At 46.2% G+C, this 72,089-nt stretch overlaps 2 non-coding genes and 2 pseudogenes across 2 annotated transcripts; 1 reads left to right on the plus strand and 3 right to left on the minus strand.

The window, feature by feature from the left end:
- The first annotated feature begins 13,018 nt into the window (after nt 1–13,018).
- Nucleotides 13,019–13,209, plus strand: LOC124015856. The gene has a single exon (XR_006835243.1). It is a non-coding gene; the product is annotated as a U2 spliceosomal RNA (small nuclear RNA).
- Nucleotides 13,210–15,814: 2,605 nt separating this feature from the next.
- On the minus strand, nt 15,815–16,005 carry LOC124015862. The gene has a single exon (XR_006835244.1). It is a non-coding gene; the product is annotated as a U2 spliceosomal RNA (small nuclear RNA).
- Nucleotides 16,006–34,590: 18,585 nt separating this feature from the next.
- Nucleotides 34,591–47,277, minus strand: LOC123990993 (annotated as a pseudogene).
- A 2,872-nt stretch (nt 47,278–50,149) lies between these two features.
- LOC124015873 lies at nt 50,150–50,330 on the minus strand (annotated as a pseudogene).
- Between the last annotated feature and the right edge of the window lie 21,759 nt (nt 50,331–72,089).

Raw genomic sequence — 72,089 nt, forward strand, 5'->3', positions numbered from 1 at the left:
GCAGAGACAGAGGAGGAAAATGTAGAGAGGAGGGAGTGAAAGGATGCCAGGTCCGCAGGGAGGCGAGTTTTCCTCCATTTCAGCGAAACCCTTTCCGCTCGGAGTTTTCCTCCTGTATTGAACACAGATCATCCCGTCTTCAATTTTATAGATTATTTACATTAAATATCTAAAGTTGTATTACAAAAGTAGTTTGAAATGAAAGTTTTCAGGTAACTTTTGAAATATTTTGTCGTCACGTTTCGCAAGTTGGAACTGGTGTTTTTCTGGATCAAATGCGCCAAATAAATGGACATTTTGGATATATATCAATGGAATTAATCGAACAAAAGGACCATTTGTGATGTTTTTGGGACATATTGGAGTGCCAACAAAAGAATCTCGTCTAAGGTAAGGCATGAATTATATTTTTATTTCTGCATGCAAGGTTGAAATATGCTTTTCTCTCTTTGTTTACAATGGTGCTATCCTGAGATAATAGCATCGTTTGCTTTCGCCGAAATTTGAAATCTGACATGTTGGCTGGATTCACAACAAGTGTAGCTTTAATTTGGTATCTTGCATGTGTGATTTCATGAAAGTTAGATTTTTAAAGTAATTTATTTGAAGTTTATCAAAGATTCTCTGTAATTGGTATTACAATTTGTAAGTCGCTCTGGATAAGAGCGTCTGCTAAATGACTTAAATGTAAATTACGCTATTAAACTGATTAATCATGTAACTGTAATTAACTAGGAAGTCGGGGCACCAAGGAAAAGATTCAGATTACAAAGTTATAATTCCTAAGGTCCAGCCAACTAGAGTATACAGGTCGGAGTGGCCATATCAATACAATTGACATTTTCTTCACACTGTTCTAATGAAAGTACATTTCCATAATATCAGCTATCTTCCATAAATGTCGAACAAGGATTGAACCCATGTGCTTCAGTTTACAAAAACAGATGACTTAGCACATATATTTCCTTCTTAGAATGTCAACATTCTAGAAAGTGGGAGTTGTGCAAAAGCTAATTTAACAACTAAAGATACTCAGAGAATTAACTTCAGACCGCAGACATTTCAAGTATTGACTCTAACGTAGAGACACATCCCCTTACTATATAATAGCTGTGTTGCCATATTGACACAACTAGCTCTTTCTACGAAGCCCTCCAGTGAAAAAACATTACCATGGTACCAGCTATCTTTCAGTAAGGAACCCATGATCTTCAGGTTACAAGACCAATGCCTTCCCGCTTGACCACCATGCCACTCTATGGAGGAAGAGGGTTAGGGTTACGGTTAGGTTTAGGGTTAGTTTCTAGTTGAGGCAGTTGATCCACTTCCATCTCTGACACGTGGAAGCCATAGTGGGGGACGGGAAATGGGTATACTCCACAGCATTGACGCGCAGGCCAGGGGGGTCCGGGCACACCCGGCCAAAGTTGTAGACCCCATGGTTGCCTACTTGTAGATTAACCCGTTGGTTGGGTTAAAGACTGTCTGTCCGTAGGGTTAGGTATAGTTTTTAGAATGGTTAGGGTAAGGTATCGTTTTTAGAATGATTAAGGTTATGGTTAAGGTTAGGGTAAGGTATAGTTTTTAGAATGGTTAAGGTTAGGTTTAGGTAGGTCTGTCAACTCGACGTAGGATCAGGCAAAACCCTTGAGTTGCGTACCTTGTGCAGGTCCGGACCTCAGTTGGTTGCCATGTGTCCCTGTCGAGTGGTTAGTCCTTGAACTGCCAATGGTTTGAGCAGACAAAAACCCAGAAGGAGAGCCCTCTCTACGGTTGTCATGCATCCGCCCTTGGAGTTCAGTCCTGTGTTTCGGTAGGTGTATGGAGGGTTTAGGATCAGGCAAACCTTCTCTGGCTTTTGTATCGTATGTCTGCCAGGAGTCACAGTTGATTGCCATGAGTCCATCCCCACCATCTCAGTCGTAGGTAATTCAGTGGTTTGGGTGATAGTGACCCGTGGAGCTACTCCCTTCCAGGATCGTAGTGTTCCAGTGGTATGTCAACCCTAGACAGTGAATTTTTCATGGTCCAGGTAAAAAAAACAGTGGATTGGTTGTCCAGGCTTAGTGTGGCGGGGTAAGGGGTCCCCCAGTGAAAAATGGTTCTGTGGGATCCAATTCTCCGCCAGACATTATCTGGGCACCCCAGGGATTACACGGCCGACGCAAATCCTCCAGCCGTAGCGCCTGATCCAAAAGCCCCACTTTTCGATGAGTGAACTGCCCCAACTCGCTAGGATGAAACACGCGCTACTGAACATACTGCCAATCCAATTCTAAACTGGGGTAGATAGTCGTCCAGCGCGGTACGCGAGTCTCCTGTATTTGTGGAGTTGGGAGGGTTGAGCCGATTGGTCTGCCAACAGGACCCCGAGAGGTCCCGAAGGAGTCCGGTCCATCCATTTCCTCCTGTATTCTTGCTTGGTATATGGAAGGGCCTAATTGCTTAGGGTGTAATCGCTGCGGGGGAGTCGCCAAGGTTGGGGTCCCCAGAGTAGTTGGACAAAAAAAGTTCTCGTCCGTTGGGGGTGCTGGTGGGTATCTTCAAAAAGGTTTTTTAGAAGGATGGTGGGTTAGTGAGTTTTTTTTTAGGGTTAGCCCAAACCCTAGCTCTTTTTGTTAAATTTGGTTTATTTGTGTTCTATTTTATTGTTTCTTTTTGTCAAGGGTCCATGGTCATGGTAACCCTTAGTTCCAGAAACAAAAAAAAATCAAAATGATAGATATATATATATATATTTTTTTATAATGTGTAAGTAAAGTAACTATAGTGTTATTGGAGTTCTATTTTTGTGGTCTAAATGACCCCCTATTTTTTATATATGGGATGTGGGGTGTGTAAGGTGCGGGTGCAGTGTATATCCAGGCGTTCCTCCGCTGTACTGGAAGCCTCAGTGGTGGTCCAGCCCGTGGTAGTGGTGTTGGTCCTGGAGGGTAAAGGGGGGTCCATCATTGGTCCGTGAGTTCCGGTGAGATTCTTTGGTTTCTACATTGTGGTTTTTATTTTAGAGGTGGCTGCTGACCAAGGAATCCTTGAGGTTTTTGTTCCTTTTGAAGGCCAGGATGGGTATGTGAAGAGGGAGTAGATGTTTGGACTTGAGTCTTTTTTGGATGCGAGTAGCCACTCGGAAGCTGGGTGAGTTCTAGGTTGTGATGTTGGGTATGATTTGGTGGTTTCCTTTGGTTTGTCCTTTCTGTGTGTGTCTCCCGGTGTGGTGTTTGGCCTTTGAGTGCTGAGCGGGTATATCCTGTTTTTGTTTAAGGCTTTGGAGAGGGTGTGTGTAGCAGTTTTGAGGTCTTTGGGTTGGATGCATATCCTGTGGAATTGTGATTTTAATATGCCTCCCCTGGTGTGTGGAGGATGGAAGCTGGTAGCATGCAGGAGGGCATGTGTGTCTGTTTTTTTAAAGTACATTTTGGTGTCCAGTCTGCCTTTCCTGATGAGGTTGGGTCCTTTGTAGGTGACGGTGTCCAAGAAGTGTACTTCAGAGCGGTTTAGTACGTGCGTCAAGTGGATGGAGGGGTGGTGGTTGTTGAGAATAGCGGTAAATTGTACAAATTCTGCTGCGCGCTGTGTTGCCATATACCCTATATATCATTCAGTTATCGGTAGAAGCGGAATGGTTTAAGTGGGCATAGTGGGTAAACGGTGTTTTCCCATTCTGCTAAGTAGATGTCTGAGTATGCCGGTGCAAATCTTTCCCCCATGGCTACTCCTTTGACCTGTAGGTAGGTGCTGCCGTTGAATTCGAAGTCGTTGCGGCTAAGTGCTATTTCGAGGAGACGTAGGAGGTGGTCATTTGGTCTACCTGGTAGTGGGTATTTTTGTAGGTAGGTTCTGACCGCTGTGAGTCCTGTTTCTAATTCGATGTTGGTGTAGAGGCTCTCGATGTCCATGGTGAAGAGGAAGTCTTTAGTGGTTACTGGTGTGTTGGCGATTCTGTCTGGGGTATCTTTGAGGTAGCTGTTGTGTTTGGAAGCTAGGGAGCGTAGGTGTATGTCAATCCATTGTGATATGCCGTATGTTTCGCTTCCACAGTCCGAGATGATGGGCCTCCCTGGAGGTACTTCAAATGGGAGAGGCCAGGAGGGGTGTTTGTGGATTTTGGGGAGTAGGTAGAAGCACCTGCTCCTAGTGCGTTTGTCCCCTGTGAGGTAGTCCCGTTGCCTTTTGGTGATGTGGTTTTGTCGTTCTAATTGTATGAGCTCTCTTTTGATGAGTGCTGCAGATCGGAGGTAGATAGGTCCCTGTATTTTCTGGTAGAATTCCGTGTTTTGGAGTTGTCTAGCTGCTTCGAGGAGGTATTGTTCGGTGTCCAAGATGACAATTGCTGAGCCTTTGTCCGCTGGTTTTATGATGGAGGAGTTGTTTTTCAGTAGTTTTAGTGCTGTGGTTTCCTCCCTTGTGAGGTTGTGGGTGGGTTCCGGGTAGAAGGAGGTGGTATTGAAGGTGTCCCAGTCTTATTAATAATTTCCCTTATCAGGGGAGGTAGGTCTTCGTTTTGGGGGACCCAGCCTGAGGGTGTCCGTAGCCGTGCTAGTTTGTCCCCGTGGTCTGTGGTTCCGTGTGGTAGGGGTTCCCGATAATGAAAACATTTAACTACTTTGAGTTTGTTGTGGTAGTTGTTGATTTCCGTTTGCAGTGTGGTGCGGGTACGGTTCCCGTTTTTGGTGGTAGGGATGTAGGTGAGGCCTCTGCGTAGGAGGCTGAGTTCTGTAGGGGTGAAGGAGCGTGACAGGTTGATAACCTTGGAGCCTTTAATAGCTGGTACTGTGTTGGTGGATATCAGGGGTGGTGTTGGTGAGTCTCTCCCTGTTTCAGGAGTAGGTGCTGGTTGTCTATCCCTCTGGATGATCTGCTTATTTTGGGAGGGTGGTCCTGTGGTGGAGGGTATGTATTTTTCCGTATTTTCTGTTTGGTAGTAAAGGATGGTGTTGTCTTCAGCGTGGGTATGTGCGTACTCCCCCTGGTCAGGGTAAGAGAGGTAATGTGCTATGTGGTGTGGTGTTTCCACCATTTCCAGATGGGTGTGGCTGTCGTGGGGGTCCAGTGGAGGCAGCCATGGAGGGTGTGGAATTTGGTTGTAGGTAGAAGAGGGATGTATGGGTGGTTTTTGATGTATCTGTTGAGGATGTCCAGAATAATTTTCTCCTCAAGTGGCATTTTCGGGGAGTGGTGGATCAGCGGGATGAATATGTCCGCGTTGGGGAAGGCTAAGGTAATATAATATAATAATATAATATAATATAATAATATAATAATAATATATGCCATTTAGCAGACGCTTTTATCCAAAGTGGCCGTGTAGTAGAGGTTGGAGATGTTGGCGTGGTGTTTGGTGGCGTTCCCTTGTTCCCTGTTGTTGAGGCCGAAGGAGAGGATTCATTTGGTGACTGGTGGGGGTTCTCCCTTGGGTAGGAGGAGTTTAATCATCCCTGCACGTGTTCGATGCCGGCTCCTGGATAGGCTTTGATTTGGGTCTGGTCCGGATAGATGAGGGGTAGTTTGCAGATGTTTGAGTCGCCCATGATGAGAATTGGTCGGAGTGGTTTGATTCTCCAACCGCTTTCGTTTCCTTTAGGGGGGATTTCTCCTGAAGTGGCTGTTTGCCGAGTTGGGTGGTGTCAGTTCCGATGGTGTCCCTGGGAGATCTGAGGGTGGGGTAGATGTCGACGTGGGTTCCGAGACGCTGTTCACGCTGGTAGAGGGTTGGGGGGTGGTAGTTGCCCTATCTGTGGGTTGGTGGTGTTTCAGTAGCGGCCTCCGTGATTGTGGGGGGGGGGGGTCAGAGGATTGGTGGGGTCTCTTCCATGGGTTTCGTGGAGTATTCCTGTGGTTTGGTGTCGTGTGGAGAGGAGGAATCTCTGCCCGTAGGGGTTCGTTGTACGAAGGTGACCCAAGTGTTGTCCTGGTGTAGGGTTGTGGGTCGTGAGGTGGTAGCGGGGGTGTTGAGTTTTTCCACCTGCATTCATGAGTTCCTCGTCCTCGATGACGTTGATCTCCAACAGGTGCTGTGGGGATGGTGGCTGGTAGGGGTGTAGTGGTGAGAGTGGTGGTCCTGAGAGTGCGGATGGATTGGTGGTTAACACCTGGAAGGTGGGGAGGTTTAGGGCCATGGCTGCCCATTTGTTGATGGTCTCTTCTATCCCCTGGGATTGGGGAGGACGGTTCTTCTTTATCATCTGTGGTTACGTGGCTGGCCAAGGATTTCCGTGGCTTGGATAAGCCCTTTGGAATGTGCTGTGGCTGGGTTGTAACCTGCTCCAGCTGATTTGCATGACATTCCACCCTGGTTTGGGTATGGGATGGCATAGAAAGATCAGGGGCCACCTTAGCACTCTGCCTCTGCTCCTTTCCCTCAATCACCCTGGTCAGGGTATGATCTTGGGTTAGGTTAGGAGGGTTTGTGTTCCCTGAAGGGAGCCCTCCCTGTGCCACCCTGGTCAAGGTATGGCTGGGTCTCTGGGTCCTCAGGTATGGTGGGGGTAAGCCGCTTTCTGTAAAAGGGTGCCTTGGTCTACGGTGTTGGGTTGGGGAAATGTTTTTCCCTGGAGTGGTGTTGGATGTTGGATCCCGAAGAGAGGGCGTAATAGCTTCTTCCGAGGGGTTCCATTCCGATGTAAGGCGTCTGTTGGTTCATGGCGGTGAGGTGCTCCTGGTGTGTGTTGTTGGTATGGCTACGTCGTCCTCGTCCTGGCTGTTGAGTTGGCTGCGGGTAAGCGGTGGCTTAAATTGGCTCAGGTCTCTGGTTAGCCAGTTCCCGTAGAAGTTGGGGAGTGAGTCTCTAATATCCTGTAGTAGGCGGTCCAGGAGTGATCCGCTGAGGAGCTTCTTGGCCCATAGAATGCCTACGTACCAGGTTTCCTGCCAGTCGGAGCATGATGGTGTGTTGCAGAGTGAGGCGTACGTTTTGGCTACCTCCTCCCTGTAGTGATGTAGGGTTAAGGTTAGGGTTAGGAGAAAATTGCCCTTCAAGAGGACTATATACACGGGCACCTGTTCTCTAATTCTATTGCTCCTAAGGATACATAATTGTTCTACAGGAAATTGGGAGGTATTCCCCAAGAGCAGGGGTTATGGTTCATACCGGAAGGGAAGCAAATTAAATGAACCTTTTCCTCCATGAGGATAACCCCCCAGGCAATGCATCGATCCCTGCTCCCTAATTCCCAGGCTCTACAGGATGCCTCTTTATGGAGCCCGAGTTCCAGTTTAAGAATCCGGTTTAGGGTTAGGCTGGTTAATCTCTATCAGGCCTGAAGGGATTCCTTATGTCCACATTTTGAGTCCAATGGGTTAGGCTTAAGGTTAGGGTTAGTTTTAAGGGCCTGGGTTCGAATTCAAGTCAGAATCTAGGTCAAGGTTCAGGATTAGGGATTAGAGCTTGAAGTGGGGTTAAGGTCAGGATTATGTTCAGGGTCAGGATTAGATCTGAGGTTATTGTCAGGGCTGAGGTTAGATTCAGGATTGGGGTTAAGGTTAGAGCTAGGGTGGGGATTGCTACAGTTAAGGGTGAGGTTAAGGTCAGGGTTAGGGTCAGGGTTCTAGTCAAAATTAGATTTTAGGATTAGGTTTAGGCTTATAGGGTTAAAGTTAAGGTTAGGGTTAGAGTTAATGTTTAGGGTTAGGAAAGAATTGCCCTGGGATTAGGGTTTATTAAGGTGGGGTTGAAATTAGGATTCTATTTAAGGTCAGGTTTAGATCTGAGGTTATTGTCAGGGCTGAGGTTAAATTTAGGATTGGGGTTAAGGTTAGAGCTAGGGTGGGGATTGCTACAGTTAAGGGTGAGGTTAAGGTCAGGGTTAGGGTTAGGGTTATAGTCAGAATTAAAATGAGGTTTTAGGTTTAGGATTAGCCTTATAGTTAGGGAGAGCCAAGGGGTTAGGCTTGGGGTCCAAATTAGACCTAAATTTGAGGCTGGGGTTGAAATTAGGTTCGGTATTGGGGCCGAAGTTTGGGGTTTAGGGGTTAGGGATTGAAATAGACTTAAGGTTAAGATTGTGGTTAAGATTAGGAATGTGATACTTGGGTAGGGTTTGGAGTGAGATTGCTCAGGTTAAGGTTAGGGTAAACTGGGATTAGGATGGTTCATGTTTAATGTTCAGATCAAGGTTGGGAGGGTTAGGGTCTCTAATACTTTTCATTAAGACCTGTGGGATTACAAGTACCCACTTTTTTGATCCACTTCGCTCCTTGATCTGTCTCTATTTTAGCGACCACCCTTGGTTAGATTCCAACCCTGCTATTCTTAACTGGGCTACTGGATGAGATCTAAAGTGGGTGTATAATGTGGTTTTAACTGACTCTTTACTTATATGATATAGGTGTTGTTTTAGTCTGGCTTCCAGGGAGTTCCTAGTGTCTCCAATATACAATTTCCCACATTTCAGACACTCAATTCCATATACAATGTTGGTGGTCTTCAATTGGAATCCCTCCCACACTGGGGCCCCTAAACCCGACCATTTATTCTGAATATATTTAACTTGTCTAAAGTGTGGTCCCCGCCGCACCAGCTTCTCCTTGAATCCAGAGTGTACCAGCACATCTTTCAAATTTTTATTTCGCCGATATGCTGATATTACTCTGAACTGTTGGAGGGTGTCCCCATCCTCCCTTGTCTGCTTAAAATTATCCTTCACTATGGAATTAAACTTCATAGAAGACTGTGAATACGTGGTGACAAATGGGATAATACAGCCATCATTGTTAGTCCTCCCATGTGAAGGTTCCGTTGCCACCATAGTGTTCACCTCCACTCTTATAGTGCGGAGGAAACGTTTTGAGTATCCTCTGGGTCTAAGAGCCTTAAAAAGTATTCCTATAGCCTCATTTACATGCTTTTCCTGTGTACAAATCCTATGAAATCTTATAAGCTGCGACTTTATCAACCCTCTGTAGGTGTGTTTTGGGTGAAAACTGGATTTATGTAAGAGGGAATGAGTTTCCGTGGGTTTAAAATAAACCTTTGTTGCTAATTGCTTCAGGTTATCACTCCCCTCTACAAAAAATACCTCTGTATCCAAACATTTCACAGCATTTCACAGTAAGGTCTACACTGTTGGTTAAGGGCTTGTCAGTCAGCATTTCACAGTAAGGTCTACACTGTTGGTTAAGGGCTTGTCAGTCAGCATTTCACAGTAAGGTCTACACTTGTATTTGGTGCATGTGACAAAGTTTGATATAAGTATTCAGACCCTCTACTCAGTACGTTGTTGAAGCACCTTTGGCAGCGATTACAGCATTGAGTCTTCTTGGGTATGATGCTACAAGCTTGGCTCACCTGTATTTGGGTAGTTTCTGCGTACAGCTTCAAGGCCTCTCCATCCTCCTGCTGGTTCCAGCTCCGTCACAATGCAGTTGGACAGTGAAGATGAAAAGGATTTCCTTGCCAATCTATGATTCATCATATGTACAGTACGTACGCAAGGAGTGGACTTTCTGGAACTGGTGGAGAGACAGCTGATGGTGGCAGTGTGAGTGAGAACAGTGCCAATATCTGGAGGAAACCATGGAGCAGCTAGCCTGCCAAGCAGCACAACAATCTGGAGAGAGATGCCGAGCACACACATTATTTGAGTTAAGCTGCTTGTTCAATAAGATAGCATATATACCTTGTTATTAGCTTGTATCTATAATTGTTGATCAGTTAGGTAGCATGTTTACTACCAATGCACTGCTTAAAACTATAATTGTTCAGAATGTGTTGGTTTACTAGTTAAGAAAATAAATAAAATCAAATTGTTCAATAATGTGTAACTGTATAATAAACACAGAAATCCCAAAACCTAGAAACATTTACATTTACATTTAAGTCATTTAGCAGACGCTCTTATCCAGAGCGACTTACAAATTGGTGCATTCACCTTATGACATCCAGTGGAACAGCCACTTTACAATAGTGCATCTAAAAAAGGAACATAGACAACCCACCCAACTCAAGCCCTGACCATACTAAAACAAAGACATAACAAATGATCTCAGGTCAGAAGGTGACACATGCAGGACAAGCGAACGGGGGAGCACTTTGATGTCTTGTTCTCAAAAGCAGCTGCTATGGCAACAAAGTTGGACCAACAACCTATTCAGATGCCTCACATCCGCAAACTTTCAAAGCGTTACACCGGTCAGGCTGCAGCCCAGTGAATACTCAGCCCACATCCATCCTGATGCCCAGTTCTACAATACCTTGGACACAGTGAATACTCAGCCCATATCCATCCAGAATTGAATTCAAGACTTCTGCAGGTGCAGCTGGCCATGTTTGGGACTAATTATACATATCAAACGAGCTCAGATGTTGCTGGCATTATTGGGGAAATGGTGCCAGAGGTGAAAGGTCTCTTCAGTCAGGTGGAAGCTTTAGTAAGGCGTCTGCTGGTCGTCCCTGCCTCCTCTGTCGAGGCTGAGAGGAGTTTTAGTGCCCCGGGGAGGCTTAAGACATGGCTTAGATCATCCATGAGTCAAACAAGGCTGAATAATGTGGCCATGTGGTACGTGCACTAGCAGAAAGTGGACAGACTGGACCTGGACAGGTTTAATGGAAGCCTTCACTTAGATCCAGTGGTGAACCGTGACTATAGGACCTCGGCTTTCAGAGGGACCAAAAATCTTCCAATACGTTGTGTCAAACTATAAAATCATAAAAATAACAGAAAACATAGCATCACTTAATGTGCCCGACATTATAAAGTCTGTAGTTGGGCCGTTCTAGTGAAGGAGGAGCTTTTTGATGACATTGTGAACGATGGCATTCACTCCAGTCGGCCCCATGAAGTCAGAACAATACAATAGCACAACTATTTCATTAACAAAATTAAATAAATTAAAGTTACAACACAACAATGTTTCACAGTCATGTGAGGTCCTGGTGGACCTAATGGATAATAGTACAATAATTTGTGCTTCGGCTCATTAAATGTGGTTAATGTAGGGCTCATTAAATGGGGTTAATGTAGGGTTCATTAAATGTGGTTAATGTAGGGCTCATTAAATGTGGTTAATGTAGGGTTCATTAAATGTGGTTAATGTAGGGCTCATTAAATGGGGTTAATGTAGGGCTCATTAAATGGGGTTAATGTAGGGCTCATTAAATGGGGTTAATGTAGGGCTCATTAAATGTGGTTAATGTAGGGCTCATTAAATGTGGTTAATGTAGGGCTCATTAAATGTGGTTAATGTAGGGCTCATTAAATGGGGTTAATGTAGGGCTCATTAAATGTGGTTAATGTAGGGCTCATTAAATGGGGTTAATGTAGAGTTCATTAAATGGGGTTAATGTAGAGTTCATTAAATGGGGTTAATGTAGGGCTCATTAAATGGGGTTAATGTAGGGCTCATTAAATGGGGTTAATGTAGAGTTCATTAAATGGGGTTAATGTAGGGCTCATTAAATGGGGTTAATGTAGGGCTCATTAAATGGGGTTAATGTAGGGTTCATTAAATGGGGTTAATGTAGGGCTCATTAAATGGGGTTAATGTAGGGCTCATTAAATGGGGTTAATGTAGGGCTCATTAAATGTGGTTAATGTAGGGTTCATTAAATGTGGTTAATGTAGGGTTCATTAAATGTGGTTAATGTAGGGCTCATTAAATGTGGTTAATGTAGGGCTCATTAAATGTGGTTAATGTAGGGTTCATTAAATGTGGTTAATGTAGGGTTCATTAAATGTGGTTAATGTAGGGCTCATTAAATGTGGTTAATATAGGGCTCATTAAATGTGGTTAATGTAGGGCTCATTAAATGGGGTTAATGTAGGGCTCATTAAATGTGGTTAATGTAGGGCTCATTAAATGTGGTTAATGTAGGGCTCATTAAATGGGGTTAATGTAGGGCTCATTAAATGTGGTTAATGTAGGGCTCATTAAATGTGGTTAATGTAGGGCTCATTAAATGTGGTTAATGTAGGGCTCATTAAATGTGGTTAATGTAGGGCTCATTAAATGTGGTTAATGTAGGGCTCATTAAATGGGGTTAATGTAGAGTTCATTAAATGTGGTTAATATTGGTCTCATCAGGCTCAGGTAGCATCAGATTAGAATGTTCATGCTGAATCAAAGCTCATCAAATCCAGACATTTATATGCGTTATAATGCTTTTGAATGACACTTCCAAGTTTTGGTGGAAATATTCAACCTTAATGCGCATACAGGTGGATTCACCAGACACCAATCAAGTAGCTTACATATACAGTATCTTCATTAGGCCTAATGGCATTTTATGAAGTTAGTTATAGTGACTGAGTAAGTCTAATTATAAAAGTAAGCCTCCAAAGTGCCATGTTTCTTAGTTTATTATGTGGAGGAAACATTTAGGCAGCCAGGACCATCCGCTCCTTAGCTCTCTTACTGCAGTCCAGTGCCATAGACATCTTTGAAGTTTGGCCTCTAGTAATTTAGGAGGGACACTTTATGAAGTCCTTCTCACAATGGACTTATCATACAAGGCACTACAGACAGATACAAAAAAAAAGACAGGCTATTTTTATTGTTCACGTTATTTTCGTTGACGATGGCTTGAAGTCAAGTCGTTCAACATTGAAATGCAGTTTTCTGTACCACACAGGACAACCAGGAAAAAGTGACGGTTGGTGGAACTCTGGCGCCACCAAGTGGACAATTGCTTCAGTTCGTTTGTGGCAGCAATGCTTCCAGATATACTTGATACAAGATCAAATGTTATGTCAATATTATTATCTCCAAATTGCCCCCCATTCCCCCCTCCCCACACGTAATATATTATTATTCCAATTTAGCTGTTGATCAGGTTAACGTGTTCTCTCATTTCTGATTGGAGGGCGGATGATCACGTGATCTTAGAACCTACAAATGTGTTACATTGTAACAGTCAAACGTGGTTATTCCTGGCGTTGATCAACTCCCCATCCACGCCACCATTTATTTAAAGCATTATATATTTTTTTATGGAAAACAAAAAGCATAGTGCTCATTTTGGTGTAATCATAACCGAATTTGACGTGTCGGAGAACTGCCACTTCGTCCCGAAATCATTGCAGGTATCGCTTCTCGGCCTTTTGGCTAAGATCAAGTGTAGTATCTGTTCTTATCAGTTTAATATCTGATACGTCCCCTATCTGGGGACCATATATTAAATTGATTTTTGGAATAGGGAGATGGAATAGGGGCTTGCTCCGTCCACTCCACGCATCGACCTGGTATTGCAGTACCTCCAGGAACGGTGCACCCCCTTTCATTGTAAAGAGAAATCAGACAGAGGAAGCAGAGTTGCTTCGTTGGTCTATATTGTATTTTCACAACATTGAGCAACTGTTTGAACGTTAAATGACGAGACAGGCATTGATGCGAGTGACCAGTCTTGTTCAGTACATCACAACACATCCGGGTATCTCAAGCACCCCGGTAAAACACAAGAGTTGCAGTAATGAACATTTACCAATAGATGGCATCACTGTGCCATCTTACACCCATAACATCTTCCAGGACAGGAGGTGTCAATTCACTAACAAAACAAACCTAGTAACAATTTCCAACATTAACAGTTTAGTATCATTTATTTATTTTTCTCAGGTAACAATAACACATTTTGATATTCTCTTCACTTGTATCTCTGTCTGTCAACAATCCCTAATGGGAAACCTACAGATTAAGTCTTTTTGGTGGCTGGCCCAGACGCCCGCAGCGTGAAAAGACAGGGGGCTTGTCTGCGAGGACTGCGGGTTCCCGCACAGGCGTGTCACCTGAACGTCTAAGGGGAGAATTGATGGGCGAGGGAGCGGCCGACCTGTGATCCCCTGGCTCTTTGCCCAGTGCCTCAGGCCACATGTGACTTGCTGGGGTTCTGTCTTTTGTTATGCGACCCCTTTGGCCATCAGGGTTCGGAATAGGTGCTGGCTCAGCAATCCGAAGGTCAACCCTGTTACGACGGTACATTGATCCATTCACTTCGACCAAGTAGGAGCGTGGTGCCACTTTATGTACACAGGATCCGAGTCTCCAGAGGCCTGTCCGGTCCCCTGGTAGTGGCTTCATTCGCACTGTTTCACCCACCATGAGCTCAGGTCTTTTGCTGATTTGTCGAAGATGAACTTGGAGACCTGTCTTCTGTGACGTAGCTTCACCAGCACGCCCCCGCCCCTCTTCTTACCAGAAAGGTGTTTGTTTCTGTCGGCGCGATGCGTGGAGAAACCCGTTGGCTGCACCGCTTGGGATAGAGTCTCTCCAGTGAGCCATGTTTCCGTGAAGCACAGAACGTTAGTCTCTGATGTCCCTCTGGAATGCTACCCTTGCTCGGATTTCATGCAATTCATGCAATGTTCTTAGCAATGTTCAAAAGGTTAGAAAAGAAATCTCTTTCACCTTAGTCCTTTTCCAGGCATTAGTTCTCACTGGAGCTTCCTTTCAAGTGAAGTTGCAGTCCAAGAGGCCTTCATGTGCTAGATTCCATAGTACTGTCGTTGTATAGCTTGTTAGAAAAAAACATCTGTCAAGGGAAAAACAAACAAAAAACAGAGACCTGACGTTTCAGCATCATAGCTTTCTTCAGAGGTAATGAGTAGTCACCAACACCTGTGCTGATATGGGGAATTGAGGGGGCGGATCCCTTCTTACTGAGACATATGTATGGCTTAGTCCTCCGTCCATCCACCCCATTCTCCTCCCATCAACCGTCCCAATTTGGGTGGGTGTTTAATCATTGTGGCCTACTAGACCAACAAATTAAAACAATGAACATACTAAAACCATCCAGTCAAAAAAGTATTTTAAAACCCAAATAATGTATAATATGCCAGGCGCGGGCTAGGTTCAATGAGTAACAGACGAATCTGGTGTGCACTGGCACAGGCAACCCCTTTAGGATAAATGGTGAGACTTGTGTATTATATACTTTAAATGACTAGGGAAAGCTATAAAAGGAAGATCAAAGTAAGACATTAAAATAACCCTAAGGGACGTCACTCTGCCATTTTTAGGGAGGCTTTAAGCAATTTAGCAAACTAGCTGGCTAGCTTTATGGGTGTTGTGAAATGAGTATGAAATTGCAATTCTGGTTGTTTGCCAAAGCAGCAGTTACTCTGCTTGGTGTCCAGCAAAATTAAGGCAGTTTATACAATTTTAAAACATTACAATACATTCACAGATTTCACAACACACTGTGTGCCCTCAGGCCGCTACTCCACCACTACCAGGATGGGTATAATTTGTGGAATGTTCCAACAGAGCATGCTACTGGCCCTACAAAACTGCAACCTCAAGGTGGTGTATAAGCCAGGGCCAGAGATGTATGTGAGTGACACGCTCAGCAGGGCTACTGCATCAGGCACTCACACACGCTCCATGCATGAGCAACACGCAGTGTGCAGCTTACAAACAGAGCAAGTGGATGTTGAACACATCAACCGGGCTGACTACCTCAATGTTAACAGACAGATTGTTGACAGACAGAGATACAAGTGAAGAGAATATCAAAATGTGTTATTGTTACCTGAGAAAAATAAATAAATGATACTAAACTGTTAATGTTGGAAATTGTTACTAGGTTTGTTTTGTTAGTGAATTGACACCTCCTGTCCTATTTTATTAATTGGAAGATGTTATGGGTGTAAGATGGTACAGTGATGCCATCTGTTGGTAAATGTTCATTACTGCAACTCTTGTGTTTTACCGGGGTGCTTGAGATACCCGGATGTGTTGTGATGTACTGAACAAGACTGGTCACTCGCATCAATGCCTATGTCTCGTCATTTAAGGTTCAAACAGTCGCTCAATGTGAAAATACAATATAGACCAACGAAGCAACTCTGATTCCTCTTGTCTGATTTCTCTTTACAATGAAAGGGGGTGCACCGTTCCTGGAGGTACTGCAATACCAGGTCGATGCGTGGAGTGGACGGAGCAAGCCCCTATTCCATCTCCCTATTCCAAAAATCAATTTAATATATGGTCCCCAGATAGGGGACGTATCAGATATTAAACTGATAAGAACAGATACTACACTTGATCTTAGCCAAAAGGCCGAGAAGCGATACCTGCAATGATTTCGGGACGAAGTAGCCGTTCTCCGACAGGTCAAATTCGATTATGGTTACACCAAAATGAGCACTGTATGCTTTTTGTTTTCCATAAAAAAATATAATGCTTTAAATAAATGGTGGCATGGATGGGGAGTTGATCAACGCCAGGAATAATCACGTTTGACTGTTACAAAGTAACACATTTGTAGGTTCTAAGATCACGTGATCATCCGCCCTCCAATCAGAAATGAGAGAACACGTTAACCTGATCAACAGCTAAATTGGAATAATAATATATTACGTGTGGGGAGGGGGGGTGGGGGGCAATTTGGAGATAAGAATATTGACATAACATTTGATCTTGTATCAAGTATATCTGGTAGCATTGCTGCCACAAACGAACTGTAGCAATTGTCCACTTGGTGGCGCCAGAGTTCCACCGACCGTCACTTTTTCCTGGTTGTCCTGTGTGGTACAGAAAACTGTATTTCAATGTTGAACGACTTGACTTCAAGACATCGTCAACGAAAATAACGTGAACAATAAAAATAGCCTGTCTTTTTTGTATCTGTCTGTAGAGCCTTGTATGATAAGTCCATTGTGAGAAGGCCTTCATAAAGTGTCCCTCCTAAATTACGAGAGGCCAAACTTCAAAGATGTCTATGGCACTGGACTGTAGTAAGAGAGCTAAGGAGCGGATGGTCCTGGCTGCCTAAATGTTTCCTCCACATAATAAACTAAGAAACATGGCACTTTGGAGGCTTACTTTTATAATTAGACTTACTCAGTCACTATAACTAACTTCATAAAATGCCACTAGGCCTAATGAAGATACTGTATATGTATGTGGGCATCAGGATGGATGTGGGCTGAGTATTCACTGTGTCCAAGGTGTTGTAGACCTGGGCTCTATACAAAGACTTGGCATCATGATGGATGCGGGCTGATTATTCACTGGGCTGTAGCCTGACCGGTGTAACGCTTTGAAAGTTTGCTGATGTGAGGCATCTGAAAAGGTTGTTGGTCAAACTTTGTTGCCATAGTAGCTGCTTTTGTGAACAACACATCAAAGTGCTCCCCCGTTCGCTTGTCCTGCATGTGTCACCTTCTGACCTGAGATCATTTGTTATGTCTTTGTTTTAGTATGGTCAGGGCGTGAGTTGGGTGGGTTGTCTATGTTCCTTTTTCTAGGTTTTGGGATTTCTGTGTTTATTATACATTTACACATTATTGAACAATTTGATTTTATTTTCTTAACTAGTAAACCAACACATTCTGAACAATTATAGTTTTAAGCAGTGCATTGGTAGTAAACATGCTACCTAACTGATCAACAATTATAGATACAAGCTAATAACAAGGTATATATGCTATCTTATTGAACAAGCAGCTTAACTCAAATAATGTGTGTGCTCGGCATCTCTCTCCAGGTTGTTGTGCTGCTTGGCAGGCTAGCTGCTCCATGGTTTCCTCCAGATATTGCCACTGTTCTCGCTCACACTGCCACCATCAGCTGTGTCTCGCCACCAGTTCCAGAAAGTCCACTCCTTGCGTGCGTACTGTACATATGATGAATCATAGATTGGCAAGGAAATCCTCTTCATCTTCACTGTCCAACTGCATTGTGACGGAGCTGGAACCAGCAGGAGGATGGAGAGGCCTTGAAGCTGTACGCAGAAACTACCCAAATACAAGTGAGCCAAGCTTGTAGCACAATACCCAACAAGACTCAAGGCTGTAAACGCTGCTTCAACAAAGTACTGAATAGAGGGTCTGAATACTTATATCAAACATTGTCACATGAACCAAATACAAGTGTAGACCTTACTGTGAAATGCTGACTGACGAGCCCTTAACCAACAGTGTAGACCTTACTGTGAAATGCTGACAAGCCCTTAACCAACAGTGTAGACCTTACTGTGAAATGCTGACTGACAAGCCCTTAACCAACAGTGTAGACCTTACTGTGAAATGCTGACTGACAAGCCCTTAACCAACAGTGCAGTTCAATGACAGTAATAAAATATTTACCAAATAAACTGAAGTATAAAATGTAACACTAATGAGTCTATATACAGGGGGTACCGAGTCAGTGTGGAGTCTATATACAGGGGGTACCGGTACAGAGTCAGTGTGGAGGCTATATATGTGGTCCTTCTGTAGCTCAGTTGGTAGAGCATGGCGCTTGTAACGCCAGGGTAGTGGGTTCGATCCCCGGGACCACCCATACGTAGAATGTATGCACACATGACTGTAAGTCGCTTTGGATAAAAGCGTCTGCTAAATGGCATATATTATTATTATTATTATATACAGGGGGTACAGGTACTGAGTCAGTGTGGAGTCTATATACAGGGGGTACCGGTACTGAGTCAGTGTGGAGTCTATATACAGGGGGTACTGGTACTGAGTCAGTGTGGAGTCTATATACAGGGGGTACTGGTACTGAGTCAGTGTGGAGTCTATATACAGGGGGTACTGGTACTGAGTCAGTGTGGAGTCTATATACAGGGGGTACTGGTACTGAGTCAGTGTGGAGTCTATATACAGGGGGTACCGGTACTGAGTCAGTGTGGAGTCTATATACAGGGGGTACCGGTACAGAGTCAGTGTGGAGTCTATATATAGGGGGTACCGGTACCGAGTCAGTGTGGGGTCTATATACAGGGGGTACAGGTACTGAGTCAGTGTGGAGTCTATATACAGGGGGTACCGGTACAGAGTCAGTGTGGGGTCTATATACAGGGGGTACCGGTACCAAGTCAGTGTGGAGTCTATATACAGGGGGTACCGGTACAGAGTCAGTGTGGAGTCTATATACAGGGGGTACCGGTACCGAGTCAGTGTGGAGTCTATATATAGGGGGTACCGGTACCGAGTCAGTGTGGAGTCTATATACAGGGGGTACCGGTACCGAGTCAGTGTGGGGTCTATATACAGGGGGTACAGGTACTGAGTCAGTGTGGAGTCTATATACAGGAGGTACCGGTACAGAGTCAGTGTGGGGTCTATATACAGGGGGTACCGGTACCGAGTCAGTGTGGAGTCTATATACAGGGGGTACCGGTACAGAGTCAGTGTGGAGTCTATATATAGGGGGTACCGGTACCGAGTTAGTGTGGAGTCTATATACAGGGGGTACAGGTACCGAGTCAGTGTGGAGTCTATATACAGGGGGTACATAGGGCCCCCCCCCAGACCAAGTTGCAAGCATAGGGGCCTCCCCCCCAGACCAAGTTGCGAGCATAGGGCCTCCCCCCCAGACCAAGTTGCGAGCATAGGGCCTACCCTCCAGACCAAGTTGCGAGCATTAGGGCCTCCCCCCAGACCAAGTTGCGAGCATAGGGCCTCCCTCCCAGACCAAGTTGCGAGCATAGGACCTCCCCCCCCAGACCAAGTTGATACAATACTTCTAGTTCATTGCAGACAGGCCATGTGTGATTCATATGATAATTTCAGGATATTTTATACCTGCAGGCCACAATGTTTTATTTGTTTGCTTTAGGCCATTTTTACACATTTGCAATAGAAGTTACTTTTTAGATTTGTATCACTTTCACTTAGATATCATTTTGATTAACCACATGAATGATTGAAAATACATTTTATTTAAACAAAAAGGTGCATATGAAAGAGATAACTGCAGATCAGTAGAAATGACAGCCTAAGATAAAATCCACATGAAAGGTTGCAGACTCCTCGTGTTGCCCATTACCGCCACCTTCAGGAGTAATGCCAGAATCAGAGAAAGCCAGCAGGCCCAGAGGATGGTCAGGTTAACATCATGATCTCTGGCTCCCTCCAGTCATGTATGTATTATTTCATCTAACAGGGAGCTTAGCACACATGGGGTTCGGGAGATTAGCGCATGTAGTTGATTTGACTCCAACAAACGATGTCCGCGAAAAAAAAGACACATTTTACATTTTTAACCAGTCCTTGGTCAAAAGAACCGACAACTATCGGTTGTCATGACCCTCTTTGGGCACCATCCCCCCGTCTCCTAAAACCAGGCTGCTGTGGTCAGAGAGGTCGTAAATTCCAGGAGATTATCTCCTCATGGCCACGATATATAGAGAGTGAGTTTTCATAGAGAGAACTAAGGAATTTCTTCCACCTCACAGAACTGGAGAACCGAACAACATTTATGTTCTGGAGAATGTATAAAAGATCAGTGAAGAATCCAGCTACGAACTGGTCCGTTTGGTAATATTTTGTGAAACTCATGGGCGACAATACGGCCACGGCTGACTTTCCGACAGCATCTTACCTGCATTGCTCTGTACCAAAACAATTGTTAAATGTAAGGTAAACAAGTATTCTTACTAAAAGAAGCTTTCGTAGCAAAACCGACATCTCGAGTCATTACTAAGTTAGTTCATCTAAAATTTGGTGCCGAAACCCGGGATATGAGCTGCGACGAAGAAGTGGCTGAAATGGCTGAGATGGAACGTCGGCATGAAGCAGAAAGAATGAGACGAAAGCGGGGTACCATTCGAGGCGCAACGCAGATTTTGAATCAGATTGACGTGGAAATATCCCAGTCAAATCCGGATACCGAGTACATTGTTGGAATTGTTATCAGCTAAGGAGGACAGTTTGTTTGAACTCGATCGTGGAATTGAAGAGTTAACGCCATTGGACGGATTGGAGGCAGAGATTGCATGCACGGAGGATTATAAAGAGCGCATTATCATGCTGAAGAGTCGTGCACAAAGAGTGATAACGAAGAAACCGGATGTCAATCCACTACCAGCCCGGGTGAGTGACACTAACTCAAACATATCACAGAGACAATCAGTCAGGCTACAGACGTTGATTATTGAGAAATTCTATGGAGTATGTGGCAGGAGTTTGAGCCAGTATGAGACTGCTATTCACAACAATGATTCACTGTGTAAAAAAAATTTGTTTATTTATCTGAAAACATAACTCACTGGACCAGCTGCAAAGGCACTATCAGGACTGATGTTAACAGACAGTATATATGATAATGCAATCGCTCTACTCAAGAGCAGATTTGGAAGGAAAGACCTTGTGATTAGTGCTCATATGTCAAAGCTGCTGAATCTCACACCTGTGAAGAAATCCTCTGATCTAAATGCATTGAGGCAGCTATATGATGAATGTGAAATTCAGATTAGGAGCCTGGAATCACTGGGTGTGGTGTCAGAAACTTATGGAAGCCTACTATTCCCAATCTTACTGCAGATGATTCCAGAGGACATAGCTCTTGACTATAGTCGTCAGAGGGGAGTAGATGATGAATGGATGAGTGTCTGAGATTATCTGTTTCCTACAGAAAGAGGTTCAGAGCAGGGAGAGAGCGCTACAAATGACAAGATCATACAACCAACAGAAAGAGAGCAAACCATGGAACAAGTCATGCTTCTCCAATGAAATGAAAACAACAAGACCCAACATGCCATCTGCTGCAACACTGCATACAGCCAGCCAGAAGGAACAACAAACGTGTCTATTTTGTGACAGTGCAGATCACAAATCAGAAAACTGCCCTGACTACAATATTGCTACACGCAAAGAGAAACTAAAGAACATGGGAAGATGCTTTGTCTTCCCGGTAAGCCATGTTTCCGTGAAGCAGAGAACGTTGCAGTCTCTGATGTCCCTCTGGAATGCTACCCTTGCTCGGATTTCATCAACCTTGTTGTCAAGAGACTGGACATTGGCAAGAAGAATACTGGGGAGTGGTGCGCGATGTGCCCTTGTCCGGAGTCTGACCAGAAGACCGTTACGTTTCCCTCTTTTTCGGAGTCGTTTTTTTTGGGTTGCTGCATGCGATCCATTCCGTTGTCCTGTTTGTAAGGCAGAACACAGGATCCGCGTCAAGGAAAACATATTCTTGGTCATACTGATGGTGAGTTGACGCTGATCTAATATTCAGTATTTCTACTCGACTGTATGTAATGAAACCTAAGATGACCTGGGGTACTAATGTAAGAAATAACACGTAAAAAAAACTAAAAACTGCATAGTTTCCTAGGAACGCGAAGCGAGGCGGCCATCTCTGTCGGCGCCGGAAGTGTGCGGAAAAGCTGACCACGACTCCATTTTGTTGATCCCTGCCTACAGGCAGAAACTAAAACAAGAGGCTCCCACGCTGAGGTCTGTCCAACGCTGGTCCGACCAAGCTGATTCCACACTCCAAGACTGCTTCCATCACGTGGACTTGGACATGTTTCGTATTCCGTCAGATAAAAATATTGACGAATACGCTGATTCGGTGTGCGAGTCCATTAGAACGTGCGTTGAAGATGTCGTTCCCATAGCAATGATAAAAACATTCCCTAACCAGAAACCGTGGATTGATGGCAGCATCCGCGTGAAACTGAAAGCGTGAACCACTGCTTTTAATCAGGGCAAAGTGTCTGTCTACATGACCGAATAGAAACAGTGCAGATATTCCCTCCGCAAGGCTATTAAACAAGCTAAGCGTCAGTACAGAGAAAGTAGAATCTCAATTCAACGGCTCAGACACCAGAGGCATGTGGCAGGGTCTACAGTCAATCACGGACTACAAGAAGAAACCCAGCCCAGTCACGGACCAGGATGTCTTGCTCCCAGGCAGACTAAATAACTTTTTTGCCCGCTTTGAGGACAATACAGTGCCACTGACACGGCCTGCAACGAAAACATGCGGTCTCTCCTTCATTGCAGCCGAGGTGAGTAAGACATTTAAACGTGTTAACCCTCGCAAGGCTGCAGGCCCAGACGGCATCCCCAGCAGCGCCCTCAGAGCATGCGCAGACCAGCTGGCCGGTGTGTTTACGGACATATTCAATCAATCCCTATACCAGTCTGCTGTTCCCACATGCTTCAAGAGGGCCACCATTGTTCCTGTTCCCAAGAAAGCTAAACGACTACCGCCCCGTAGCACTCACTTCAGTCATCATGAAGTGCTTTGAGAGACTAGTCAAGGACCATATCACCTCCACCCTACCTGACACCCTAGACCCACTCCAATTTGCTTACCGCCCAAATAGGTCCACAGACGATGCAATCCAAACCACACTGCCCTAACCCACCTGGACAAGAGGAATACCTATGTGAGAATGCTGTTCACAGACTACAGCTCGGCATTCAACACCATAGTACCCTCCAAGCTCGTCATCAAGCTCGAGACCCTGGGTCTCAACCCCGCCCTGTGCAACTGGGTACTGGACTTCCTGACGGGCCGCCCCCAGGTGGTGAGGGTAGGCAACAACATCTCCTCCCCGCTGATCCTCAACACGGGGGCCCCACAAGGGTGCGTTCTGAGCCCTCTCCTGTACTCCCTGTTCACCCACGACTGCGTGGCCACACATGCCTCCAACTCAATCATCAAGTTTGCGGACGACACAACAGTGGTAGGCTTGATTACCAACAACGACGAGACAGCCTACAGGGAGGAGGTGAGGGCCCTCTGAGTGTGGTGTCAGGAAAATAACCTCACACTCAACGTCAACAAAACTAAGGAGATGATTGTGGACTTCAGGAAACAGCAGAGGGAACACCCCCTATCCACATCGATGGAACAGTAGTGGAGAGGGTAGCAAGTTTTAAGTTCCTCGGCATACACATCATAGACAAACTGAATTGGTCCACTCACACTGACAGCGTCGTGAACAAGGCGCAGCAGCGCCTCTTCAACCTCAGGAGGCTGAAGAAATTCGGCTTGTCACCAAAAGCACTCACAAACTTCTACAGATGCACAATCGAGAGCATCCTGGCGGGCTGTATCACCGCCTGGTACGGCAACTGCTCCGCCCTCAACCGTAAGGCTCTCCAGAGGGTAGTGAGGTCTGTACAACGCATCACCGGGGGCAAACTACCTGCCCTCCAGGATACCTACACCACCCGATGTTACAGGAAGGCCATAAAGATCATCAAGGACATCAACCACCCGAGCCACTGCCTGTTCACCCCGCTATCATCCAGAAGGCGAGGTCAGTACAGGTGCATCTAAGCTGGGACCGAGAGACTGAAAAACAGCTTCTATCTCAAGGCCATCAGACTGTTAAACAGCCACCACTAAATTGAGTGGCTGCTGCCAACACACTGTCATTGACACTGACCCAACTCCAGCCACTTTAATAATGGGAATTGATGGGAAATGTAAATATATCACTAGCCACTTTAAACAATGCTACCTTATATAATATTACTTACCCTACATTATTCATCTCATAAGCACACGTATATACTGTACTCTACATCATCGACTGCATCCTTATGCAATACATGTATCACTAGACACTTTAACTATGCCACTTCGTTTACTTTGTCTACATACTCATCTCATATGTATATACTGTACTCGATACCATCTACTGTATGCTGCTCTGTACCATCACTCATTCATATATCACGTCTACCTTTGACTCATTCCTCTCTGCCTCCTTCTTTCCAGTCCTCTCCTCTTTTGACCTCACCCTCTCACCTTCCCCCTACCCCCTACTCACAAGGCAGGCAATACGCTCGACCTCATCTTTACTAGATGCTGTTCTTCCACTAACCTCATTGCAACTCCCCTACAAGTCTCCGACCACTACCTTGTATCCTTTTCCCTCTCGCTCTCATCCAACACTTCCCACACTGCCCCTACTCGGATGGTATCGCGCCGTCCCAACCTTCGCTCTCTCTCCCCCGCTACCCTCTCCTCTTCCATCCTATCATCTCTTCCCTCTGCTCAAACCTTCTCCAACCTATCTCCTGATTCTGCCTCCTCAACCCTCCTCTCCTCCCTTTCTGCATCCTTTGACTCTCTATGCCCCCTATCCTCCAGGCCGGCTCGGTCCTCCCCTCCCGCTCCGTGGCTCGACGACTCATTGCGAGCTCACAGAACAGGGCTCCGGGCAGCCGAGCGGAAATGGAGGAAAACTCGCCTCCCTGCGGACCTGGCATCCTTTCGCTCCCTCCTCTCTACATTTTCCTCTTCTGTCTCTGCTGCTAAAGCCACTTTCTACCACTCTAAATTCCAAGCATCTGCCTCTAACCCTAGGAAGCTCTTTGCCACCTTCTCCTCCCTCCTGAATCCTCCGCCCCCCCTCCTCCCTCTCTGCAGATGACTTCGTCAACCATTTTGAAAAGAAGGTCGACGACATCCGATCCTCGTTTGCTAAGTCAAACGACACCGCTGGTTCTGCTCACACTGCCCTACCCTGTGTTCTGACCTCTTTCTCCCCTCTCTCTCCAGATGAAATCTCGCGTCTTGTGACGGCCGGCCACCCAACAACCTGCCCGCTTGACCCTATCCCCTCCTCTCTTCTCCAGACCATTTCCGGAGACCTTCTCCCTTAACTCACCTCGCTCATCAACTCATCCCTGACCGCTGGCTACGTCCCTTCCGTCTTCAAGAGAGAGAGAGTTGCACCCCTTCTGAAAAAACCTACACTCGATCCCTCCGATGTCAACAACTACAGACCAGTATCCCTTCTTTCTTTTCTCTCCGAAACTCTTGCACGTGCCGTCCTTGGCCAGCTCTCCCGCTATCTCTCTCAGAATGACCTTCTTGATCCAAATCAGTCGGGTTTCAAGACTAGTCATTCAACTGAGACTGCTCTTCTCTGTATCACGGAGGCGCTCCGCACTGCTAAAGCTAACTCTCTCTCCTCTGCTCTCATCCTTCTAGACCTATCGGTTGCCTTCGATACTGTGAACCATCAGATCCTCCTCTCCACCCTCTCAGAGTTGGGCATCTCCGGCGCGGCCCACGCTTGGACTGCGTCCTACCTGACAGGTCTCTCCTACCAGGTGGCGTGGAGAGAATCTGTCTCCTCACCACGCGCTCTCACCACTGGTGTCCCCCAGGGCTCTGTTCTAGGCCCTCTCCTATTTTCGCTATACACCAAGTCACTTGGCTCTGTCATAACCTCACATGGTCTCTCCTATCATTGCTATGCAGACGACACACAATTAATCTTCTCCTTTCCCCCTTCTGATGACCAGGTGGCGAATCGCATCTCTGCATGTCTGGCAGACATATCAGTGTGGATGACGGATCACCACCTCAAGCTGAACCTCGGCAAGACGGAGCTGCTCTTCCTCCCGGGGAAGGACTTCCCGGTCCATGATCTCGCCATCACGGTTGACAACTCCATTGTGTCCTCCTCCCAGAGCGCTAAGAACCTTGGCGTGATCCTGGACAACACCCTGTCTTTCTCAACTAACATCAAGGCGGTGGCCCGTTCCTGTAGGTTCATGCTCTACAACATCCGCAGAGTACGACCCTGCCTCACACAGGAAGCGGCGCAGGTCCTAATCCAGGCACTTGTCATCTCCCGTCTGGATTACTGCAACTCGCTGTTGGCTGGGCTACCTGCCTGTGCCATTAAACCCCTACAACTCATCCAGAACGCCGCAGCCCGTCTGGTGTTCAACCTTCCCAAGTTCTCTCACGTCACCCCGCTCCTCCCCTCTCTCCACTGGCTTCCAGTTGAAGCTCGCATCCGCTACAAGACCATGGTGCTTGCCTACGGAGCTGTGAGGGGAACGGCACCTCAGTACCTCCAGGCTCTGATCAGGCCCTACACCCAAACAAGGGCACTGCGTTCATCCACCTCTGGCCTGCTCGCCTCCCTACCACTGAGGAAGTACAGTTCCCGCTCAGCCCAGTCAAAACTGTTTGCTGCTCTGGCCCCCCAATGGTGGAACAAACTCCCTCACGACACCAGGACAGCGGAGTCAATCACCACCTTCCGGAGACACCTAAAACCCCACCTCTTTAAGGAATACCTAGGATAGGATAAAGTAATCCTTCTCACCCCCCCCCTTTAAGATTTAGATGCACTATTGTAAAGTGACTGTTCCACTGGATGTCATAAGGTGAAAGCACCAATTTGTAAGTCGCTCTGGATAAGAGTGTCTGCTAAATGACTTAAATGTAAAAGTAAATGTATATATCCTTATGTACATATTCTTTATCCGCTTACACTGTGTATAAGACAGTAGTTTTGGAATTGTTAGTTAGATTACTTGTTGGTTATCACTGCATTGTCGGAACTAGAAGCACAAGCATTTCGCTACACTCGCATTAACCGGTTAAGACTCTAGGGGCAGTATTTCATTTTTGGATAAAAAGACGTGCCCGTTTTTAGCGCAATATTTTGTCACGAAAAGATGCTCGACTATGCTTGGAATTGATAGTTTTGGAAAGAAGACACTGACGTTTCCAGAACTGCAAAGATTTTTACTGTGAGTGCCTTAGAACAAAACCTACAGGCAAAACCAAGATGTTTGAGCGACCAGGAAATCAACAGGATTTCTGATGGCACGTTTTCCATGATCGCCTTATATGGCTGTGAATGCGACAGGAATGAACGGATACTTCCTATCGTTTTCCCAAGGTGTCTGCAGCATTGTGACGTATTTGTAGGCATATCATTGGAAGATTGACCATAAGAGACTACATTTACCAGGGGTCCCGCACGGTGTCTGCGTGGAAATTGGTGCGCAAAAGTCAGGTACCAGTATTTTTCCATCCGAATCTGAGAACAATGCAGGCTTCCAGGAATGGCATTTCAATGAAGAGATATATGACAAAACACCTTGAGGATGGATTCAAACAACGTTTTCCATGTTTCAGTCGATATTATGGAGTTAATTCGGAAAAAAGTTTGACGTGTAGGTGACTGAATTTTCGGTTAGTTTCGGTAGCCAAATGCATAGTAACAAAACGGAACGTTGTGTCCTACACAAGCATCTTTCATGAAAAACTGGACATCTGCTATGTAACTGAGAGTCTCCTCATTGAAACATCTGAAGTTCTTCAAAGGTAAATTATTTTATTTGATCCCTTTGCTGGTTTTTGTGAATATGTTGCGTGCTAAATGCTAACGCTAAATGCTAAGCTAGCTATCACCACTCTTACACAAATTATTGATTTTCTCTGGTTCTAAAGCATATTTTGAAAATCTGAGACGACAGGATTGTTAAGAAAAGGATAAGCTTGAGGATAGGCATATTTATTTCATTTCATTTGCGATTTTTAGAAATCGCTAACGTTGCGTTATGGTAATGAGCTTGAGGCTATGATTACGCTACCGAATACGGTGTGGGTAGGACTAACAGGTTAACATCTGCTAACCATGTGTATGTGACAAATAAAATTTGATTTGATTTGTATGTTTAGGACAGAGACCCATAGCAAAATTCGTTAAAGTCAAAGATGTGTCATGTGCAACATGTGGAAGCAGACATCACATTGCTGTGTGTACCAGTAAGAGGAGTGAGGTGCAACCCCCTACTGTTTCTGAAGCAGACATCACATTGCTGTGTGTACCAGTAAGAGGAGTGAGTGCAACCCCCTACTGTTTCTGAAGCAGACATCACATTGCGGTGTGTACCAGTGAGAGGAGTGAGGTGCAACCCCCTACTGTTTCTGAAGCAGACATCACATTGCTGTGTGTACCAGTAAGAGGAGTGAGGTGCAACCCCCTACTGTTTCTGTAGACGCTGTTGTTTCCTCAGTTATTCCCCATTCAGTGAAGATGAAACCAGATGGACAGAACACTGTGTTGCTACAAACGGCAAAGGCATGGGTAGAAGGCCCATCGGGCAGGAAGATAGCTCGTTGCTTACTAGATGGAGGCAGTCAGAGAAGCTTCATAAATGAAAACCTTGTGAAGGGCTACCAGTAATCAGACAAGAGGCACACTTCACACGTTTGGCTCCTCTGCCCCAGCAACGTCCCAACGCAACACAGTGAAAGTCATCTTGGAGAATGTCTGGGACAAACAGCAGAGAATAGAAATAGAGGCAATTGAAACCACACAAGTGTGCACAGCTGTGATGAAGGTTCCTGGTGAACGGATTCAGCATGAGCTCAGTAAAAGGGGACTGCAGCTCGCAGACTTTCCAGGAGATGACAATGATCCTGAACTCTCTGTCCTGATAGGAGCAGACTACTACTGGCAGATAATCAGGAAGCACCTGAAAGCATATGAAACAGAACAACCAGAAGTTGTAGAGATACTGAGAGAGTCACTCTACGTAGATGACTTCATTGCAAGTTCACGCAATGTTGAAGAGGCTTACCTTGTGACAACAACTGCAAAGCGAATGCTGTGGATTGCAGGCATGGACCTCTGCAAATGGAAGCAGCACAGACAGCACTGAACCGGTGTTGGAGCTTGAAAGGTACAGCAAACTGAAAAGAGTGTTCAGAGTCACCGCCTGGATAAAGAGATTCATAGCCAATGCTCGTACAACCATAAAGATGCAAGGTGAACTGACTGCTGACGAACTGTTCGATGCAGAAAAGTACTGGATTAAGGTAACACAACAACAGAGTTTCGGACAGGAGATCAAACTACTGAAGGCAGGAAAAAGCTTAAACAAATACTGTAAAATCAGAGAACTGAAACCTTTCCTGGACGAACACGAACTGCTCAGTGTAGGAGGAAGACTGCAACAGTCCAACTTCACATTCAGAGAGCAGCATCCATGGGTTCTACCCAATAAGTCCAGATACTCAGAAATGCTGATACAGTACCACCATGAGAAGGTGATGCATTCTGGAGCAAGTGACACTCAGCACCCAACGTTAAACAAGCGGGAAATGAGACGCAGAAGGAAGTACAGGCAGAGACTTGTGACCAGTTTCTGGAACAGTTGGCGAAGAGACTACTTGCTGGATCTAAAGTCAGCACACCGCTGCAACACACCCAGACAAACCTGGAAACTAGGAAAGATTTAGGAACTGTTTCCAGGCCGAGATGGCTTAGTTAGACCATGTTCAGTACGTACTGCTTCAGGGACTTTGTTGTGGAGACCTATTCAGTTGATATACTGCCTAGAGATCTAGATGAACACAATTGTTCATTGGGAGGGGGGTGAGAGGCGCGACAGACGTTACCAGAGGCGCGACAGACGTTACCAGAGGCGCGACAGACGTTACCAGAGGCGCGACAGACGTTACCAGAGGCGCGACAGACGTTACCAGAGGCGCGACAGACGTTACCAGAGGCGCGACAGACGTTACCAGAGGCGCGACAGACGTTACCAGAGGCGCGACAGACGTTACCAGAGGCGCGACAGACGTTACCAGAGGCGCGACAGACGTTACCAGAGGCGCGACAGACGTTACCAGAGGCGCGACAGACGTTACCAGAGGCGCGACAGACGTTACCAGAGGCGCGACAGACGTTACCAGAGGCGCGACAGACGTTACCAGAGGCGCGACAGACGTTACCAGAGGCGCGACAGACGTTACCAGAGAGGCGCGACAGACGTTACCAGAGAGACGCGACAGACGGCGAGGTTACCAGAGAGACGCGACAGACGGTCAGTTGCCAGAGAGACGCGACAGACGGTCAGTTGCCAGAGACGCGACTGAAGGTTATTTACCAGAGAGGCGCGACAGACGGCGACGTTACCAGAGGCGCGACAGACGGTTAGTTGCCAGAGAGACGCGACTGAAGGTTAGTTGCCAGAGAGACGCGACAGAAGGTTAGTTGCCAGAGAGACGCGACAGAAGGTTAGTTGCCAGAGAGACGCGACAGAAGGTTAGTTGCCAGAGAGACGCGACAGAAGGTTAGTTGCCAGAGAGACGCGACAGAAGGTTAGTTGCCAGAGAGACGCGACAGAAGGTTAGTTGCCAGAGAGACGCGACAGAAGGTTAGTTGCCAGAGAGACGCGACAGAAGGTTAGTTGCCAGAGAGACGCGACAGAAGGTTAGTTGCCAGAGAGACGCGACAGAAGGTTCGTTGCCAGAGAGACGCGACAGAAGGTTCGTTGCCAGAGAGACGCGACAGAAGGTTCGTTGCCAGAGAGACGACAGAAGGACAGAAGGACAGAAGGTTGCCAGAGAGACGCGACAGAAGGTTCGTTGCCAGAGAGACGCGACAGAAGGTTCGTTGCCAGAGAGACGCGACAGAAGGTTCGTTGCCAGAGAGACGCGACAGAAGGTTCGTTGCCAGAGAGACGCGACAGAAGGTTCGTTGCCAGAGAGACGCGACAGAAGGTTAGTTGCCAGAGAGACGCGACAGAAGGTTAGTTGCCAGAGAGACGCGACAGAAGGTTAGTTGCCAGAGAGACGACAGAAGGTTAGTTGCCAGAGAGACGACAGAAGGTTAGTTGCCAGAGAGACGACAGAAGGTTAGTTGCCAGAGAGACGCGACAGAAGGTTAGTTGCCAGAGAGACGACAGAAGGTTAGTTGCCAGAGAGACGACAGAAGGTTAGTTGCCAGAGAGACGACAGAAGGTTAGTTGCCAGAGAGACGACAGAAGGTTAGTTGCCAGAGAGACGACAGAAGGTTAGTTGCCAGAGAGACGACAGAAGGTTAGTTGCCAGAGAGACGACAGAAGGTTAGTTGCCAGAGAGACGACAGAAGGTTAGTTGCCAGAGACGACAGAAGGTTAGTTGCCAGAGAGACGACAGAAGGTTAGTTGCCAGAGAGACGACAGAAGGTTAGTTGCCAGAGAGACGACAGAAGGTTAGTTGCCAGAGAGACGAGACAGAAGGTTAGTTGCCAGAGAGACGAGACAGAAGGTTAGTTGCCAGAGAGACGACAGAAGGTTAGTTGCCAGAGAGACGACAGAAGGTTAGTTGCCAGAGACGACAGAAGGTTAGTTGCCAGAGAGACGACAGAAGGTTAGTTGCCAGAGAGACGCGACAGAAGGTTAGTTGCCAGAGAGACGACAGAAGGTTAGTTGCCAGAGAGACGCGACAGAAGGTTCGTTGCCAGAGAGACGCGACAGAAGGTTCGTTGCCAGAGAGACGCGACAGAAGGTTAGTTGCCAGAGAGACGACAGAAGGTTAGTTGCCAGAGAGCGACAGAAGGTTAGTTGCCAGAGAGACGACAGAAGGTTAGTTGCCAGAGACGACAGAAGGTTAGTTGCCAGAGAGACGACAGAAGGTTAGTTGCCAGAGAGACGACAGAAGGTTAGTTGCCAGAGAGACGACAGAAGGTTAGTTGCCAGAGAGACGACAGAAGGTTAGTTGCCAGAGAGACGACAGAAGGTTAGTTGCCAGAGAGCGACAGAAGGTTAGTTGCCAGAGAGACGACAGAAGGTTAGTTGCCAGAGAGACGACAGAAGGTTAGTTGCCAGAATACAGTAGTCTCCAGGTTAGACTCAGAAGGTTGTGTTGGTATTTGACAGACAGAAGGTTGCCTGTTCCACTGATTCGAGACAGAAGGATAGTTGCCAGAGAGTCAGACAGAAGGTTAGTTGCCAGAGTAGGAGATAAGAAGGTTAGTTGCCAGAGGGACTACAGAAGGTTAGTTGCCAGAGACGACAGAAGGTTCACTGTTTAACTTCACCAGAGAGGGGCGACAGAAGGTTTTGCCATGAAAGCGTGACAGAAGGTAAACTGCCAGAGAGTCCCAGAAGGTAGGATATGCACAGATTTGGACAGAAGGTTCAAAAGTTGCCAAAGACGCGACAGAAGGTTCGTTGCCAGAGAGACGCGACAGAAGGTTCGTTGCCAGAGAGATTTTTGCGACAGAAGGTTAGTTGCCAGACAATGCGACAGAAGGTTCGTTGACAGAGAGACTGTTGCAGAAGGTTCTATGCCTTGCCAGAGAGTCAGCAGTACAGAAGGTTCGTTGCCTGAAAAATGTGGGACAGAAGGTTCATGCTGCCAAGACGCGACAGAAGTAAGAGTTGCCAGAATGACTGGACAGAAGGTCAGAGCTTTTGCCAGAGCTCGACAGAAGGTTGGTTTGCCTTTTATATTGACAGAAGGTTAGTTGCCAGAGAAACAGAAGGTTAGTTGCCAGAAAAACGACAGAAGGTTAGTTGCCAAACACGACAGAAGGTTAGTTGCCAGAGAGACGACAGAAGGTTTTTGCCAGAAAGAATAAAGAAGGTTTGTTGCCAGAGGTTTCACGACAGAAGGTTATTTGCCAGATTTCGACAGAAGGTTAGTTGCCAGAGAGACGACAGAAGACTTTTAGTTGCCAGGGTTACTGTTTTGAATGATTTGTCTGCCAGAGAGTTCGACAGAAGGTTAGTTGCCAGAGAGACGACAGAAGGTTAGTTGCCAGAGAGACGACAGAAGGTTAGTTGCCAGAGTATAACGACAGAAGGTTTTGCCAGAGAGACAACAGAAGGTTAGTTGCCAGATGAGGTAGTGAGACAGAAGGTTAGTTGCCAGAGTTGACATTAGACATCTCAGTTGCCAGAGAGCGCGAGACAGAAGGTTAGTTGCCAGAGACCACCCGACAGAAGGTTAGTTGCCAGAGATGACTGAAGAAGGTTAGTTGCCAGAGGCGACAGAAGGTTAGTTGCCAGAGAGCATCGACAGAAGGTTGTTTTGCCAGAGAGGGGCAGACAGAAGGTTAGTTGCCAGAGAGACGACAGAAGGTTAGTTGCCAGAGAGACGAGACAGAAGGTTAGTTACCAGAGACGCGACAGAAGGTTAGTTACCAGAGACGCGACAGAAGGTTAGTTACCAGAGAGACGCGACAGAAGGTTAGTTACCAGAGAGACGCGACAGGTTAGTTACCAAATACAGTAGTCTCCAGGGTTAACTCACCTCGTGTTGGTATTTGTCAGACTTCACCTTGGCTTTGCCTGTTCCACTGATTCTTCTGATCTGAAGGGATAAACCAGGGTCAGCACAATATTAGGGGACCGGTAGAGTAGGAGATAAGTAGGGGACTAGCAGAGTAGGGGACTAGCAGAGTAGGGGACAAGCAGGATATCACTGTTTAACTTCACTAGGGTAGGGGGCAACATTCGTGAATTTTGGATGAAAAGCGTGCCCAAACTAAACTGCCTGCTACTCAGTCCCAGAAGCTAGGATATGCACAGATTTGGATAGAAAACCCTCAAAAGTTTCCAAAGTGGTTCAAATAATGTCTGAGTATAGCATAAAAATCCATCCAGGAAGTAGATTTTTGGTTGTTGGTTGTATAGTTCTCTATACAATGCCATTACAGTATCCGTTGACTTATGACTGTTGCTATGCAGTTCCTATGCCTTCCACGAGATGTCAGCAGTATTCAGAAACGGTTTCAGGTTTGTTATTCTGAAAAATGTGGGAGTAAGAGCAGTTTCATGCTCAATCCCGAGAGCAGGAGTAAGAGCAGTCTGAATGACTGGACCCTACAGCGTCAGAGCTTTTTCATGCTCAATCCGGAGAGCCTTTCTGGTTTACCTTTTATATTGACAACGTTATTGTCCGGTTGAAATATTATCGATTATTTAGGCTAAAAACAACCTGAGGTTTGAATATAAAACATTGTTTGACATGTTTCTATGAACTTGACGAATACAATTGGGATATTTTGTCTAAATGAAATTTTGAATAAATGAAAGTCTTTGATGATCTTCATATGGTTTCACTAAGGTAAGGGATTCATTTTCTCTCTATTTCTAACTTGTGTAACTCTGCTTAGCTGGTTACTGTTTTGTAATGATTTGTCTGCTGGGCGATGTTCTCAAATAATCACATTGGTATGCTTTCGCTGTAAAGACTTTTTGAAATCTGACAGTGGTTGGATTCACAAGAAGTTCATATTTAAAACTAAGTATAACACTTGAATGTTTTCAGATTTTTAAAATAATGAGTGAGGTTATTAATGCAAGCTCAGATGAGGTAGTGACTGAAAAGCATCAGGTAGTTTCAGGACTGTTGACATTAGTCATCATCTCAGTTGAAGATGACAGCAGTACTGCCAGGGACATTCAGGTTCGAACCCGGGACCACCTGGAACATTTAGAATGTATGAGAGACACATGACTGTAGATCACACCTGGAAAAGCAGTCTGCTAAATGGCATATATTATATTATATTATCACTGATTGGCATCTCACCTGGCTGGTTGTTTTGGGACAGCAGTAAGGGGTAGAGAGAGAGCTATTAGAACTAGATCTCCTCTAGGACAGCAGTACTGTAGTCTGGCCTCCAGAGCACGGTTCTCAACTCCCATCTCAGCATTTGTGTCCTCTCCCAGGGCATGTAGCGGATCGCCAGAGATGCTTTGGCTGCCAGCATCCTGGAGATCTGAGAGGAGAGAAAGAAGCTTGACTAGAACATGACAACAGTACTGTAGAGTGGAGACATTCAGATTAGAACTAGATCACACCTGGAACATGACAGCAGTACTGTAGAGTGGAGACATTCTGATTAGAACTAGATCACACCTGGAACATGACAACAGTACTGTAGAGTGGAGACATTCAGATTAGAACTAGATCACACCTGGAACACGACAGCAGTACTGTAGAGTGGAGACATTCTGATTAGAACTAGATCACACCTGGAACATGACAGCAGTACTGTAGAGTGGAGAGACATTCTGATTAGAACTAGATCACACCTGGAACATGACAGCAGTACTGTAGAGTGGAGAGACATTCTGATTAGAACTAGATCACACCTGGAACATGACAGCAGTACTGTAGAGTGGAGAGACATTCTGATTAGAACTAGATCACACCTGGAACATGACAGCAGTACTGTAGAGTGGAGAGACATTCAGATTAGAACTAGATCACACCTGGAACATGACAGCAGTACTGTAGAGTGGAGAGACATTCTGATTAGAACTAGATCACACCTGGAACACGACAGCAGTACTGTAGAGTGGAGAGACATTCTGATTAGAACTAGATCACACCTGGAACATGACAGCAGTACTGTAGAGTGGAGAGACATTCTGATTAGAACTAGATCACACCTGGAACATGACAGCAGTACTGTAGTGTGGAGAGACATTCTGATTAGAACTAGATCACACCTGGAACATGACAGCAGTACTGTAGTGTGGAGAGACATTCTGATTAGAACTAGATCACACCTGGAACACGACAGCAGTACTGTAGTGTGAGAGACATTCTGATTAGAACTAGATCACACCTGGAACATGACAGCAGTACTGTAGAGTGGAGAGACATTCTGATTAGAACTAGATCACACCTGGAACATGACAGCAGTACTGTAGAGTGGAGAGACATTCTGATTAGAACTAGATCACACCTGGAACATGACAGCAGTACTGTAGAGTGGAGAGACATTCTGATTAGAACTAGATCACACCTGGAACATGACAGCAGTACTGTAGAGTGGAGAGACATTCTGATTAGAACTAGATCACACCTGGAACATGACAACAGTACTGTAGTGTGGAGAGACATTCTGATTAGAACTAGATCACACCTGGAACATGACAACAGTACTGTAGAGTGGAGAGACATTCTGATTAGAACTAGATCACACCTGGAACACGACAGCAGTACTGTAGAGTGGAGAGACATTCTGATTAGAACTAGATCACACCTGGAACACGACAACAGTAGAGTGGAGACATTCTGATTAGAACTAGATCACACCTGGAACATGACAGCAGTACTGTAGTGTGGAGAGACATTCTGATTAGAACTAGATCACACCTGGAACATGACAGCAGTACTGTAGAGTGGAGAGACATTCTGATTAGAACTAGATCACACCTGGAACATGACAGCAGTACTGTAGTGTGGAGAGACATTCTGATTAGAACTAGATCACACCTGGAACATGACAGCAGTACTGTAGAGTGGAGAGACATTCTGATTAGAACTAGATCACACCTGGAACATGACAGCAGTACTGTAGAGTGAAGAGACATTCTACTTCTAGTGATGGCTGGAACAAAAGCCTCACCTTGCCCTTGTTCTTGGCCGAGGTCTGTCCCACCAGAGAGGCGTGGTAGATGAGACCATATTTGGGCGTGTCTCTGCGCGTCTTCAGGGCTCTGAACAGGGCCTTCTCTGCTCCCAGGATCTGGACTGTGGAGGCCGGGTGCTCTGCCAGGTTCAACAGGGACCCTGTCAGAGAGAACCAGAGCATTTAGGAGCAGTTGGGGCGTTTCCAGCTGCCTACTACAGGTGTCCAGGTAAAAGGTTTTAATTCAAGCTCAGATGAAGTAGTGACTGAAAAGCATCAGGTATCAAGATTGTGACATATAGTCATCATAATCACCGCTTGTTTTGTGTTGTGAATGATTCCTGCTGTGTGATTGGCCGTTAGATCATGACTCACCAGCGTGTGAGATGAGCCGTGCCCCTACCAGTTCCCCCACCATGACAGTCAGGTTGGGAGCGATAGCCATCATCCTGTTCTTCAGATAGTCGTACAGTTGGGTGCGGTACTCTAATCTCTATCACCTGGTCACACAGGTGCATGTTGCCGATGTCCTCCTCTGACTCCTCCGTTCCCATGGAGATCTCTGCAGCCAGATTGACCTCTGCCTCCACCTCCTCGGGGAGATGCTCAGACAGGTCGGTGGTTGCCACGTTGGTACGAGCGACTTTCTTCCGGACACTCTTGCAGTAGGCCAGGTTGTCAGTGATGATCTTCCCCACCTCAGGGAAGTGCCAGCCGTACCACTCCCTACAGCGCATGATGTAGTTGTTGAGCTCCTTGTCCAGGTCATCCAGCAGAGCTGCACAGATCAAAACACTAGTCACACCTTTCTACAGCCTATAATACTAGTCACACCTGTCACTGAGCTACATCCCATAATACTAGTTACACCTGTTACTGAGCTAAAGCCCATAATACTAGTTACCCCTGCTACAGACCATAATACTAGTTACACCTGTTACTGAGCTAAAGCCCATAATACTAGATACCCCTGTTACTGAGCTACAGCCCATAATACTAGTTACCCCTGCTACTGAGCTACAGCCCATAATACTAGTTACCCCTGTTACTGAGCTACAGCCCATAATACTAGTTACCCCTGCTACAGCCCATAATACTAGTTACCCCTGCTACTGAGCTACAGCCCATAATACTAGTTACACCTGCTACAGCCATAATACTAGTTACCCCTGTTACTGAGCTACAGCCCATAATACTAGTTACACCCGCTACTGAGCTACAGCCCATAATACAAGTTACACCTGTTACTGAGCTACAGCCCATAATACTAGTTACCCCTGCTACAGCCATAATACTAGTTACACCTGTTACTGAGCTACAGCCCATAATACTAGTTACACCTGCTACTGAGCTACAGCCCATAATACTAGTTACACCTGCTACTGAGCTACAGCCCATAATACTAGTTACACCTGCTACTGAGCTACAGCCCATAATACTAGTTACACCTGTTACTGAGCTACAGCCCATAATACTAGTTACACCTGTTACTGAGCTACAGCCCATAATACTAGTTACCCCTGTTACTGAGCTACAGCCCATAACTTGTTACACCTGTTACTGAGCTACAGCCCATAATACTAGTTACACCGGTTACTGAGCTACAGCCCATAATACTAGTTACACCTGCTACTGAGCTACAGCCCATAATACTAGTTACACCTGTTACTGAGCTACAGCCCATAATACTAGTTACACCTCTTACTGAGCTACAGCCCATAATACTAGTTACACCTGTTACTGAGCTACAGCCCATAATACTAGTTACACCTGTTACTGAGCTACAGACCATAATACTAGTTACCCCTGTTACTGAGCTACAGCCCATAATACTAGTTACACCTGTTACTGAGCTACAGCCCATAATACTAGTTACACCTGTTACTGAGCTACAGCCCATAATACTAGTTACACCTCTTACTGAGCTACAGCCCATAATACTAGTTACACCTGCTACAGCCCATAATACTAGTTACACCTGTTACTGAGCTACAGCCCATAATACTAGTTACACCTGCTACAGCCCATAATACTAGTTACACCTGTTACTGAGCTACAGACCATAATACTAGTTAGTTACCCTGAGCTACAGCCATAATACTAGTTACCCCTGTTACTGAGCTACAGCCCATAATACTAGTTACACCTGTTACTGAGCTACAGCCCATAATACTAGTTACACCTGCTACTGAGCCCAGCCCATAATACTAGTTACACCTGTTACTGAGCTACAGACCATAATACTAGTTACCCTGCTACAGCCATAATACTAGTTACCCCTGTTACTGAGCTACAGCCCATAATACTAGTTACACCTCTTACTGAGCTACAGCCCATAATACTAGTTACATGTAGCTCAGTAACAGGTGTAACTAGTTACACCTGCTACTGAGCTACAGCCCATAATACTAGTTACACCTGCTACTGAGCTACAGCCCATAATACTAGTTACACCTGTTACTGAGCTACAGCCCATAATACTAGTTACACCTGTTACTAGAGCTACAGCCCATAATACTAGTTACACCTGTTACTGAGCTACAGCCCATAATACTAGTTACCCCTGCTACTGAGCTAAAGCCCATAATACTAGTTACACCTGTTACTGAGCTAAAGCCCATAATACTAGTTACACCTGTTACTGAGCTACAGACCATAATACTAGTTACACCTAATACTAGTTACACCTTACTGAGCTACAGCCCATAATACTAGTTACACCTGCTACTGAGCTACAGCCCATAATACTAGTTACACCTGTTACTGAGCTACAGCCCATAATACTAGTTACACCTGTTACTGAGCTACAGCCCATAATACTAGTTACCCCTGTTACTGAGCTACAGCCCATAACTAGTTACACCTGTTACTGAGCTAAAGCCCATAATACTAGTTACACCGGTTACTGAGCTACAGCCCATAATACTAGTTACACCTGCTACTGAGCTACAGCCCATAATACTAGTTACCCCTCTTACTGAGCTACAGCCCATAATACTAGTTACACCTCTTACTGAGCTACAGCCATAATACTAGTTACACCTGTTACTGAGCTACAGCCCATAATACTAGTTACCCCTGTTACTGAGCTACAGCCCATAATACTAGTTACACCTGTTACTGAGCTACAGCCCATAATACTAGTTACACCTGTTACTGAGCTACAGCCCATAATACTAGTTACACCTGTTACTGAGCTACAGCCCATAATACTAGTTACACCTGTTACTGAGCTACAGCCCATAATACTAGTTACACCTGTTACTGAGCTACAGCCCATAATACTAGTTACACCTGTTACTGAGCTACAGCCCATAATACTAGTTACACCTGCTACAGCCCATAATACTAGTTACACCTGTTACTGAGCTACAGACCATAATACTAGTTACCCCTGCTACAGCCATAATACTAGTTACCCCTGCTACTGAGCTACAGCCCATAATACTAGTTACACCTGTTACTGAGCTACAGCCCATAATACTAGTTACACCTGCTACAGCCCATAATACTAGTTACACCTGTTACTGAGCTACAGACCATAATACTAGTTACCCCTGCTACAGCCATAATACTAGTTACCCCTGCTACTGAGCTACAGCCCATAATACTAGTTACACCTCTTACTGAGCTACAGCCCATAATACTAGTTACATGTAGCTCAGTAACAGGTGTAACTAGTTACACCTGCTACTGAGCTACAGCCCATAATACTAGTTACACCTGCTACTGAGCTAAAGCCCATAATACTAGTTACACCTGTTACTGAGCTACAGCCCATAATACTAGTTACACCTGTTACTGAGCTACAGCCCATAATACTAGTTACACCTGTTACTGAGCTACAGCCCATAATACTAGTTACCCCTGTTACTGAGCTAAAGCCCATAATACTAGTTACACCTGTTACTGAGCTAAAGCCCATAATACTAGTTACACCTGTTACTGAGCTACAGCCCATAATACTAGTTACACCTGTTACTGAGCTAAAGCCCATAATACTAGTTACACCTCTTACTGAGCTACAGCCATAATACTAGTTACCCCTGCTACTAGTTACCCCTGCTACTGAGCTACAGCCCATACTAGTTATACCTCTTACTGAGCTAAAGCCCATAATACTAGTTACCCCTGCTACTGAGCTACAGACCGTAATACTAGTTACCCCTGCTACAGCCCATAATACAAGTTACACCTGCTACTGAGCTACAGCCCATAATACTAGTTACCCCTGCTACAGCCATAATACTAGTTACACCTGTTACTGAGCTACAGCCCATAATACTAGTTACACCTGTTACTGAGCTACAGCCCATAATACTAGTTACACCTGTTACTGAGCTACAGCCCATAAGACTAGTTACACCTGTTACTGAGCTACAGCCCATAATACAAGTTACACCTGTTACTGAGCTACAGCCCATAAGACTAGTTACACCTGTTACTGAACTACAGCCCATAATACAAGTTACACCTGTTACTGAGCTACAGCCCATAATACTAGTTACACCTCTTACTGAGCTACAGCCCATAATACTAGTTACACACCTGCTACAGACCATAATACTAGTTACCCCTGCTACTGAGCTACAGCCCATAATACTAGTTACCCCTGCTACAGCCCATAATACAAGTTACACCTGCTACTGAGCTACAGCCCATAATACTAGTTACCCCTGCTACAGCCATAATACTAGTTACACTTACTGAGCTACAGCCATAATACTAGTTACACCTGCTACTGAGCTACAGCCCATAATACTAGTTACACCCTGAGCTACAGCCATAATACTAGTTTCTGCTACAGCTCAGTAATAGAGTTACACCTGTTACTGAGTAACAGCCCATAATGGGTTCGATTACACCTGACCACCCATAATACTAGAATGTATGCACACATGACTGTAAGTCGCTTTGGATAAAAGTTACACCGTTACTGAGCTACAATAATACTATTACCTCTTACTGAGCTATTATATTACTAGTTACCCTGTTACTGAGCTACAGCCCATAATACTAGTTACACCTGTTACTGAGCTACAGCCCATAATACTAGTTACACCTGTTACTGAGCTACAGCCCATAATACTAGTTACACCTGCTACAGACCATAATACTAGTTACCCCTGCTACAGCCATAATACTAGTTACCCCTGCTACTGAGCTACAGCCCATAATACTAGTTACACCTGTTACTGAGCTACAGCCATAATACTAGTTACCCCTGCTACAGCCATAATACTAGTTACACCTCTTACTGAGCTACAGCCCATAATACTAGTTACACCTGCTACAGACCATAATACTAGTTACACCTCTTACTGAGCTACAGCCCATAATACTAGTTACCCCTGCTACTGAGCTAAAGCCCATAATACTAGTTACCCCTGTTACTGAGCTACAGCCCATAATACTAGTTACACCTGCTACTGAGCTACAGCCCATAATACTAGTTACCCCTGTTACTGAGCTACAGCCCATAATACTAGTTACACCTCTTACTGAGCTACAGCCCATAATACTAGTTACACCTGCTACTGAGCTACAGCCCATAATACTAGTTACACCTGCTACTGAGCTACAGCCCATAATACTAGTTACACCTCTTACTGAGCTACAGCCCATAATACTAGTTACCCCTGCTACAGCCCATAATACTAGTTACCCCTGTTACTGAGCTAAAGCCCATAATACTAGTTACACCTGCTACAGCCCATAATACTAGTTACACCTGTTACTGAGCTACAGCCCATAATACTAGTTACACCTGCTACAGCCCATAATACTAGTTACACCTCTTACTGAGCTACAGCCATAATACTAGTTACACCCCTGCTACAGCCCATAATACTAGTTACACCTGTTACTGAGCTACAGCCCATAATACTAGTTACACCTGCTACAGCCCATAATACTAGTTACACCTGTTACTGAGCTACAGCCCATAATACTAGTTACACCTGCTACAGCCCATAATACTAGTTACACCTGTTACTGAGCTACAGCCCATAATACTAGTTACACCTCTTACTGAGCTACATCCCATAATACTAGTTACACCTCTTACTGAGCTACAGCCCATAATACTAGTTACACCTGTTACTGAGCTACAGCCCATAATACTAGTTACACCTGCTACAGACCATAATACTAGTTACACCTGTTACTGAGCTACAGACCATAATACTAGTTACACCTGTTACTGAGCTACAGCCCATAATACTAGTTACACCTGTTACTGAGCTACAGCCCATAAGACTAGTTACATCTGTTACTGAGCTACAGCCATAATACTAGTTACACCTGTTACTGAGCTACAGCCCATAATACTAGTTACACCTGCTACAGACCATAATACTAGTTACACCGGTTACTGAGCTACAGCCCATAATACTAGTTACCCCTGTTACTGAGCTACAGCCCATAATACTAGTTACACCCTTACTGAGCTACAGCCCATAATACTAGTTACACCTGTTACTGAGCTAAAGCCCATAATACTAGTTACACCTGCTACAGCCCATAATACTAGTTACACCTGTTACTGAGCTACAGCCCATAATACTAGTTACACCTGCTACAGCCCATAATACTAGTTACACCTCTTACTGAGCTACAGCCCATAATACTAGTTACCCCTGCTACTAGTTACACCTGCTACTGAGCTACAGCCCATACTAGTTATACCTCTTACTGAGCTACAGCCCATAATACTAGTTACACCTGCTACTGAGCTACAGCCCATAATACTAGTTACACCTGCTACTGAGCTACAGCCCATAATACTAGTTACACCTGTTACTGAGCTACAGCCCATAATACTAGTTACCCCTGCTACAGCCATAATACTAGTTACACCTGCTACAGCCATAATACTAGTTACACCTGCTACAGCCCATAATACTAGTTACACCTCTTACTGAGCTACAGCCATAATACTAGTTACCCCTGCTACTAGTTACACCTGCTACTGAGCTACAGCCCATAATACTAGTTACACCTGTTACTGAGCTACATCCCATAATACTAGTTACACCTGCTACAGCCATAATACTAGTTACACCTGTTACTGAGCTACAGCCCATAATACTAGTTACACCTGTTACTGAGCTACAGCCCATAATACTAGTTACACATGAGCTACAGCCCATTACTGAGCTACAGACCATAATACTAGTTACACCTGTTACTGAGCTACAGCCCATAATACTAGTTACACCTGTTACTGAGCTACAGCCCATAATACTAGTTACACCTTCTACAGACCATAATACTAGTTACACCTGTTACTGAGCTACAGCCCATAATACTAGTTACACCTGCTACAGACCATAATACTAGTTACACCGGTTACTGAGCTACAGCCCATAAGACTAGTTACACCTCTTACTGAGCTACAGCCCATAAGACTAGTTACACCTCTTACTGAGCTAAAGCCCATAATACTAGTTACACCTGTTACTGAGCTACAGACCATAACACTAGTCACACCTGTCTACAGACCATAACACTAGTCACACCTGTCTACAGACCATAATACTAGTTACACCTGTTACTGAGCTACAGACCATAACACTAGTCACACCTGTCTACAGACCATAACACTAGTCACACCTGTCTACAGACCATAACACTAGTCACACCTGTCTACAGACCATAACACTAGTCACACCTGTCTACAGACCATAACACTAGTCACCTGTCTACAGACCATATTACTAGTCACACCTGTCTACAGACCATAATACTAGTCACACCTGTCTACAGAACATAATACTAGTCACACCTGTCTACAGATCATAATACTAGTCACCTGTCTACAGACCATAATACTAGTCACACCTGTCTCCAGATAATCAAGTGTTTTATGAGTTTCCTTTGTCTGTATAACAGTATCCTTGTTTTATGTTGTCCCTTTACATGGACAGAGTAAGACAGGGATGAGCAACAGGCTTCCACTGGCCCACCTCCTGTAGGCCCGCGGACCCACATCCCTGTACTGGGGAGAGAACTCACCTCATTGGCCTGTCAGCATTTTACTGTGTTATTGATAAGTTAACCGATCGACTAACTTACCAATCACAGTAGTCGAATTACCGACTAGGGCCCATTGATCAGTCATCTTAAAAACGGCACTAATGTGCCTACAGTCTATAGCAGAATTGTAGGAAATGAACGCTAAAAGTTCAATTCTCTTCACTGTCACGTGAGGGGGCCGCTAAAATGTTTTGCTTGCAAGGTGGGGGGGGTAATGATGTGAGATGTGTTGCGGCCCCTCGTGAGGTTTTTGTGGCCCCCACCCCCATCAAAGATGCCCATCCCTGGTCTAAGAGGAGGTACTTACAGATAGCTTGAACGATCATGGTATCCACTTTGTCAGGGCTGAACTTCAGCTTGTAGCGGGACAAACTGAGGAAACAGAAACAGGTCAGGATCTGCCATAGCAGCCTTTCAGGTCTTCTATGAATACGACAGAGGGAGGTGCTGCCTCAGGGGTAGTGACGAATGCTGAGGAATTCCACACCAGGTTTCAGACAGCATGATATAATCATCGGCAACACACACTACATATTGATGTGAGTAAATTATAAAGTGTTTGTAATGTCTTTTGTTATAAGACTAGTTGGTGTCATTTAATGGGATCCTAATAAATCCAAAACACCAAGCGTTGTCTGTGTTCCACCCTACCTGTGAGCCATTCCCAGAGACATGGCGCTGATCTCCCAGGGGGCAGCCCAGTGATCATGGACTCCATCTGTGTCCTGATGGTCTACCACGTTGCAGCCGAGCCGTTGTTGCTCCTAGACGTTTCCACTTCACAATAACAGGGGCAACTCTATTAAGGCAGAAACGTGGTAGACAGACTTGTTGGAATGGTGACATCCTATGACTGTGCCACATTGGAAGTGACTGAGCTCTTCAGTAAGGCCATTCTATTGCCAATATAAAAAATATATATATTTCCCTTCTATTAAACCAGGTAGGCCAGTTGAGAACAAGTTCTCATTTGCAACTATGACCTGGCCAAGATAAAGAATAGCAATTTGACACAACAGAGTTACACATGGAATAAACAAAACAGTCAATAGAAAAAGTATATATACAGTGAGTGCAATGAGGTAAGATAAGGGAGGTACGGCAATAAATGGGCCATGGTGGCAAAGCAATTACAATATAGCGATTAAACACTGGAATGGTGGATGTGCATAAGATTAATGTGCAATTAGAGATACTGGGGTGCAAAGGAGCAAGATAAATAAAAACAGTATGGGAATGAGGTAGGTGAAAATGGGTGGGCTATTTTCCTATAGATTATGTATGTACAGCTGCAGCGATCGGTTAGCTGCTCGGATAGCTGATGTTTGAAGTTGGTGAGGGAGATAAGTCTCCAACTTCAGCGATTTTTGCAATTCGTTCCAGTCACAACAACCGGCTGCTGTCAGTGTTTGTTATGATGGTTAAGGTTAGCTGTGGTCTCAGCTGTAGTGAGGAATACTGCTGAACACACCTAAAGGCTTCTGCATGCTTCCCATCCCAAACAGTTGGGGTTAGTTAGTGCATATCTTCAGAAATGTGTTTGTTTGGTGTTCGGTCAGGTGTTTACCCCGGATGTTTGGGGCAGCAGGGTAACCTAGCGGTTAGAGCGTTGGACTAGTAACCGGAAGGTTGCAAGTTCAAACCCCCGAAATGACAAGGTACAAATCTGTCGTTCTGCCCCTGAACAAGCAGTTAACCCACTGTTCCTAGGCAGTAATTGAAAATAAGAATTTGTTCTTAACAGACTTGCCTAGTTAAATAAAGGTAAAATAAAAAATAAAATAAAAACTTAAACGATACTCGTTTTCCATGCACATTTTCAAACTTCATAAATACTGCACCAAACAGCTTAGGTAGATTTAAAATTGTAAAAATTAAAATATGGAAAAATACATGCCATTTCTTGAGCCATCTTCAATTATTTCTGACTAGTTTGAGGAAGTGTATACTGGCTATGGCTTCTCAACTATGGTTCACCTCGCTGAAGCATGCAGAAGCCTTGACTGACAGCCCTTGTGCACTAACTGGTAAACTATAGTGAGCAACAACAGGAGGTTAAAGTATTCTGTCTACCTGCCACGGCCTCTGTTGTGTCCTGGAATTTCTCAAAGTGCTTCAACTTCAGTCTGGAAGGAGAAATGGTGGCGACATGTTATTTGTCAACTCCAGAAACATGTTCCTTATGCTGATAATGTGTAATACTACTGTTCATTGACAACGTATTCCCCTCGAATCTAAACACTCCTCTCTCCAGACATGGGGCCATAACTCACACTTTGTTGGCCTTCTCCGGAGTTTCGAACTCCTTCCATAAACTCTCCACCTCTTGGAGCTTTGACTCATCGAGGACCTGAAACAAAAAAGGTTTAAAGTTCTATCAAGTACACGGGCATACCATACATTAACTCAACTCGGTTTACATGTGTTGTCATTAAAACCCGTCAGTAATGTGTGACAAGAAAGCCAGCACGCGGTCCCTCCAAAGTACCACGCACCAGTTATGCTAACTTGGAAGAGAAGCCTATTTGAAATGTTGGGTAAACATTGGCAACAAATAAATTATTTAACTTCGAAACTAGAACGGGTTCAAATAGTTGCATAATTACTAAAGCCAAGTCCAAGGTAGCAGAGTATCTCAGTTGGTAGAGCATGGCGCTTGTAACGCCAGGGTAGTGGGTTCGATCCCCGGGACCACCCATACGTAGAATGTATGCACACATGACTGTAAGTCGCTTTGGATAAAAGCGTCTGCTAAATGGCATATATTATTATATTATTATTATCTGTATATCCAGCAGATCTAGGTAACTAAAGCCAAGTCCAAGGTAGCAGAGTATCTGTATATCCAGCAGATCTAGGTAACTAAAGCCAAGTCCAAGGTAGCAGAGTATCTGTATATCCAGCAGATCTAGGTAACTAAAGCCAAGTCCTAAAGCCAAGTCCAAGGTAGCAGAGTATCTGTATATCCAGCAGATCTAGGTAACTAAAGCCAAGTCCAAGGTAGCAGAGTATCTGTATATCCAGCAGATCTAGGTAACTAAAGCCAAGTCCAAGTAGCAGAGTATCTGTATATCCAGCAGATCTAGGTAACTAAAGCCAAGTCCAAGGTAGCAGAGTATCTGTATATCCAGCAGATCTAGGTAACTAAAGCCAAGTCCAAGGTAGCAGAGTATCTGTATATCCAGCAGATCTAGGTAACTAAAGCCAAGTCCAAGGTAGCAGAGTATCTGTATATCCAGCAGATCTAGGTAACTAAAGCCAAGTCCAAGGTAGCAGAGTATCTGTATATCCAGCAGATCTAGGTAACTAAAGCCAAGTCCAAGGTAGCAGAGTATCTGTATATCCAGCAGATCTAGGTAACTAAAGCCAAGTCCAAGGTAGCAGAGTATCTGTATATCCAGCAGATCTAGGTAACTAAAGCCAAGTCCAAGGTAGCAGAGTATCTGTATATCCAGCAGATCTAGGTAACTAAAGCCAAGTCCAAGGTAGCAGAGTATCTGTATATCCAGCAGATCTAGGTAACTTGCCACATACAACATGGTTGCTTAACTGCAGCGTGTTGAATGAGAAGGCCTCGTTGCGGTAAAGGTTTGCATGCGAGAACTACCACGACGACCTAAATAGAGAAGCCATGTGTACTATAAACAATGTTAAACAGGTCTTGACATTTAAATACTTTGTATTTTAATACAATATCTAGCTACTCCAGGAAAACAACGTATTTAGCTAGCTACACCGCGAACCCGGTTCAATGATTGAAAATTGTCATGCACCCATCTAACATTATTAGAATTTAGAATATAACTTTAGCTAAATACTCACTTTAAATATTGCATAACCAGCAGCGGTTTCAAATAAAACAAGCATCTCTGACGCTTTTTCACCAAGTTTAAGCCCGAAACAAACGTATCTCCTAGAAAGGCTTCGCTAGTCGCAGTTCCAACCGGAATGTGTTCCACGAGGTGATCTGTGTGCCTCACCCGGAAGTACGGCCTCTCTCTAACATCGCGAGAAGACAAACAAATCCGACGAGAACATTTTGGTCGCGAACCGCGTATTTTGCAGTTGTTATCGCGCTTATGTTCCTAGCGCCAACAGTGCATGTTCCTTCCATACAGTAAAACCGTACAAGCAGTACAAAACGATACACACAAATCACCCCAAAGTAAGACAGGAATTAATCAAATCAAATAAAACGTATATATAAAAGTTTACTGTCACACACCAGTTAGTTGTTTTACAGGGTCAGCTAAGGTAAGTAGTACGGAGACCCATTTTTGCGTACAGTTGTTATTTTGATGAATGTATTTGCAATTTTGACGGTACAATATATTTTTTATTAATGTTTTTATGTGTTTAAAAAACATTTTCGAAATGCATTTACTGTTTTGCAAAAGTTGTGTGTCTTGTGGACTCTGTTTTGAAAATCGACAACATTGTTCCAAATAAATGCTTGTATGTGATTGAGAGAAACTAATACATACAGACAGTTGCTTGTGAGACATGTTGGATCCTGTATTTTACATTATAGCCATTACCATATATATGACTGAATATTATCTGCTGTTGGCTTGTGTGGATGTATGTATGTGTTATGCAACATAGCTGACTTGAAACATTGTTAAAAGTATCAGGGCCATGGGACTTTCTAATGATGGAAAAATACAGAGAAGCATGAAGACAGGAACTGTTCAAATGAGTTGGGAGGGGGGCACATTCAGAGCGGGGTGTTGCGAGAACAAGCGGTCTTTTGTTAGATAACAGGAGCCAGGTGCGAGATAACGGTATGGAGCATGAGAGCCTGGATGTTTTTCACAAACAAGTTACATCTATCAACAGAAGCGCCGAGAGGCGGGGACCCGCCTGAGCGCCTGCAATAGGCTGAGCAAGTTTAAACCACGCCCAGTCTCTACTGTAATAGGCCAACAGACGGGTTGGAACTGTCTATCACAGTATAAAGAATACTGTTTACATACATCCTATCAGTTCTCTGTTCTGCCCTGCGTGGTATTACAGTTAGCCCGTATATACGAAAGTTGCATTTGCCATTTATTACTTAGCTAATAAAAAATACATAGTATAAAATCGGTGACTCATTGTTATATTTATCCTGATACCAGATTTGAATTTACGCAACTCTAACAGACAGTCCATGTTACCAGTACATTACTTTAGCACATTTCATAGTTTATTCTGTATAGTCTTCTACTGTATAGATTTCCAATCATAACAACAACAAAAAATGTTAACTACTTTATTACTTAGCTATGTGTGTATATTTTTGATCATGCACTGTTGAGGAAAGTTTGTAAGTAAGTATCCCGTGCACGTGACGAAAAATCTCTGATTGGAAGATGAACGCACCCCATTCCCAACAGCAATCGTAGTCAATAAAACGGTGACCGATTTGACCAGCACTATCGAGCCATCATTGATGTTGAAATGAAGTTGCTCAATGTGAAAATACAATATAGACCAACGAAGCAACTCTGTTTCCTCTGTCTGATTTCTCTTTACAATGAAAGGGGGTGCACCGTTCCTGGAAGTACTGCAGTACCAGGTCGATGCGTGGAGTGGACGGAGCAAGCCCCTATTCCATCTCCCTATTCCAAAAATCAATTTAATATATGGTCCCCAGATAGGGGACGTATCAGATATTAAACTGATAAGAACAGATTATTATTTATTTTTTCGGAAAAGTTTTATTTACACATTTCCTTTAAAAACAGCTCATACATTTTTTTACATCATTTATACACATAAAAACGGCAATAAAGGCATAAAACACAGCATTTGAAAGTAACATTTCAATTTGTTAAAAAGTACATGTTGTTTAAAACCAATGAAAACAATCATGAATAAAAGTACTTTCCTTGTAAAAACATCAAATCTGTAAAAGCCATTTAAAATGTGTACTAATGATCTAACAAGGGTCAAACATTTTTAAGACATGAAAAACATGTTAAAAAGTCACTTTGTTAAAAGTCTGTCTTCGGTCCCTTGTACAGGAACGGGGTGAGTCCTTATCAAACTCGCCTCATCCTGCTCCTCTAAATAAATTACCATCCCTTCCGTCGGGGCCCAGAGGAGATCCCTCCCCTAGGCGCATCGCCCTAGGCGCTGCAGCGCTTTCAGGCCGTGGCCGCCGGGACCTAGGGTGTTGTGGGGGACCCTTCGCCTGGGGTCGAGGCCCTCTTCCTTCCGTACCATCCCAGGGCTTCCATGGCTACCATGGCCACTGCCTGGGGGGTGGTCTCTACGCTTTTCCCTACCAGCAGGTTGCGTGAGGACCACAGTTCTTACTTCAAGCACGTGAGGGTGGGCCAGAACTTTGTGAAGGCCTTTGATGGAATAGGCCTTCGGGCCACCCCATACAGCACGAGCTGAGGTGTTAGGTCCTCCCCTGCTGGCAGACACAGGGTGATCAGGAGGCCTGCTTCCTTCCACAGGTCCCTGGCAGCTCTGCACTCCCGGAGCATGTGCCTCACCGACTCTTCTTGGCCGCAGCCTGGTCAGGGGCACGCGGATGTCCTCGCCATGTCCCGTGAGTGCATAACGGCCCTGACCGGGAGGATCTCGTGGGCGACCATCCAGGACAGGTCCCGATGCCGATTCAGGAGAGCAGGATGGGCCACGTTGCGCCAGACCGTTGTGGGCTCGCCTAGAGCGAGTTTCCGATCCTGCGCAAGAGAGAGAAGAGAGCGGTGTTTAGTTAAAACTGTGGCTGTTTCTTTTTCCAGTTTAAAATGTCTTAAAAACTTCTGGAGCTGGACGTAGTGCGGGGGTAGCAGGAAAGAGACTGGGGCTCGCAGGTCGACTGGGATCAGCCTCAGAGTCCTGGGGTAAGATCCCAGCCAGAACCGTGTCGAGGGCCTGAGTCTTGTTGTTGACTGGGGAGGTGGCAAGAGTCAGATGTAACGCTGTGTAGCGGCTGCCCAGGAACAAGTAGAGGTCAGGTTAGTTAACAGAGAGACACGACAGAAGGTTAGTTACCAGAGAGACACGACAGAAGGTCAGTTACCAGAGAGACACCACAGAAGGTCAGTTACCAGAGAGACACGACAGAAGGTCAGTTACCAGAGAGACACGACAGAAGGTCAGTTACCAGAGAGACACGACAGAAGGTCAGTTACCAGAGAGACACGACAGAAGGTCAGTTACCAGAGAGACACGACAGAAGGTCCGTTACCAGAGAGACACGACAGAAGGTCAGTTACCAGAGACGACAGAAGGTCAGTTACCAGAAAGATGTCAGAAGGTTACATTACATTTACATTTAAGTCATTTAGCAGACACTCTTATCCAGAGCGACTTACAAATTGGTGCATTCACCTTATGACATCCAGTGGGACAGTCACTTAACAATAGTGCATCTAAAACTTAGGGGGGGTGGGGTGAGAGGGATTACTTAACCTATCCTAGGTATTCCTTAAAGAGGTGGGGTTTCAGGTGTCTCCGGAAGGTGGTGATTGACTCCGCTGTCCTGGCGTCGTGAGGGAGTTTGTTCCACCATTGGGGGGCCAGGGCAGCGAACAGTTTTGACTGGGCTGAGCGGGAGCTGTACTTCCTCAGTGGTAGGGAGGCGAGCAGGCCAGAGGTGGATGAACGCAGTGCCCTTGTTTGGGTGTAGGGCCTGATCAGAGCCTGGAGGTACTGAGGTGCCGTTCCCCTCACAGCTCCGTAGGCAAGCACCATGGTCTTGTAGCGGATGCGAGCTTCAACTGGAAGCCAGTGGAGAGAACGGAGGAGCGGGGTGACGTGAGAGAACTTGGGAAGGTTGAACACCAGACGGGCTGCGGCGTTCTGGATGAGTTGAAGGGGTTTAATGGCACAGGCAGGGAGCCCAGCCAACAGCGAGTTGCAGTAATCCAGACGGGAGATGACAAGTGCCTGGATTAGGACCTGCGCCGCTTCCTGTGTGAGGCAGGGTCGTACTCTGCGGATGTTGTAGAGCATGAACCTACAGGAACGGGCCACCGCCATGATGTTAGTTGAGAACGACAGGGTGTTGTCCAGGATCACGCCAAGGTTCTTGGCGCTCTGGGAGGAGGACACAATGGAGTTGTCGACCGTGATGGCGAGATCATGGAACGGGCAGTCCTTCCCCGGGAGGAAGAGCAGCTCCGTCTTGCCGAGGTTCAGCTTGAGGTGGTGATCCGTCATCCACACTGATATGTCTGCCAGACATGCAGAGATGCGATTCGCCACCTGGTCATCAGAAGGGGAAAGGAGAAGATTAATTGTGTGTCGTCTGCATAGCAATGATAAGAGAGACCATGTGAGGTTATGACAGAGCCAAGTGACTTGGTGTATAGCGAGAATAGGAGAGGGCCAAGAACAGAGCCCTGGGGGACACCAGTGGTGAGAGCGCGTGGTGAGGAGACAGATTCTCGCCACGCCACCTGGTAGGAGCGACCTGTCAGGTAGGACGCAATCCAAGCGTGGGCCGCGCCGGAGATGCCCAACTCGGAGAGGGTGGAGAGGAGGATCTGATGGTTCACAGTATCGAAGGCAGCCGATAGATCTAGAAGGATGAGAGCAGAGGAGAGAGAGTTAGCTTTAGCAGTGCGGAGCGCCTCCGTGATACAGAGGAGAGCAGTCTCAGTTGAATGACTAGTCTTGAAACCTGACTGATTTGGATCAAGAAGGTCATTCAGAGAGAGATAGCGGGAGAGCTGGCCAAGGACGGCACGTTCAAGAGTTTTGGAGAGAAAAGAAAGAAGAAAGAAGGGATACTGGTCTGTAATTGTTGACATCGGAGGGATCGAGTGTAGGTTAGTTACCAGAGAGACGACAGAAGGTTAGTTACCAGAGAGACGAGAAAGACGGTTAGTTACCAGAGAGACGAGACAGACGGTTAAGTTACCAGAGAGACGACAGAAGGTTAGTTGCCAGAGAGACGACAGAAGGTTAGTTGCCAGAGAGACGAGACAGAAGGTTAGTTACCAGAGAGACAACAGAAGGTTAGTTACCAGAGAGACGCGACAGAAGGTTAGTTACCAGAGAGACGCGACAGAAGGTTAGTTACCAGAGAGACGCGACAGAAGGTTAGTTACCAGAGAGACGCGACAGAAGGTTAGTTACCAGAGAGACGCGACAGGTTAGTTACCAGAGAGACGCGACAGTCGGTCAGTTACCAGAGAGACGCGACAGAAGGTTAGTTACCAGATAGACAGAAGGTTAGTTGCCAGAGAGACGACAGAAGGTTAGTTGCCAGAGAGACGACAGAAGGTTAGTTGCCAGAGAGACGACAGAAGGTTAGTTGCCAGAGAGACGACAGAAGGTTAGTTGCCAGAGAGACGACAGAAGGTTAGTTGCCAGAGAGACGACAGAAGGTTATTTGCCAGAGAGACGACAGAAGGTTAGTTGCCAGAGAGAAGACAGAAGGTTAGTTGCCAGAGAGACGACAGAAGGTTAGTTGCCAGAGAGACGACAGAAGGTTAGTTGCCAGAGAGACGACAGAAGGTTAGTTGCCAGAGAGAAGACAGAAGGTTAGTTGCCAGAGAGACGACAGAAGGTTAGTTGCCAGAGAGACGACAGAAGGTTAGTTGCCAGAGAGACGACAGAAGGTTAGTTACCAGAGAGACGCGACAGAAGGTTAGTTACCAGAGAGACGCCACAGAAGGTTAGTTACCAGAGAGACGACAGAAGGTTAGTTGCCAGAGAGACGACAGAAGGTTAGTTGCCAGAGAGACGACAGAAGGTTAGTTACCAGAGAGACGAGAAAGAAGGTTAGTTACCAGAGAGACGAGAAAGACGGTTAGTTACCAGAGAGACGACAGAAGGTTAGTTACCAGAGAGACGAGAAAGACGGTTAGTTACCAGAGAGACGACAGAAGGTTAGTTGCCAGAGAGACGACAGAAGGTTAGTTGCCAGAGAGACGACAGAAGGTTATTTACCAGAGAGACGCGACAGAAGGTTAGTTACCAGAGAGACGCGACAGAAGGTTAGTTACCAGAGAGACGAGACAGAAGGTTAGTTACCAGAGAGACGACAGAAGGTTAGTTACCAGAGAGACGAGACAGAAGGTTGGTTACCAGAGAGACGAGACAGACGGTTTAGTTACCAGAGAGACGAGACAGACGGTTAAGTTACCAGAGAGACGACAGAAGGTTAGTTACCAGTTAGACGACAGAAGGTTAGTTACCAGAGAGACGACAGAAGGTTAGTTACCAGAGAGACGACAGAAGGTTAGTTACCAGAGAGACAACAGAAGGTTAGTTACCAGAGAGACGCGACAGTCGGTCAGTTACCAGAGAGACGCGACGCGACAGAAGGTTAGTTACCAGATAGACAGATGGTTAGTTGCCAGAGAGACGACAGAAGGTTAGTTGCCAGAGAGACGACAGAAGGTTAGTTGCCAGAGAGACGACAGAAGGTTAGTTGCCAGAGAGACGACAGAAGGTTAGTTGCCAGAGAGACGACAGAAGGTTAGTTGCCAGAGAGACGACAGAAGGTTAGTTACCAGAAAGAAGGTTAGTTACCAGAGAGACGAGAAAGACGGTTAGTTACCAGAGAGACGACAGAAGATTAGTTGCCAGAGAGACGACAGAAGGTTATTTACCAGAGAGACGCGACAGAAGGTTAGTTACCAGAGAGACGAGACAGAAGGTTAGTTACCAGAGAGACACGACAGAAGGTTAGTTACCAGAGAGACGCGACAGAAGGTTAGTTACCAGAGAGACGCGACAGAAGGTTAGTTACCAGAGAGACGCGACAGAAGGTTAGTTACCAGAGAGACGAGACAGAACGTTAGTTACCAGAGAGACGAGACAGAAGGTTAGTTACCAGAGAGACAACAGAAGGTTAGTTACCAGAGAGACGCGACAGAAGGTTAGTTACCAGAGAGACGCGACAGAAGGTTAGTTACCAGAGAGACGCGACAGAAGGTTAGTTACCAGAGAGACGCGACAGAAGGTTAGTTGCCAGAGAGACGACAGAAGGTTAGTTGCTAGAGAGACGACAGAAGGTTAGTTGCCAGAGAGACGACAGAAGGTTAGTTACCAGAGAGACGCGACAGAAGGTTAGTTACCAGAGAGACGACAGAAGGTTAGTTACCAGAGAGACGACAGAAGGTTAGTTACCAGAGAGACGACAGAAGATTAGTTACCAGAGAGATGACAGAAGGTTAGTTACCAGAGAGACGAGACAGAAGGTTAGTTACCAGAGAGACGAGACAGACGGTTAAGTTACCAGAGAGACGACAGAAGGTTAGTTACCAGAGAGACGCGACAGAAGGTTAGTTACCAGAGAGCCGCGACAGAAGGTTAGTTACCAGAGAGACGCGACAGAAGGTTAGTTACCAGAGAGACGATAGAAGGTTAGTTACCAGAGAGATGCGACAGGTTAGTTACCAGAGAGACGCGACAGTCGGTCAGTTAACAGAGAGACGCGACAGAAGGTTAGTTACCAGAGAGACGACAGAAGGTTAGTTACCAGAGAGACGCGACAGGTTAGTTACCAGAGAGACGCGACAGAAGGTTAGTTATCCAATACAGTAGTTTCCAGGTGTCACTCACCTCTTGTGTTGGTATTTGTCAGACTTCGCCTTGGCTTTGCCTGTTCCACTGATTCTTCTGATCTGAAGGGATAAACCAGGGTCAGCACAATATTAGGGGACCGGTAGAGTAGGAGATAAGTAGGGGAGTAGCAGAGTAGGGGACTAGCAGAGTAGGGGACCACAGTAGGGGACTAGCAGAGTTAGGGACTAGCAGAGTAGGGGACTAGCAGAGTAGGGGACCACAGTAGGAGACTAGCAGAGTAGGGGACTAGCAGAGTAGGGGACTAGCAGAGTAGGGGACTAGCAGAGTAGGGAACCACAGTAGGGGACTAGCAGTGTAGGGGACAAGCAGAGTAGGGGACCACAGTAGGTGACTAGCAGAGTAGGGGACCACAGTAGGGGACTAGCAGAGTAGGGGACCACAGTAGGGGACTAGCAGAGTAGGGGACCACAGTAGGGGGCTAGCAGAGTAGGGGACTAGCAGAGTAGGGGACTAGCAGAGTAGGGGACCACAGTAGGGGACTAGCATAGTAGGGGACTAGTAGAGTAGGGGACTAGTAGAGTAGGGGACCACAGTAGGGGACTAGCAGAGTAGGGGACCAGCAGAGTAGGGAACCACAGTAGGGGACTAGCAGAGTACGGGACCACAGTAGGTGACTATCAGAGTAGGGGACCACAGTAGGGGACTAGCAGAGTAGGGGACTAGCAGAGTAGGGGACTAGTAGAGTAGGGGACTAGTAGAGTAGGGGACCAGCAGAGTAGGGGACCACAGTAGGTGACTAGCAGAGTAGGGGACCACAGTAGGGGACTAGCAGAGTAGGGGACTAGCAGAGTAGGGGACCACAGTAGGGGACTAGCAGAGTAGGGGACTAGCAGAGTAGGGGACCACAGTAGGGGACTAGCAGAATAGGGGACTAGCAGAGTAGGGGACCACAGTAGGTGACTAGCAGAGTAGGGGACCACAGTAGGGGACTAGCAGAGTAGGGGACTAGCAGAGTAGGGGACCACAGTAGGGGGCTAGCAGAGTAGGGGACTAGCAGAGAAGGAAACTAGCAGAGTAGGGGACCACAGTAGGGGAATAGCAGAGTAGGGGACTAGTAGAGTAGGGGACCAGCAGAGTAGGGGACCACAGTAGGGGACTAGCAGAGTAGGGGACTAGCAGAGTAGGGAACCACAGTAGGGGACTAGCAGAGTATGGGACCACAGTAGGGGACGAGCAGAGTAGGGGATTAGCAGAGTAGGGGACTAGCAGAGTAGGAGACCACAGTAGCGGACTAGTAGAGTAGGGGACTAGCAGAGTAGGGGACTAGCAGAGTAGGGAACTAGCAGAGTAGGGAACTAGCAGAGTAGGGGACCCCAGTAGGGGACTAGAAGAGTAGGGGACCACAGTAGGGGACTAGCAGAGTAGGGGACCACAGTAGGGGACTAGTAGTGTACAAGTAGAAGTCTGCTCAATTTATCCAACATAATGGGTTGATTATAATGTGTAGTATTGCTGGAATAGAAGTCTGCTCAATTTATCCAACCTAATGTGTTGATAATAATGTGTATTATTGCTGGAATAGAAGTCTGCACACCTAGTAGATCAGGGATCAAGGTTCCACCTCTGGTATGGATATATTTGTTTTCCCAAAATGATGCTTATGTAATAACAGCCTACTTACTAAGATGTCTAACAATTATAAACAAGTTATCTAATTTGTCCATTTTGAAATTATATGTTGATTCATTTAATTTGTATTAATTGTTTAAACTTTATTTAATTGTTAACGTAAAAACATTATTCAAGATGAACCAGTGTCAATGTTCATTGGAACCGTGCGCGGGCCTATAGTGCGGGGGTAGCAGGAAAGAGACTGGGGCTCGCAGGTCGACTGGGATCAGCATCAGAGTCCTGAGGTAGGATCCCAGCCAGAACCGTGCGAGGGCCTGAGTCTTGTTGTTGACCCGGGGTGGTGGCAAGAGTCAGATGTAACGCTGTGTAGCGGCTGCCCAGGAACAAGTAGAGGTCAGGCAAGCCTTCCCCCCCTTGGACCTGGGCCTCTTAACCACCTCCCTCCTCAGCCTCTCCCACTTGCCTCCCCACAGGAAGTAAAAAAGCATCCGCTCCAGGTCTAAAATACTCCTTTGAGGGGAATAAAAACAGAACTGATTAATAAACGCACAGGTAAAATCACAGCTTTAATGATTAAAACCTTGCCCTCAAAAGTCAGCTGTCGTAGTCCCCAAAAACCCAGTCTCTGTCTTACTGTCCCCAGGATACCACTCCAGTTACCGCTCCCTCCTCCCTCCCGGTCAAACTTTACCCCCAGTACCCTTATGTCCGTCAGTTTAACTGTCAGAGGTAGTCTGGTCAAGTCTGGGTCTGCCCACGGTCCGAAAAATTGGGCCTCTGTCTTGTCTCTGTTCAGTCTCGCCCCAGAGGCTCGTCCGTACCAGTCAGTCCTGTCCAGAGTCCTGTCGACGGATAAAAGGTCGGTACATAAAATGTTGACGTCGTCCATGTAAAAGACGCACTTGGCGGTCATCCCCCCACTCCCCGGGATACCCACCCCACTGATCCGTTGGTCCCTTCTCAAGACCTGTGCCAGTGGTTCAATACAGGCCACGGACAGCCCTGACGGACGCCGCAGTGTACTCCCACTGCTTTTGACAGATGCCCATTTACAAGGATTTTGCTGGTGATGTCCCCGTACAGCATTCCCACCCAAACTAAGAACCTGTCCGGGAAACCCATTTTTTGCAGTACCTTAAAGAGGTACTGGTGCGAGACCCGATCAAAGGCTTTTTCAAAATCAAAATTTAGGACTACAAGCCGCATGTTTCTGTCTCTCGCATAACAGATGGCATCTCGGATCAGTATCAGGCTGCCCGTGATCTTCCTTCCGGGAACGGCACAGGTTTGATCCGGGTGGATCACCTACTCTAAAACAGAAGACATTCTGAGTGTTAAAACCTTGGTAAAAAGTTTACAATCAAAGTTTAAAAGGGTTATCGCTCCAGTTCTTCAGGTCCGTCCTGTCCGTCCTGTCATTTTTCTTATATAAAAGAGTCACGATCCCCACTCTAAAACTGTCAGGTAGTCTGTCAAGATGTTCAAAGTCAGTAAAAACAGTCAGAAGTTTGTCGGCTAAAACATCCCAAAAGGACAAATAAAACTCCAAATGGAGGCCGTCCTCCCCCGGTGATTTACCCCTCTTAAAATGTTTCAGTCCTTGGTCAATTTCTGTCCTCGTCAGTTCTTTTATCAGGTCGTCTGTGTTGGGTAGGGTCTTGTCGATGTAGGTTAAAACGTCCCCCATGGTCTCTTCACATACATCTTTTACCCCAAACAGTTCCCCACAAAAATCCTTGACTACTTATTTTATTCCCTCTATCTGTTTTTAAAACCCCATCTTTATTTTTTAAACCAGTCATTTACCTACCCTTACTTACATTTACCTACCCTTACTATCAGGGCCATGTTTTAAAATGGTATAAACTACCTTCATTTTGCTGGACCCCAAGAAGAGTAGCTGCTGCTTTGGCAGCAGCTAATGGGGATACATAACAAAGCAGAGAGACGACAGAAGGTTAGTTGCCAGAGAGACGAGACAGAAGGTTAGTTACCAGAGAGACAACAGAAGGTTAGTTACCAGAGAGACGCGACAGAAGGTTAGTTACCAGAGAGACGCGACAGAAGGTTAGTTACCAGAGAGACGCGACAGAAGGTTAGTTACCAGAGAGACGCGACAGAAGGTTAGTTACCAGAGAGACGCGACAGGTTAGTTACCAGAGAGACGCGACAGTCGGTCAGTTACCAGAGAGACGCGACAGAAGGTTAGTTACCAGATAGACAGAAGGTTAGTTGCCAGAGAGACGACAGAAGGTTAGTTGCCAGAGAGACGACAGAAGGTTAGTTGCCAGAGAGACGACAGAAGGTTAGTTGCCAGAGAGACGACAGAAGGTTAGTTGCCAGAGAGACGACAGAAGGTTATTTGCCAGAGAGACGACAGAAGGTTAGTTGCCAGAGAGAAGACAGAAGGTTAGTTGCCAGAGAGCGACAGAAGGTTAGTTGCCAGAGAGACGACAGAAGGTTAGTTGCCAGAGAGGCGACAGAAGGTTAGTTGCCAGAGAGACGACAGAAGGTTAGTTGCCAGAGAGAAGACAGAAGGTTAGTTGCCAGAGAGACGACAGAAGGTTAGTTGCCAGAGAGGCGACAGAAGGTTAGTTGCCAGAGAGACGACAGAAGGTTAGTTACCAGAGAGACGCGACAGAAGGTTAGTTACCAGAGAGACGCCACAGAAGGTTAGTTACCAGAGAGCGACAGAAGGTTAGTTGCCAGAGAGACGACAGAAGGTTAGTTGCCAGAGAGACGACAGAAGGTTAGTTACCAGAGAGGCGAAAGAAGGTTAGTTACCAGAGAGACGAGAAAAGCGGTTAGTTACCAGAGAGGCGACAGAAGGTTAGTTACCAGAGAGACGAGAAAGAGCGGTTAGTTACCAGAGAGGCGACAGAAGGTTAGTTGCCAGAGAGACGACAGAAGGTTAGTTGCCAGAGAGCGACAGAAGGTTATTTACCAGAGAGACGCGACAGAAGGTTAGTTACCAGAGAGACGCGACAGAAGGTTAGTTACCAGAGAGACGAGACAGAAGGTTAGTTACCAGAGAGACGACAGAAGGTTAGTTACCAGAGAGGCGAGACAGAAGGTTGGTTACCAGAGAGACGAGACAGAGCGGTTTAGTTACCAGAGAGACGAGACAGACGGTTAAGTTACCAGAGAGACGACAGAAGGTTAGTTACCAGTTAGACGACAGAAGGTTAGTTACCAGAGAGACGACAGAAGGTTAGTTACCAGAGAGACGACAGAAGGTTAGTTACCAGAGAGACAACAGAAGGTTAGTTACCAGAGAGACGCGACAGTCGGTCAGTTACCAGAGAGACGCGACGCGACAGAAGGTTAGTTACCAGATAGACAGATGGTTAGTTGCCAGAGAGACGACAGAAGGTTAGTTGCCAGAGAGACGACAGAAGGTTAGTTGCCAGAGAGACGACAGAAGGTTAGTTGCCAGAGAGACGACAGAAGGTTAGTTGCCAGAGAGACGACAGAAGGTTAGTTGCCAGAGAGACGACAGAAGGTTAGTTACCAGAGAGACGAGAAAGAAGGTTAGTTACCAGAGAGACGAGAAAGACGGTTAGTTACCAGAGAGACGACAGAAGATTAGTTGCCAGAGAGACGACAGAAGGTTATTTACCAGAGAGACGCGACAGAAGGTTAGTTACCAGAGAGACGAGACAGAAGGTTAGTTACCAGAGAGACACGACAGAAGGTTAGTTACCAGAGAGACGCGACAGAAGGTTAGTTACCAGAGAGACGCGACAGAAGGTTAGTTACCAGAGAGACGCGACAGAAGGTTAGTTACCAGAGAGACGAGACAGAACGTTAGTTACCAGAGAGACGAGACAGAAGGTTAGTTACCAGAGAGACAACAGAAGGTTAGTTACCAGAGAGACGCGACAGAAGGTTAGTTACCAGAGAGACGCGACAGAAGGTTAGTTACCAGAGAGACGCGACAGAAGGTTAGTTACCAGAGAGACGCGACAGAAGGTTAGTTGCCAGAGAGACGACAGAAGGTTAGTTGCCAGAGAGACGACAGAAGGTTAGTTACCAGAGAGACGCGACAGAAGGTTAGTTACCAGAGAGACGACAGAAGGTTAGTTACCAGAGAGACGACAGAAGGTTAGTTACCAGAGAGACGACAGAAGATTAGTTACCAGAGAGATGACAGAAGGTTAGTTACCAGAGAGACGAGACAGAAGGTTAGTTACCAGAGAGACGAGACAGACGGTTAAGTTACCAGAGAGACGACAGAAGGTTAGTTACCAGAGAGACGCGACAGAAGGTTAGTTACCAGAGAGCCGCGACAGAAGGTTAGTTACCAGAGAGACGCGACAGAAGGTTAGTTACCAGAGAGACGATAGAAGGTTAGTTACCAGAGAGATGCGACAGGTTAGTTACCAGAGAGACGCGACAGTCGGTCAGTTAACAGAGAGACGCGACAGAAGGTTAGTTACCAGAGAGACGACAGAAGGTTAGTTACCAGAGAGACGCGACAGGTTAGTTACCAGAGAGACGCGACAGAAGGTTAGTTATCCAATACAGTAGTTTCCAGGTGTCACTCACCTCTTGTGTTGGTATTTGTCAGACTTCGCCTTGGCTTTGCCTGTTCCACTGATTCTTCTGATCTGAAGGGATAAACCAGGGTCAGCACAATATTAGGGGACCGGTAGAGTAGGAGATAAGTAGGGGAGTAGCAGAGTAGGGGACTAGCAGAGTAGGGGACCACAGTAGGGGACTAGCAGAGTTAGGGACTAGCAGAGTAGGGGACTAGCAGAGTAGGGGACCACAGTAGGAGACTAGCAGAGTAGGGGACTAGCAGAGTAGGGGACTAGCAGAGTAGGGGACTAGCAGAGTAGGGAACCACAGTAGGGGACTAGCAGTGTAGGGGACAAGCAGAGTAGGGGACCACAGTAGGTGACTAGCAGAGTAGGGGACCACAGTAGGGGACTAGCAGAGTAGGGGACCACAGTAGGGGACTAGCAGAGTAGGGGACCACAGTAGGGGGCTAGCAGAGTAGGGGACTAGCAGAGTAGGGGACTAGCAGAGTAGGGGACCACAGTAGGGGACTAGCATAGTAGGGGACTAGTAGAGTAGGGGACTAGTAGAGTAGGGGACCACAGTAGGGGACTAGCAGAGTAGGGGACCAGCAGAGTAGGGAACCACAGTAGGGGACTAGCAGAGTACGGGACCACAGTAGGTGACTATCAGAGTAGGGGACCACAGTAGGGGACTAGCAGAGTAGGGGACTAGCAGAGTAGGGGACTAGTAGAGTAGGGGACTAGTAGAGTAGGGGACCAGCAGAGTAGGGGACTAGTAGAGTAGGGGACCAGCAGAGTAGGGGACCACAGTAGGTGACTAGCAGAGTAGGGGACCACAGTAGGGGACTAGCAGAGTAGGGGACTAGCAGAGTAGGGGACCACAGTAGGGGACTAGCAGAGTAGGGGACTAGCAGAGTAGGGGACCACAGTAGGGGACTAGCAGAATAGGGGACTAGCAGAGTAGGGGACCACAGTAGGTGACTAGCAGAGTAGGGGACCACAGTAGGGGACTAGCAGAGTAGGGGACTAGCAGAGTAGGGGACCACAGTAGGGGGCTAGCAGAGTAGGGGACTAGCAGAGAAGGAAACTAGCAGAGTAGGGGACCACAGTAGGGGAATAGCAGAGTAGGGGACTAGTAGAGTAGGGGACCAGCAGAGTAGGGGACCACAGTAGGGGACTAGCAGAGTAGGGGACTAGCAGAGTAGGGAACCACAGTAGGGGACTAGCAGAGTATGGGACCACAGTAGGGGACGAGCAGAGTAGGGGATTAGCAGAGTAGGGGACTAGCAGAGTAGGAGACCACAGTAGCGGACTAGTAGAGTAGGGGACTAGCAGAGTAGGGGACTAGCAGAGTAGGGAACTAGCAGAGTAGGGAACTAGCAGAGTAGGGGACCCCAGTAGGGGACTAGAAGAGTAGGGGACCACAGTAGGGGACTAGCAGAGTAGGGGACCACAGTAGGGGACTAGTAGTGTACAAGTAGAAGTCTGCTCAATTTATCCAACATAATGGGTTGATTATAATGTGTAGTATTGCTGGAATAGAAGTCTGCTCAATTTATCCAACCTAATGTGTTGATAATAATGTGTATTATTGCTGGAATAGAAGTCTGCACACCTAGTAGATCAGGGATCAAGGTTCCACCTCTGGTATGGATATATTTGTTTTCCCAAAATGATGCTTATGTAATAACAGCCTACTTACTAAGATGTCTAACAATTATAAACAAGTTATCTAATTTGTCCATTTTGAAATTATATGTTGATTCATTTAATTTGTATTAATTGTTTAAACTTTATTTAATTGTTAACGTAAAAACATTATTCAAGATGAACCAGTGTCAATGTTCATTGGAACCGTGCGCGGGCCTATAGTGCGGGGGTAGCAGGAAAGAGACTGGGGCTCGCAGGTCGACTGGGATCAGCATCAGAGTCCTGAGGTAGGATCCCAGCCAGAACCGTGCGAGGGCCTGAGTCTTGTTGTTGACCCGGGGTGGTGGCAAGAGTCAGATGTAACGCTGTGTAGCGGCTGCCCAGGAACAAGTAGAGGTCAGGCAAGCCTTCCCCCCCTTGGACCTGGGCCTCTTGACCACCTCCCTCCTCAGCCTCTCCCACTTGCCTCCCCACAGGAAGTAAAAAAGCATCCGCTCCAGGTCTAAAATACTCCTTTGAGGGGGAATAAAAACAGAACTGATTAATAAACGCACAGGTAAAATCACAGCTTTAATGATTAAAACCTTGCCCTCAAAAGTCAGCTGTCGTAGTCCCCAAAAACCCAGTCTCTGTCTTACTGTCCCCAGGATACCACTCCAGTTACCGCTCCCTCCTCCCTCCCGGTCAAACTTTACCCCCAGTACCCTTATGTCCGTCAGTTTAACTGTCAGAGGTAGTCTGGTCAAGTCTGGGTCTGCCCACGGTCCGAAAAATTGGGCCTCTGTCTTGTCTCTGTTCAGTCTCGCCCCAGAGGCTCGTCCGTACCAGTCAGTCCTGTCCAGAGTCCTGTCGACGGATAAAAGGTCGGTACATAAAATGTTGACGTCGTCCATGTAAAAGACGCACTTGGCGGTCATCCCCCCACTCCCCGGGATACCCACCCCACTGATCCGTTGGTCCCTTCTCAAGACCTGTGCCAGTGGTTCAATACAGGCCACGGACAGCCCTGACGGACGCCGCAGTGTACTCCCACTGCTTTTGACAGATGCCCATTTACAAGGATTTTGCTGGTGATGTCCCCGTACAGCATTCCCACCCAAACTAAGAACCTGTCCGGGAAACCCATTTTTTGCAGTACCTTAAAGAGGTACTGGTGCGAGACCCGATCAAAGGCTTTTTCAAAATCTAAATTTAGGACTACAAGCCGCATGTTTCTGTCTCTCGCATAACAGATGGCATCTCGGATCAGTATCAGGCTGTCCGTGATCTTCCTTCCGGGAACGGCACAGGTTTGATCCGGGTGGATCACCTCCTCTAAAACAGAAGACATTCTGAGTGTTAAAACCTTGGTAAAAAGTTTACAATCAAAGTTTAAAAGGGTTATCGCTCCAGTTCTTCAGGTCCGTCCTGTCATTTTTCTTATATAAAAGAGTCACGATCCCCACTCTAAAACTGTCAGGTAGTCTGTCAAGATGTTCAAAGTCAGTAAAAACAGTCAGAAGTTTGTCGGCTAAAACATCCCAAAAGGACAAATAAAACTCCAAATGGAGGCCGTCCTCCCCCGGTGATTTACCCCTCTTAAAATGTTTCAGTCCTTGGTCAATTTCTGTCCTCGTCAGTTCTTTTATCAGGTCGTCTGTGTTGGGTAGGGTCTTGTCGATGTAGGTTAAAACGTCCCCCATGGTCTCTTCACATACATCTTTTACCCCAAACAGTTCCCCACAAAAATCCTTGACTACTTATTTTATTCCCTCTATCTGTTTTTAAAACCCCATCTTTATTTTTTAAACCAGTCATTTACCTACCCTTACTAACTATTTTCTTTAAAAAGTACTTAGTGCACTTCTCCCCCTCTTCTAATTCCCTTTCTTTACTTCTTAAAATAACCCCCTTGCTTTTCTGTTCTGCTAAAAGTGCCATTTCCTTCTTTAATTTCTTGGTTAAAATCAAGGCCCTGTTGGCATAGGTTAAAATACCTTTCCAGTCGCTTTTGCAGTCCCACCATGCATCTATCTTTTTTTCTGCTTTTTTCTTTCCTATCTCTCTAAAGAAGTCCTGTAGCGTCTGCCACTGGATGAACTGCTCCGTGTACTGACTAACTACTCTATCATCTTCTAAAAGGGTTCCTATCTCTCTAAAGAAGTCCTGTAGCGTCTGCCACTGGCTGAACTGCTCCGTGTACTGACTAACTACTCTATCATCTTCTAAAAGGGTTCCTATCTCTCTAAAGAAGTCCTGTAGTGTCTGCCAATGGCTGAACTGCTCCGTGTACTGACTAACTACTCTATCATCTTCTAAAAGGGTTCCTATCTCTCTAAAGAAGTCCTGTAGCGTTTGCCACTGGATGAACAGCTCCGTGTACTGACTAACTACTCTATCATCTTCTAAAAGGGTTCCTATCTCTCTAAAGAAGTCCTGTAGCGTCTGCCACTGGATGAACAGCTCCGTGTACTGACTAACTACTCTATCATCTTCTAAAAGGGAGCAGTTCAATTTCCAGGGCCCTCTTCCCACAGTCACACCCGAAGTTAGTGAAAGGGTGCACGTCAGCATTACGTGATCTGAGAAGAAAGCAGGGGTTATTCTAGCATCAGTTGGGGGACAGTCCCGGGTAAACAGATAATCAATGAGAGAGGCTCTGGTGCCGTCACCACTGGTCCAGGTGAAGCCCTCCTCTCTTGGATGCAGGGTTTTAAAACAGTCAGTCAGTTTAAAATCCCTGCACAGCCCTTGCAATAAAACACTTGACCTGTCCACCTTAAAATCTTTTCCTGCCCCTCTCCTGTCTGCTCTACTAAAAACAGTTAAAATCCCCACCCACCACTAGAGGATCCCTCCCTAGCATGTGGGACTGCAGGTCTTCTAAAAGTGTGCACCGGTCATGTTTATTGTTAAAACCATACACATTTAGCACGTTAAAATCCCTCCCCATAAAAGTACAATTGGCTAAAACAGCACGCCCGCCTACCACCACCGTGCTCCCCTTCATCACAACCTGTGGGGTCTTTATTAAAATGGCAACACCGTCGTTCTTATTAAAATTGGAACCATTCCAAATGGAGGGTCCGTGCTGCCACATATCCTCCCATTTCCTGTAAGAGGATAATATGATGAATCATAGATTGGCAAGGAAATCCTCTTCCTCTTCACTGTCCAACTGCATTGTGACATCTTCACTGTCCAACTGCATTGTGACATCTTCACTGTCCAACTGCATTGGAACCAGCAGGAGGATGGAGAGGCCTTGAAGCTGTACACTGCTGTGGTGCCAAACTGCTGCAGAACTTCACTTGGTAGTTTATGCTGGTAACAGGTATCACCAGCCAGCTTCAGTCCATACCGCACCAGGAGTATGGAGTTGAGAGTGTGCAGTGACATTCTATTTCTTAACTTTGACTTGACCACACTCATTTGGCTGAACAGCCGTTCAAACTCCGCATTTGAGTGTGGCAAGGAGAGGGCAGCGAGTGCAGCTTTGCACAGTTCTTCAAATGGATTTGCCCCGGAAGAGTCCGTGTAGTTATTGACTTCACTCCAAAACTCAACTGTATTTTCAGTTGAGTTCCACCTAAACAGATGGATGCTTCTCAATTGGGAAACAATTTTATAAATTGTTTGGGGCTGGTATCCCAGTAGCTCAACTACTTTAATAATTTCAGTGGTGCCTTTATTGTGCTTTGGCGTTTCCTTAACACTGAACAAGGCCATGTTTCACAAGGCTTCTATGTTGTTTACATTTACATTTAAGTCATTTAGCAGACGCTCTTATCCAGAGCGACTTACAAATTGGTGCATTCACCTTATGACATGTTGTCTGGGAGCCTTGCTTGCAGCTCCTTGCTTAAAGCAACAATGTAGTTGCTGCACCGTCTCCGAATGACCTTTTTGTCCTCTGGCGCAAGACTGAGTTGCAAGACTGAGTTGGTACACCATGCTCTCAAAAACTTACCCAAGGTATGGTGATGGGCTGAGATGTCCATCAATGGGATCCTTCAGGACATCCATTTTTGCCATAGGGTTGACTACTCTGCTGCAAATTGATGTTTAGAGATGTACCAGATTGTCCAAAAGCTTGACAGGATCTGTTTGATCTCCCTCAAATGACATCACTGCAACTTGTACGTCAACTCAAAGTGGAGTTTCAGTTCTTCCCACTGGCTCAATATACGAGTTACTGCAGGCTCAATCGATAGCCAACGTGTGACACACACTTGTGATCTGCAGGGGTTTCTGGCCACAATTCATGGTGGCATACACTGCTTTGTACGCCTCATGCCGTTTTGAGGAAATCGAAAACCAGTTGTAGGTTTCCCTGATTAAGTACTCAACACTCCTAGGGGTGGTTTCTTTTGGATGCTGCACTGACAGCCAATTGTAAAGAATAGCACACACAGCGGATGAGAACCAAATTGGGCAATGCACATTCTTCCTTTAAAACCCTGAAGATTCTCTTTTTCAAGGTTACACTTCTCAAGAAAATCAACTACCGCCTTTGCTATTGATCTGGCATCGCCCCCCTCCAATTCAACCAGCCCGAGAAATGTGGACACAACGTTTTTTTTTTTTAGCACTGAAATACCGAATCACCACACCCAGGTATTGATCAGCGGACTCATCCAAAAGGAGACTGAACTTCTCATCCCCCACATCTGATGTTACCCTTTGGAGAAAATAAGGAGCCAGTACTCCCCCTAATAATTTCTGTGCACTTGGTGCGGTGCATATGGAAGTTTGTTGCTGCCACAGAATCTGAAAAGGCAGCTTTGCAAGCCATACCTAAATGGTGGCATGCTAGCAGCGAACAATGCTCTGCAATGGCATATAGTAGCTTCTGCGCTTTTGCAGTTATCCACTTTCTTAATAACCAGCTGTGGTAATGTAGACTGTGGTAATGTAGACTGTGGTAATGTAGACTGTGGTGCAGGGTTGTACGGTTTTGATTTATTTATATGCTTTGTAAATGTTTGCAATGTTTTTTGATGTCATACATTGTTGCAAACAGATCTGATCTGCAGTAGGCACAGTATGCCGACAATCATCCCCAATTACTGGCTTCAGACACCCTTTAAAGGTACAGACTCACACTCTTTTCTGTACTTCTGGCTGTACAATTTTGATTGAGAAATGTTGATTGATGTTGTAAGTTCTGTTCTAGATCAAACATTTGTCTCGTCGAACTCGTACTACTGCTGCTGCTGTCAGCCAACAATGATTTGCAATTTGCTGAAATTGCTGCTGCCTGTGCACGAGCTGAGTGCCTGCTGCATGTAACTCACACTGCACTTTTGCAGCCAGACACGTGTGTTGTGATGGAGTGTGTGACAGAGAAAATTGGTTTCGTGTTATTTAGAGGGAGAATGCATTTTAGCGTTTGAGTCACTTTCAAAAGTTCCAAATACATTTTAAAAGTAGCTAAATGTGTTGCTAGGTGCTGTTTGAAAGAAAAGTTGCCAGGGTACTCTGAAAAGTTACTAAATCAACAAAATGGTTAAGTTGGAATCACTGTGCATGAGATCCCCACATTGTAGCCTGTACATTTAATATTTGTATTTATTATGTATCCCCATTAGCTGCTGCCAAAGCAGCAGCTACTCTTCTTGGGGTCCAGCAAAATGAAGGTAGTTTATACCATTTTAAAACATTACAACACACTGTGTGCCCTCAGGCCCCTACTCCACCATATATCTACAACACACTGTGTGCCCTCAGGCCCCTACACCACCATATATCTACAACACACTGTGTGCCCTCAGGCCCCTACACCACCATATATCTACAACACACTGTGTGCCCTCAGGCCCCTACACCACCATATATCTACAACACACTGTGTGCCCTCAGGCCCCTCCACCACCACTACCACATATCTACAACACACTGTGTGCCCTCAGGCCCCTACACCACCATATATCTACAACACACTGTGTGCCCTCAGGCCCCTACACCACCATATATCTACAACACACTGTGTGCCCTCAGGCCCCTCCACCACCACTACCACATATCTACAACACACTGTGTGCCCTCAGGCCCCTACTCCACCACATATCTACAACACACTGTGTGCCCTCAGGCCCCTCCTCCACCATATATCTACAACACACTGTGTGCCCTCAGGCCACTACTCCACCACATATCTACAACACACTGTGTGCCCTCAGGCCCCTCCTCCACCATATATCTACAACACACTGTGTGCCCTCAGGCCCCTACTCCACCACATATCTACAACACACTGTGTGCCCTCAGGCCCCTACTCCACCACATATCTACAACACACTGTGTGCCCTCAGGCCCTACTCCACCACATAACTACAACACACTGTGTGCCCTCAGGCCCCTACTCCACCACATATCTACAACACACTGTGTGCCCTCAGGCCCCTACTCCACCACATATCTACAACACACTGTGTGCCCTCAGGCCCTACTCCACCATATATCTACAACACACTGTGTGTCCTCAGGCCCCTCCTCCACCATATATCTACAACACACTGTGTGCCCTCAGGCCCCTACTCCACCACATATCTACAACACACTGTGTGTCCTCAGGCCACTACTCCACCACATATCTACAACACACTGTGTGCCCTCAGGCCCTACTCCACCATATATCTACAACACACTGTGTGCCCTCAGGCCCCTACACCACCACTACCACATATCTACAACACACTGTGTGCCCTCAGGCCACTACTCCACCATATATCTACAACACACTGTGTGCCCTCAGGCCACTACTCCACCACATATCTACAACACACTGTGTGCCCTCAGGCCCCTCCTCCACCATATATCTACAACACACTGTGTGCCCTCAGGCCCCTCCTCCACCATATATCTACAACACACTGTGTGCCCTCAGGCCTCTACTCCACCATATATCTACAACACACTATGTGCCCTCAGGCCCTACTCCACCATATATCTACAACACACTGTGTGCCCTCAGGCCCTACTCCACCATATATCTACAACACACTGTGTGCCCTCAGGCCCCTACTCCACCACATATCTACAACACACTGTGTGCCCTCAGGCCCTACTCCACCACTACCACATATCTACAACACACTGTGTGCCCTCAGGCCCCTACTCCACCATATATCTACAACACACTGTGTGCCCTCAGGCCCCTACACCACCATATATTCCAATCTCCTTTGCATTAGCGTAGCCTCTTCTGTAGCCTGTCAACTATGTGTCTGTTTATCCCTGTTCTCTCCTCTCTGCACAGACCATACAAACGCTCCTCACCGCGTGGCCGCGGCCACCCTACTCTGGTGGTCCCAGCGCGCATGACCCACGTGGAGTTCCAGGTCTCCGGTAGCCTCTGGAACTGCCAATCTGCGGTCAACAAGGCAGAGTTCATCTCAGCCTATGCCTCCCTCCAGTCCCTCGACTTCTTGGCACTGACGGAAACATGGATCACCACAGACAACACTGCTACTCCTACTGCTCTCTCTTCGTCCGCCCACGTGTTCTCGCACACCCCGAGAGCGTCTGGTCAGCGGGGTGGTGGCACCGGGATCCTCATCTCTCCCAAGTGGTCATTCTCTCTTTCTCCCCTTACCCATCTGTCTATCGCCTCCTTTGAATTCCATGCTGTCACAGTTACTAGCCCTTTCAAGCTTAACATCCTTATCATTTATCGCCCTCCAGGTTCCCTCGGAGAGTTCATCAATGAGCTTGATGCCTTGATAAGCTCCTTTCCTGAGGACGGCTCACCTCTCACAGTTCTGGGCGACTTTAACCTCCCCACGTCTACCTTTGACTCTTTCCTCTCTGCCTCCTTCTTTTCACTCCTCTCTCTTTTGACCTCACCCTCTCACCTTCCCCCCTACTCACAAGGCAGGCAATACGCTCGACCTCATCTTTACTAGATGCTGTTCCTCCACTAACCTCATTGCAACTCCCCTCCAAGTCTCCGACCACTGCCTTGTATCCTTTTCCCTCTCGCTCTCATCCAACACCTCCCACACTGCCCCTACTCGGATGGTATCGCGCCGTCCCAACCTTCGCTCTCTCTCCCCCGCTACTCTCTCCTCTTTCATCCTATCATCTCTTCCCTCCGCTCAAACCTTCTCCCACCTATCTCCTGATTCTGCCTCCTCAACCCTCCTCTCCTCCCTCTCTGCATCCCTTGACTCTCTATGTCCCCTATCCTCCAG

The sequence above is a fragment of the Oncorhynchus gorbuscha genome, linkage group LG02 (genome assembly GCF_021184085.1).
Source record: "Oncorhynchus gorbuscha isolate QuinsamMale2020 ecotype Even-year linkage group LG02, OgorEven_v1.0, whole genome shotgun sequence".
NCBI lineage: Eukaryota > Metazoa > Chordata > Actinopteri > Salmoniformes > Salmonidae > Oncorhynchus > Oncorhynchus gorbuscha.